This window comes from Sphaerodactylus townsendi, linkage group LG16, assembly GCF_021028975.2.
Source record: "Sphaerodactylus townsendi isolate TG3544 linkage group LG16, MPM_Stown_v2.3, whole genome shotgun sequence".
In the NCBI taxonomy this organism is placed as follows: domain Eukaryota; kingdom Metazoa; phylum Chordata; class Lepidosauria; order Squamata; family Sphaerodactylidae; genus Sphaerodactylus; species Sphaerodactylus townsendi.
In genome coordinates, this window is record NC_059440.1 from 33022459 (window position 1) to 33084782 (window position 62324).

Genomic DNA, 62324 nt, shown 5'->3' on the forward strand with positions numbered 1-62324 from the left:
GTTCCTGATGTTTTACCTGCATCTGTGGCCGGCATCTTCAGAGGTATCACAGAGAAAAGTCTGTTTCACACTGTGCCTAGTGAGAAGACCATCCTTAGACTTCGTTGGGAACTACCCAGATCCATTAAGGAGATTCCCAAGAATTCAGGCCCGTCTTCACTACAGGGAGGGCGCCAAATTTCACAGGATTGCTGATTCAATGCAAGGGTCCCCATTTTAATTTTGCTTTCCTTTGTATGGGATGAAGCTTGGACCAATTTCTGTCCGGTCAGACAGAAAATTTCCTGTAAAAATCTGATCTTTCTACATTATTTGCACATCCCCTTTGTGTTCAGTGGCACAGAAAATTTAATTTTTTTTGAGGACTGCATTGAATGAAAGCAGTCCTAAGTTGCAATTTTAATTGATTTTGGGGTTTTTTTTAATGATTTCATGCATTTCATTAATGTTGTAAACCACCTTAAACTCTTTCGGAAGATACAGATTTACTTACAGTGTTGCCCGGTAAGTTGTAAAGTAAATACAATTAGGCGTGAGTGGTTAAGAGCAGGTGCACTCTAATCTGGAGAGACTGGATTTGATTCCTTCTCCTGAGCTGTAGGGAGCTTATCTGGGAATTCAGATTAGCCTGTGCACTCCCACACATGCCAGCTGGGTGACCTTGGGCTAGTCACAGCTTTTTTGAGCTCTCTCAGCCCACCCACCTCACAGGGTGTTTGTTGTGAGAGGGGAAGGGCAAGGAGATTGTAAGCCCTTTTGAGTCTCCTGCAGGAGAGAAAGGGGGGATATAAATCCAAACTCCTCCTCCTGCTGCTGCTCCTCCTCTTCTTCTTCTCCTCCTCATCCTCGTCCTCCTCCTCCTCCTCCTCCTCCTCCTCCTCCTTCTTAATATATAAATTCCCAAAGACTTAGCAGTGACAGCCACAGTAACAGGACAGGCCGAACCTGACCGCAGTAATAGCATATGGAATCAAAAGAAAATATGAATGGAGGTGCTGATTCATCCTTGCTTGACTCTGGGTTCTGTGTGGAGTTTGGCCAAGGCAAAAAGCCTGTGCTGCCTTGCTTCCTGGCTAATGATCCTGGCGAATGATCCTGATCTAGTGATAAGACCCGCTCTCTCAAGGGTCATGTCCTTGCCAGGAAAATAATAAGAGAAAATTTGTACCCACCAGGCTGAAGACTAAAAAATCACAAGGTCTTTTATAACATCATAGCAATGTTTAAGAATCATTTCAAAACAATTTTTGTACAATACAGGCACATAGGAACACAGTAACTTTTTTTTCTTTTTTAACACAATGACAGCAACAGCTAGCCAGAATCTAGATAATTACTGGCCTCGTGAAAACTTCAAGGCTGTTCTGTAAAACAAAATGAAAAACATGTTAGAGCTGTGGTGGCAAACCTTTGGCACTCCAGATGTTATGGACTACAATTCCCAACAGCCCCTGCCAGCATGGTCAATTGGCCATGCTGGCAGGGCTGATGGGAATTGTAGTCCATAACATCTGGAGTGCCAAAGGTTCGCCACCACTGTGTTAGACAAAACATCACCATAAACAGGGAACACCAATTCCAAAACATGAAAATACTTACAAGCAAAAAACAGGGATTTTTTTCTCCAATGCTGCTGGAGCTTAGGGTTGCCAGCCTCAGAGTGAGGCTTGGAGATGTCCTGGAATTACAACTGATCTACAGAGGTTTCGCTAGGAAAAATATGGCTGCTTTGGAGGGCTGCTTTAGCCTCTCTCACTCTCCAAGCCACATCCTCTCTATGTTCTGCCTCCCAGACCTCCAGAAATTTCCCAACTCAGTGCTGAAAAGCTTCCTAGAGCAGACCTGCCTCCCCCTAGCAGCCTCCAAAGTCACCATCACCAATATCTGTCACCTGGAGATGCCAGAAGACCTGCCAAGAGGTCACAAAGGGCAATAGGAGTGTAGGATGCCATGGGCCTTTTAAGATACTGCCCTCAACCTAGGTGGGCAGGGCCTGGCCAGGTCATTCCAAGCTGGTCCAGGGTTTAAGACCTCAGTCAGATCTTAATATCTGTCACAACAAGCCTGGGAACTCTTTGAGGGCCTGCAGGGCTGCTTATAGATATGTCTGGCTGTTTGCTCGCTAGACATTGAGAACCACAGTGTTTGTGGAGACTCAGCTCCATGGCACCTGCTTCTGCACCAACAAAGGTTTGCCATACAGACACCTAGACGAGGTGGGACAGTGTTGGAGAGATTCCTCAGTTGGATTCTCTCACCCAGCTCTGCTCTCCATGGGTTGCTCTTGGCCTTCCCTCCCACCCAAGACAGCTCAAAGCCATCTTTCAGCTATAACCTTGTACTGGTTTTCTACCTGGTTAACTGTCATGGCGCCTTCCAACAGAATAGGGGGGATTGTAGTTCAAGATTTCAGAGAACTCTGTATCAGAGACATTAGCAGCATCACCCAGAACTACATTTCCCAGAGTTCTCTTGGTACAGGGAATATCTACTAAATGTATATAAGTATACTGTATAGCAGGGGTAGGGAACCTGCGGCTCTCCAGATGTTCAGGAACTACAATTCCCATCAGCCCCTGTCAGCATGGCCAATTGGCCAATGCAGGAAGCTGATGTCTGCCTAATGTGTCAGAAACTTTCGAGGAATCACAGGGGTGCTGTCTGGTTTCGGGCTGTATGGCGATGTTCTAGCAGCATTCTCTCCCTGGCGTTTTATGCATCTGTGGCTGGCATCTTCAGAGGATCTTCAGAGAAAGATGCCAGCCACAGATGACCCAACGTCAGTACCGTAACCGCCATGAAATCAAACAACACCCTACTCTCAATCAATTGGCCGAACCTGTGGCACTCCAGATGTTATGGACTACAATTCCCATCAGCCCCTGCCAGCATAGCCAATTGGCCATGCTGGCAGGGGCTGATGGGAATTGTAGTCCATAACATCTGGAGTGCCACAGGTTCGCCACCACAGCCCTCTACTGTATAGATTTGCCCAAAAAGGTGCTGGAATCAGTAGTCTTTTTTTCCCAAAAAAGAAGATTTGTTGTGCTGTGTCTGTTGTTCTTCCCCTTATTCCCAGGACTCTCGCATCCATTAATTGGCAAGAGAGGAAGTGTGATGGGGGCCAGATCGTCTCCCCTTGGCCGGCATTGCATATGCCGTTTCTGTGAGTGTTTCTCTGGCAGTGTCTTAGCTGGTTGTTGTGCCGAGCGATCGAGGAAGCAATCAGCAAGAATACTGCCCCAGAAGTGCTGCACGTTATCGGGCCCATTGGGATTCTCATCTCTGGATCAGGCACAAAAGAGAACCGGCGATTTCTGGACTTGGCTCAGTTCATCCTACACCAAAACCGTCAAGGAATTGGAAGGACTGGAGCACCAGGCTACAGAAAAAGACCCAAGTCTGAAGTGAGTAAGGGTGTGCCGAGGCTGGATGTTTTTGTCACCATATTCTGTACTGGGGAAAACTGCTGTCACTAAGTTCTGGCCTCTTGGGAAGCTGTCCAAAGTAGGAATGGAAAGGATTTTGGGGAATGGCCAACTTTGGCCATTCCGAGGCAAGCCCAGCTCCTCTGCCTGATTTTGCCTTGGCTCAGAAAAAGCACACACAAGACACCTTTCTCAGCTGCTTTCGTTTCCCTTTCCATATTTACACATTGCAAAGGGGCTAAGCAGGGAAAAAAGGCAATCAGCCAGATGTCTGGGTAAAGCCAAGAACTCTTCCTGAATGTCTCTACTCTCTGCAGTGAAGATGTCTGGGCATATTCAGAGCCAGCATCTGCTGCATGAACTCTGAGAAGAGATCCCCCCCCCTTCCCCTTTAATTCCTACTGACTTTATGACCACAGTTCCCAGCATTAGCTTTGTAGGGACTATACCTCCAATAAGGTTCACTACTTGGGTTCTAGAGTATTCCTGAGCATGTGCACAGCATTTTGTCCACAAATAAACATTAGAAGCAAAAGAATGTAAAGCTATCTGGACTTCTGTTAGAGAAATTTACACTTGAGCCTTCCTAGAGAGGGCCACATTGGACTCATAAACTTACACTCACACCCCTATGTACCTCGGGCTGTACATGTAAAATGGCTTTAACAACTATCAATAGTTGCCCTGCAACGTTTAGTGGAAAGACTCACTTATCTTCCTTAAATATGTTCAAGATATTGCTTCTATTGACATACTGCGACTATGCCTTTTAATTAGTTTAGTAATTAAGTCGGGTAAGTAGCTTAATAGGCTGCAAACCCTTTACCTAGTTAATACTAGGGAGCAGCAGTGGCGTAGTGGCTAAGAGCAGGTGCACTCTGATCTGGAGGAACTGGGTTTGATTCCCAGCTCTGCCGCTTGAGTTGTGGAGGCTTATCTGGGGAATTCAGATTAGCCTGTACACTCCCACACACACCAGCTGGGTGACCTTGGGCTAGTCACAGCTTTTCGGAGCTTTCTCAGCCCCACCCAACTCACAGGGTGTTTGTTGTGAGGGAGGAAGGGCAAGGAGATTGTAAGCCCCTTTGAGTCTCCTACAGGAGAGAAAGGAAGGATATAAATCCAAATTCTTCTTCTTCTTCTGTTAGAGAAATTTACACTTGAGCCTTCCTAGAGAGGGCCACATTGGACTCATAAACTTACACTCACACCCCTATGTAACTCGGGCTGTGCATGTAAAATGGCTTTAACAACTATCAGTAGTTGCCCTGCAGCGTTTCGTGGAGAGACTCGCTTATCTTCATTAAATATGTTCAAGATATTGCTTCTATTGACATACCTGCGACTATGCCTTTTAATTAGTTCAGTAATTAAGTCGGGTGAATAGCTTAATAGGCTGCAGACCTTTTACCTAGTTAACTCCCCAATTATTAAATACAACATGCACCTCTTAAAACTACAATGGCATTAATCTGTCCCCAAATGGTGTATGTAAAGATGGGATTGTAATGTGGCAGTTCTTGCTAACACCTGCTTTGCTCTGTATGTCGGTGCTATCTTTTGCTTGGCTTTATTCCCAGACTGCGTTGGCCTTGCTTGTAACTGATTTCTGGCCTGAGAAAGTTTCAAAGGAGGCTGGATCAGAAGTTTCCTGATTTCTGTCTGTAATTTTGATACTCAGTTCTCTCAAGGAACCTAACAAGTTAAGCCATATTAATAAAGGTATTTCATCTTTCATGAAGAAACTATTGTATGGACTCAGTTTGTTACAGTGTACATGCGTCATATGTATGACTGGAGACGGCACACAAATTAGGTAGATGTTTGAGGGCAAGGGGAGAGGAGGTCCAGAATTCTACCACCTAAAATACTACATGCAGGGCTGGGTTACCCACTCTTTTTTCCCTGACTGAACACATATGCTTTTCACAGATACCAGAGGAGCAGACATCTTAGCAAGTGGTGCATGTAATTAACCCGAGCGTTCTACTTAGGGCTAGAGTGTCAAACTAGGAGACCATGGTTCAGATACCATCTCAGCCACTAAAATTGCCAACTGATGAGTCAGTTGTGGCGTAGGAGTGGCGTAGGAGGTTAAGAGCTCGTGTATCTAATCTGGAGGAACCAGGTTTGATTCCCAGCTCTGCCGCCTGAGCTGTGGGGGCTTCTCTGGGGAATTCGGATTAGCCTGTGCACTCCCACACACGCCAGCTGGGTGACCTTGGGCTAGTCACAGCTTCTCGGAGCTCTCTCAGCCCCACCTACCTCATAGGGTGTTTGTTGTGAGGGGGGAAGGGCAAGGAGATTGTCAGCCCCTTTGAGTCTCCTGCAGGAGAGAAAGGGGGGATATAAATCCAAACTCTTCTTCTTCTCCCTCAGCCTAGGCAACCCTACAAGATCGTTGTACGGATAAGACGATTATGAGCCCTGCGGAAAGCTGTGGCTTAGTGGTAGAAGGTTCCAGATTCAATCCCCGGCATCTCCAATTAAAAGACCTGGCAGTTGGTGATGAAAAGCCCATCTGAGTAGACAGTACTGATTTTGATGGACCAAAGGTCCGATTTACTATAAGGCAGGTCAATGTGTTCCAGGAAAGATAGGTTAAAAAACAAGTAATGAAAAAATTAAAATGACAAGTGTCAGCAGGAGTGTGTGCAGTAGTAAAGTCAGGTTTTGCACTCCTGATGTGTTGACACTCGTAATGAAGCAAGCAAATCCAGCCCCGCACTCCCGGAGCAGCCTATAGAGCAGGGCTAGGGGAATGGCACAATCTTCAGCGTGCTTTCATGCCAGACTTGGGAAAAAATGGCCCAATAGGGGATTGTTGGGGCTGCTGGTAGCCTTACAGCAGTTCTGGACCCCCCCAAGCCAATCCAGACCAAACTGTAGCCAGGAAGCATATCTAGTTCTTCTGTCACTGGGCCTTTCCCCACTTTTCCCTCGGCCGCCGTCGCTGTGCGCAATTCCCAGCGCGCGGCATCCCTTGTGCGCGCCTGGGCGTCCCCACGACCCCGCGCTCTGCGCAGGGTCATCAAAAGGCGCCCTTTGCAAGAGCGCCAGGGATGCCTCGCGCTGAGGGGGCGCGGCAGCGTCGGGGCGGCTGCGCTGTCGCCGCCCGTCATGGGGAGTGCCAGGGGACCCCGCGCTACTCTCCTCAAGTAGCGCGGGGCTTAAGGTAAGTGGGGAAAGGCCCACTATCTAGTTGCAGAGAAAAGTGAATTCTACTCAGCATTGTTTTGTATGCTTAAGGCTCTGCATACTGTGTACTAATTAGAATTGTACCCCAACACAAGCTGGATTCTGTAGCCTACACACGTTATTCAAATTAAGCCTGTTTGCATTGTTTGTACTATTTTGCATTTATTTTGAAGCAACAGAACTTCATGGGAAGTTGGCACCTTACTCAACATGTTGAAATTTCTCTTCCCCTCCTTCCCCAGCCACTCTTGATAATTTGTAAGGCAGTGCCCACACATAGAAATTGGATTTTGTTTTTGTTCAATGAAAGTTCACCCTCTCAGCAATGCTGGGTTCTGATGTTCCAGCAGAATTGTGTTTTGCATGCTGACATGTTTATCCGTAGAACTCAACAAGCCAATACCAGGAAAGGGTGCTGAAATCTGAGAGTCTTGATTGAAGCTGTTTGTAGTCTTGTGAACTTCAAAACTACGCCTCAGCAGCCTTAAAGCTGAAGGAGCTTCAGTTAAAAGTAGGCGTGACTTGCTAAATTAAATTAGAATCAAGCCCCATCTTCCTTCTCTGTGATCATTCATTAATCTGAAATGGTGTGTGTATGGGTTGTTTTGAGTAGACCTGCCCCCTCTTGCTATTATTCGTATTTAAAATTTGAAACCGCCGTCTGCATTTTGAAGGTAAGGAGTTAGAAAACCAGCATAAACAGTGAATTTGGAGCACTGCATTTTAACTGATATTAATTTTTAGTATTTTAGTTTGTTTATCCACTTGTTTGTATTTATGTTGTAAACCGCCCTGAGCCCTTCGGGGGAGGGCGGTATAAAAGTGGAACTAATAAATAAATAAATAAATAAATAAATAAAGGAAATATATCTGTCATTACTGAACAATGATGCTGTTGGTATTTGGAGGTTATTTTTTCTATCCCTGCACCTGTCTGCAATGAGGCTCCAGCAAAACCCTTGGTTTGCAACACTTAATGACATCCAGAGGCGTAGCTAGGGGAAATGGAGCCCTGGACAACATCTGAGTTTTGCACCCCCCCCCCCCAATATGGGCACATGTTCTCCAGCCTCCCCACTGTGCCCCCGACACGTGGTTACAGGGCAGGGAAAAGGTGGACCACCCCCATTCCAGGGGGTGCAGGAAGGGCCTGCCTTGGGCTGAGCCTCCCCACCCCTGCTGGAGGAGGGGGGTTGTTTTGGCTATGGCCTCTGCTGAAGCGGGGGCAGGGGGGGTCCCTGCCACTGCTGCACTGCCATTCCCCAGCCGGGGCAGAGGGACAGGAGTGGCCAGCTGAGCTGCCAGACAGCTCCTGTGGGGGTGTGCTGCCATGGCACAGAGGTTCCCAGCGTGGCACCTGGTGACATCTCTCCTGGCCCCACCAAGATGCCCCCATGACATGAGGACCTTCTCTGTGTGGCTGTAAGCAAGCTGTTGCAGCCATTTTGTGGCTCCCCGCCACCCTGTGTCAGAATTCCAGTGGTGCCCACACGCTCAAAAAGCTGGGCTACTCTCACACACGGCTCCAAAGCAGGTCTCTTTGAGCCGGTGAGCGGCCCAAGCGGTCACAGTAGGTCCAGATTCATTTACACTCATTGACCAATAAAATCCCAGATTTAAAACTGCACAGACACAGAAAGAATATACAACAAATTCAGTATAAATAATACCAAGTGAGCGAAACAATGCCCACCTAAAAGTAATAAAAAGGACCAAGCTAGGTTGGGTTTTTTTTTAAAATCCTCGCATACGCCCGGAGTCAGATGCATGTAGCCCCTGTTTGTCTGCTCTAGCACATGCATTTGGTAAAGCTTGTGCTGGTTAAAAATACTGCAAAAAGGACCAAGCTGTTATGGGGGTCAATGGCTGGGGTTTTGGAGGAGGTGTTTTGGGACCGGTCCTCAGGCTTGCCCTTGCCCATCCCCATGGGGTTCGGGGCAGATCACTGTGCCCCGTGGGGGTCGCCTATGCCAGCGTGACCTGCAGCACAGGGTGTGGAGGGCTCAAGGACCAAGCCTTGCCCTGCACATGTGCCCTCTGGCCTGGGTGTCCTCGGCCTTGGGATCATGCTCTGCCATGACGTGACCCCTGCTTGTTTCGGTGCCCGGGTTTGGTGTTTTGACACGAAAGCAGAACATTATATTGAAAGCATCCTCCCCGCCCGCATGGGAACTGTCTGAAAAGAGAGCTATAACAATGGAATAGTTCTCATGAGATAAAGCCTTCTCTAGTACATCAACAAATGCAGTTCTCACAGATTACAGGATGACAACACATTTACGAAGGTCTTCACCTTCAGTGGCAAACTGGCACCACCGAGAGACATTTCAAGAAGACAGACTTGAAATCCGCGTAGGAAAGCTGCCTGAAGAGAGGAAGACAGCTAAAGTTAAGACAACCAAACCAGGTTTTTTCTCTTAAGCAACTCTTGGGTGGGGGGTGGGGCAGGGAAGGGCTTTAACGCCACAACGGGCTCTTGGGTTGCATGTAAACTGTGATGTTTTGAATAGTGTGCTGTTGTTGTACAGAATTTTCAGTATTTCAATTCACTTGTCTGGAATTCCTTGCTGGAATGGAACCTGCGCATTTCCAGCTAGGAGAAGCTAAGCCAAGAGTGGTGATTGAAGCACAAACACACAATTTGCAATGTCCTTCAGAGGGTGGGTGATTCTGTCTACATTTCTGCCAGGGGAAGGATCTGATTGTATCTGATGCAGAAATCCAGCAGAATTACTTTCTTCCAATGGAGCTTGAATCCAAGGAGGCCACTAGGCTAAAAGACAGGCTGTCTGTCAGGATTAGCAGTATCTGGGAGGCTTGAAACGCAGTCCAGATCTGAAGTACTGTTGGCCAATCAGGAAGTGTCAACTGGTTGTGGTGGGTTTTCTGGGCTGTGTGGCCGTGGTCTGATGGATCTTGTTCCTAACGTTTTGCCTGCATCTGTGGCTGGCATCTTCAGAGGTGTATCACAGAGGGAAGTCTGTTACACACTGTGTCTGTTTCACTAAGGTGGCTGCAGAGAATGTGCTGACTAGCCACTTCCCAAACATGGGTCAGGATTTAGGGTCCATATAAAAAGAGGCAAAAACTTTGAATGAAATATTTTCTTAAGGTTTACTGAATGCAGCATTTACTCAATTAAACCAAATAACAGCAAAAAATACAGCTGAAGGTTAAAATGACAGCATAAAACATTGGTTGCATAGCTTTTTAAAGCGAAAGCAACGAAAAGTATTGCTTATTGGAACTGGCTGGCAGAGTGTAGAGAGAGTGAGTGTTGAAGGGCAATCGTATGAAATTACTGGTCAGGTGGCATAAACAGGCCAATCATACTCTCACGCTAATCAGCAAAGTCAGTTTGGTGTACAGTCATGGTTGCTCCCAGGTGCAAATGCTTCAAAGGAATTGTTGAAGTCGTAATTACAAAGGAAATAACCTACAGCTGGGGGGTGCCCTTTAGCTCAAGCAGCTACTAACAAGTTGGGAGTATGTTAAATGTTACAATTTCTGCAGTGGCCATTGGCTGTCCCTCTTCCTAGCTTGGCTATGATTGGCTATGAGTTTCTTAAAAGAGCTGAGAGCCTTAAGAGAGACCATTCCTCAAACATTTCTTTGCAGGTTCTTTCCCCGCTCCCGTGTCTCTACCATGGCCGACCAGTGTCAGAGGATGGAGTGGCTGCTGGAATTGTGGAAGAAGAAGGAGGAAGACAAGAAGAAGGTTCTGGAGGAGCTAGTGGCTCAATTCAATAAGTACCAGAAGAAATTGGCTGACGTAAAAAAGCGGTTTGAGAAGTCAGGTGAGTCATTCCCTCAGGACTTGTTGGCAACCCTCTGTCTTGCTGGGTTCTGCTCCTTGCTATTGTTACCGCGCTGCCTGGGTAACTTTTACTCTCCTAGACCAACCAGCTCTCGGCAGCGCAGAGGAACAGAAGCAGGACCCAACACAGCGAGTATAGTAAAATAGAAAAGAGTTTATTGAGATGCTGACCTACGTGTCAGCACCTCCGTACCACAGCAACTGCAGCTGCCTAGCAGCTTTACAACAACTTAAATACACTTTCTCCCGCCCGGGAATGCGGGAGGATACGGAACAACCCACAACCATTTATACACAGATACATAGGAACCAATTAGAGTCCAGAGGGCAGTCCTTTCTTGAATTTCGCGGCAGAAGCAGGGCGAGGCAATGACGTAGGCACAGGCGGGGAAAACACAAAAGAGTCCTTTGGGTGCTTGAGGCCAGGAAACGAAACCTAACAATGATGGCACCCTTATCTGCCTGCTGGTGGGATTAAGGCAGATAGATGTGCTTCTTCTGGGGTTCCCTTTGTCAAACGTCCATTCTTAGTTTTTGCAAGTGAAAGGGACATGCCCAGGTGGAGCAGGGGTGGATTCCTGCCTTGAGCAAAGGAGGTTCCATGCAGATACAAATACAATTCCTACTTTCTTCCTAATTCAACTTTTTCCTATTTAACTTATAAAGAAATAAAAACATAATTTCACCTTTATTAAAAGGCAACATCAGAAATGGAATAAATCATTTCTGACTCCATTTCTGACTAGCCCCATGTCTCCTTAACCTAGGCTGCTTCCGCACTTGCAGAATAATACACCTTCAATCCACTTTCACAATTGTTTGAAAGGGGATTTTGCTGTTCCGCACAGCTGCAAAGTGGATTGAAAGTGCGTTATTCTGCCTGTGTAGAAGGGGCCCTACTCTCAAGCCCTCTCAAGTGTGCACACACAAGTGTGCACCTGTGTGGAGTGGGGAAGAGATTTAGCACTTTAAAACTGCATTATGTAAACAGCACACAAGCAGCAATTTATAAAGCTTAGAGATTAAGAATCTGAAGTTTACAAATTAATCTCATAGATGCTAGAATGCATTCAGCCATGAACAATTGAACGTTTTAATTAGTAGTTTTTTATATTATTCTATTAAATGGAGTTGCATAACTCATTTAGTTAAAACAATTGTGCAGGTCCAAGATTTTACAATATTGTGTCTCTTAAAGTAAGTTCATGGGTAACTAAGGAGTACAAGTCATATATTGTTTTAACCTCCTGGAATTGCAACTGATTTCCAAGCACAGAGATCAGTTCACCAGAAGAAAATGGCAACTTTATATGGTAGATTCTGCATGGTATAGGTGTGGGGAAAGGTAGTACGGATCCCTCAAGAGAAAGTGACAATTAGTCTATTTTCAGGTAATTTACAAAATATTTCAGCTGATCTGGTGCAAAAAAATAGCTGGGGGTGATTTGTGAGAGATTTACATGTTTAATACACACTTGGAGCTGTTCATCAGGCTAACAACCTACCTCATAGGATTGGTGTGATGACAAAATTAGGAGAGAGAGTTGGTGGGGAGAAGCCGTTGCAGTGGAAATTATCTATTAAAGTGGAAATTAACTTGTATTGTCAAAGGCTTTCACGGCCAGATTCAACTGGTTGTGGTGGGTTTTCCAGGCTGTGTGGCCGTGGTCTGGTGGATCTTGTTCCTAACATTTTGCCTGCATCTGTGGCTGACATCTTCAGAGGTGTATCACAGAGGGAAATCTGTTACACACTGTGTCCAGTGAGAAGGGAATGTTTTATTTAAAAAAAATTATACCCCACTAAAACATTCCCTTCTCACTGGACACAGTGTGTAACAGACTTCCTTCTGTGATACACCTCTGAAGATGCCAGCCACAGATGCAGATGAAACATTAGGAACAAGATCCACCAGACCACGGCCACACAGCCCGGAAAACTCACCACAACCAGTGGAAATTAACTGTTTTGCCAGGCTAATAGTTCAGGCAGCAATGGAGTTCATCCAGCAGACTCCTCTCCTCTTCTCACTTCTCCTATTGTTTCCTTCCCTTCCTCTGTGATGAATGATCTGAGGAGTTTATGTGGCATAACTTCAATATCATTTGTCCATCAAAATCAACAGTGCCATGTTTCAAGCAGAATGTTTATGGTTTTTGGATTTATTCTCGGAAGCTGCCCTCAGCCCATAAGGGGAAAGGCAGCCTATAAATTGAATGGATGAATGTAATCTATGGTTGAACTGCTAGTGTGTCCTGTTTGCACTTATGCAGTAGTTACCATAAGAAGAAATGCAAAGACATCTAAGAATGAAGTCATGTATCTGCAGTGTGGTCTGCCACCAGTTACCCAGGGAATACTGGTTTGCTTATGGCAGACGGCATCTGTTAGTCCTGTCCTCTTGGTTGCCATAAAGTTGGCTGTGTCTTGATGAAGAGAGCCAGCATGGTGTAGAGGTTAAGACCACTTCAGCAGAACCAGTTGTTAAAATGGTGCTTGTAAACAACCAGTTGTTAAATTCTTTGAATCCCACCACTGTACCTACCTCTATTTCTGACCCTCCCTCGCTCTATCCCTTCCCCCCCTTCATTTCCATGGCCCTTCTGGCCTTGTTAGATATCTCCCACACACACACACACACACACACACACATACTCTTGTTTATGTCTGATTCCATGGCAAAAAGGCTGCTGGGTTTCCCACAAGTCAGAGTGTGAAACAGGAAGTTCATTCATTGAAAATGCTGGGGGGAAGAATTAGGACTAATAAAAGAAAACATTTTTTCACGCAACATGTGATTGGTGTTTGGAATATGCTGCCACAGGAGGTGGTGATGGCCGCTAACCTGGATAGCTTTAAAAAGGGGCTTGCACAGGTTTATGGAGGAGAAGTCGCTCTATGGCTACCAATCTTGATCCTCCTTGATCTGAGATTGCAAATGCCTTAGCAGACCAGGTGCTCAGGAGCAGCAGCCGCAGAAGGCCATTGCTTTCACATCCTGCATGTGAGCTCCCAAAGGCACCTGGTGGGCCACTGTGAGGAGCAGAATGCTGGACTAGATGGACTCTGGTCTGATCCAGCAGGCTTGTTCTTATGTTCATTCCTTGGTACCTTGGTGGCTCTGTGTGTGTGTGCGTGCTGATGGTGGAGCCATGAGTTAAATGGCACTTCTTTGGCTGCTAACTGCTACTCTTTGTATCTATCCTGTTCCAGAAGAAAAGATGACAGCGTTGCGCCAGCAAATAGAGTATCTCACTGAAGTCATAACAGCTGAGCCGATGGACATCGTGAAAGAAAGAGAAGAGCAAACGGTATGGTATTTCCTGCTGTGACACGCGCGCACTCCCACCCTGTCCATTTGTTTTCATAGAATCGTAAAGCTGGAAGAGACCCCAAGGGCCATTAAGTCCAACCCCCTGCTATGCAGGAACATGCAATCAAAGCACTCCTGTCAGATGGCCATCCAGCCTCTCTTAAAAAACCTTCCAAAGAAGGAGACTCCACCACGCTCCGAGGCAGTGCATTCCACTATCAAGCAGCCCTTCCTGGCAGGAAGTTCTTCCTGATGTTCAGGTGGAATCTCTTTTCCTTCACCTTGAACCCATGACTCCCGGCCCTAGTATTTGGAGCAGCAGAAAACAAGCTAGCTCCCTCCCCAACATGACATCCCTTCACATTTCTAAACAGGGCTATCATATCACCTCTTAACTTTCCCTTCACCAAACTAAGCATCCCCAGCTCCCTAAGTTTCTCCTTGTGGGGCCTGGATTCTCCTTCATTTCTACCCCACCTTTTCCCCCAACAGAGACCCAAAATGGCTTACACCATTTCCTTCTTTTCCATTTAATCCTCACAACAACCCTGCGAGGTAAGCCTGGCTGAGAGGGAGAGTGACTGGCCCAAGTTTACCCAGCAGGCTTTCATTGCAGAGTGGGGATTCGAACTTGGGTCTTCCAGATACTAGTCCAACCCTAAGAACATAAGAACAAGCCAGCTGGATCAGACCAGAATCCATCTAGTCCAGCTCTCTGCTACTCGCAGTGGCCCACCAGGTGCCTTTGGGAGCTCACATGCAGGATGTGAAAGCAACGGCCTTCTGCGGCTGTTGCTCCCGAGCACCTGGACTGTTAAGGCATTTGTAATCTCAGATCAAAGAGGATCAAGATTGGTAGCCATAAATCGACTTCTCCTCCATAAATCTGTCCAAGCCCCTTTTAAAGCTATCCAGGTGAGTGGCCATCACCACCTCCTGTGGCAGCATCTTCCAAACACCAATCACACGTTGCATGAAGAAGTGTTTCCTTTTATTAGTCCTAATTCTTCCCCCCAGCATTTTCAACGTATGCCCCCTGGTTCTAGTATTGTGAGAAAGAGAGAAAAATTTCTCTCTGTCAACATTTCTCTCTGTCAACCCTCTTAACCACTACACGACGCTGTGTCCACAGAGATCTCTGGCTACCCCAGAACAAAAGGGGGGGGGGGCATTTTGTGACTGTCTCGTAGGTCACACTTTCAGCAGCCCATTTGCCTGCCTGTTGTTCGGTATGATACAAATGCCATCATCTTCTGCCATCTGGCTGGCGTCTTCAGAGGATTCTCTGAAGATGCCAGCCACAGATGCAGGCAAAACATCAGGAGAAAATGCGACTGGAACATGGCCATACAACCCGGAAAAACCCACAACACCTTGGAATTAAACTTAATCTGTAGGAGAGAGCCTGTGAGGTGTGGTGGTTAAGAGCAGTGGACTCTAGTCTGGAGCACCGAATTCTGTTCCCCATTCCTCCACATGAGCAGGGGACTGTTGTCTGGCGAGCTAGGTTTGTTTTCCCACTCCTGGGCATGAAGCCTGCTGGGTGACCTTGGTCCAGTCACAGTCCTTTCAGAACTCTCTCAGTCCACACAGAGGCAGCCCAGGGTAAACCACCTCTGAATGTCTCTTGCCTTGAAAATCATGGGGTTGCCACAAGATGGCTGTATTATGTTACATTATGTTAATTATTGTAAGTTCATTGGGTCACCACAGGTCAGAGGTAACTTGACATTTGCATGGGTTGTCAATGGACGTAACTTGTACATAGTGAAGGAATGGTCTCTCTAGCTGCTTCTCCATTGGGTTTGATTCCGTGCTCTGCTGCCTGAGCTGTGGGGGCTTACCTGGGGAATTCAGATTAGCCTGTGCATTCCCACGCACGCCAGCTGGGTGACCTTGGGCTAGTCACAGTTCTTCTGAGCTCTCTCAGCCCCACCTACCTCACAGGGTGTTTGTTGCGAGAGGGGAAGGGAAAGGAGTTTGTAAGCCCCTTTGAGTCTCCTACAGGAGAGAAAGGGGGATATAAATCCAACTCTTCTTCTTCTATTATGGAGAGGCTTGATTGCTGCAGCAGAGATCCTGCAAGGAGTTCCTCTGATGCAGGCTCTGCTATTGTGCCATACCTGGCAACACTCTTCCTTTGACTCTGTAGCTGCTGCTGCTGTCTCCGCCTCCTTTCCCCAGCTGGCTCCTCACAGGGCTTGATGGAGGACTGTGCGAGTTCCCTCAGTTGTGTGGTATCTGATGAGGAAGGGCTGGTAGCTGACGCTGCTGCCTGAACTTCCTCACAAGCAGCCTGCTCTGACTGAACAGTGTGGTCAATTTCTGCTTCCTCGTGAGGAGCCACTTCTGAGTGCCCTGCGTTGGCAGGTCCTGCATCTGAGTCCTGGTAGCTGCCCACAGGTTGGCCCGTGACAGTGGCCCTCAAACGCATTAGTCTTTGAGATGCTCTGAGAATCTGCCTTTGTCCTCTGACTTAACATCCCAGAATGGCTCCCTCCCTCTCCTGGGCTTGCTTCTGTTGAGAGCTGTGCTTTTCTTTCTCCCTCAATGTCCTGAGGTATCTGCTGGAAACCTTGGAGCAACTTGAAGAGCTGACCATTGAAATAAAACAGCTACGTGAAAGGTTGAATTGGAACATGAAGGAACATAAAAATGTCTGTGCCAAGGTAGCAGGCAGCTCCAGCGCTGCAGCCTCTGAATTTGGGGTCCAGGGTGACTGTAATGGGTTGGGGTGGCAGGGCTTGTAAGTCCCTTTGAGTCCCCTTGCGGGAGAGAAAGGGGGGATCTAAATCCAAAGTCATCTTCTTCTTCTTCCTTGTAGTTTTAGGGCAATTCTGTTGGGTGGCAGTGTTGGGGTTAGAGGTTTAGAAACAGAGATGCAGTATATTGTCGAAGGCTTTCATGGCTGGATTCAACTGGTTCTGGTAGGTTTTCCGGGCTCTGTGGCCGTGGTCTGGTGGATCTTGTTCCTAACGTTTCGCCTGAAAATTAGCAAAGCGTGGCTCCCAGTACTTAAAAAATGGACTGATAACCCTACCCGCAATACAATGCACTCAACCTTTGCATAGCAAGTTCCACCCAAACACTTAATGATTGGTTCCCCACCCTGGGACAAGGTCAATATGTCACACTAAACTTTCCCTTCTCACTTAGACACAGTACTCTAGTAGGTGTTGAGAATAGAGTAGGCCCTAAAAGCTTAGAAGGTTGCAATTCTCAAAGAGTTCTCATCACCTGGCAGGCTGAGGGAGCTCCCTGGATGAGCACATGGTCCAAAAATGGCTGCTCCCTCCACAGCCCTGGCAAGAGTTCTGCTGCCTTCGCCCCTCGCTTCCCAGAGTTTTATGTTCCCAGACCCCACCCTCATTTGACCTGGTCAGGCTGGGTCAAGATATCTTTTCCCCCTAGGTCAGGTAGCATTTCCTGATGTCCCTCTGGAATTTCTAAGTCCTCCAAATCCATGATACCTGATTGGAGGAGGAGAGGAGAAAAAGAGGGGGGAGGAGCCATTTCTCCACAGGACTTGATAGCCATTTGGGGTCTCTCCCAACTCTATTTATTTAGAAGAAGAAGAAGAAGAGTTTGGATTTATATCCCCCCTTTCTCTCCTGCAGGAGACTCAAAGGGGCTTACAATCTCCTTGCCCTTCCCCCCTCACAACAAACACCCTGTGAGGTGGGTGGGGCTGAGAGAGCTCCGAGAAGCTGTGACTAGCCCAAGGTCACCCAGCTGGCATGTGTGGGAGTGTACAGGCTAATCTGAATTCCCCAGATAAGCCTCCACAGCTCAGGCGGCAGAGCTGGGAATCAAACCCGGTTCCTCCAGATTAGATACATGAGCTCTTAACCTCCTACGCCACTGCTGCTCCATGAGTGCTAAAATCTTAACTATGAGAAGGACTTGCAGAGAAATGTTTTCAGGATTGCAGACTTAGTTTTGTTTTTTTTCAAACACACATATAGGTAACATAAAACATCTTGACCATGAGATTTGGAGAGTCACGCTTGCACCAAAGACATTGTTTTTAATTCTGTAAGGTCAAGTTTTCTTCCCCTTCCAAGACTTTGTGTAGTGCACTGTTTGGCCTGTAGACGAAGGCAGTGGCTTCCCCTCCCAGTTTTCCGAGCTGCTCCAGTGAAGAAATGCAGGGATTGTGATCTTTCAACATATCTGGTAACTTGTACACCTTCTCGTGTAGGCGCCGAGAACGTCTCACTGGGGTTAGAACCTTCAGATCTTTAACAGCAGTCTTGCTATTTTCACTCCGCAGTTTTTCTGTCACACTGTTCAAGGAGGGAGTAGTTGATACATTATATTTGATTGAGTATGATCCCTCGTCATTTTCTGGGGTTTTGAATATGATGTTTTTCGGTGTTTCACTGACATTCTGTTCTTTTTTATACTCTTTAGGCATCTGGCTTGACTTTATAATTTTGGGCTCCTCATCACCCAGAAAACTCTCTTCTTTGGGCTTCAGACATGCTTCCGCTTTCGGAGAAGTTTCTTCGTTGTTAGGTTTCACCTCACTATTTTGCTGGACTTCCACTTTCTCATCCAAATTTGCTTCTTCGGTGCAAATGTCTTCCTTGCAGAATTCCCCACTGGATCTGGAGAGACTTTTTATATCCTTGATGACATCTGTTAACGCATTACGTAGCTCAGGCTGTGCTCCTGCCAGAATTGCTTCTTCATATACAGTCATGACTTTTCCAAGGGTGCCCAACTGAGAACAACCAGAGAACAACCCACTTGGTTCCGTGCAGAACCATGAAATTTATTTATTTATTACTAGTTTTATATACCGCCCTCCCCCTGAGGGCTCAGGGCGGTTCACAACAGGTTAAAACATACATTAAAACATAATTTAAATACCAAATAAAAACAGAACCCATTAAAAATGCCATTAATTTGAGTTGGTTTCCTTTCACTTTAATGCCTTTAATTCTTTGGTCTTCTATTATATTTTTTAGTAATATTTCAATTACCAGGATGAAGAGGAGAGGTGATAAAGGGCATCCTTGCCTGGTTCCTTTAGCTATTGTAAATTGTTCAGAATATTCATTATTTATTTTAATTTTTGCGTTTTGTTCCATATAGGTTTTTTTAATTGCGTTATAAAAATTTCCGTTTATATCCATTCTTTGCATTATTGCTAACATGAACTCCCAGTTCACCCTATCAAACGCTTTATCTGCGTCTAGAAAGATTGCTGCCATTGGCAAATCAGGCTTATACGTTAATGTATTAACGTAATGTCCAGAATGCAGCGGCCCGGCTTTTGACAGGTGGTTCTTTTAGAGATCATATTACCCCTGTGCTGTACTGTCTGCACTGGCTCCCAGTGGAATTCCGGATCGTCTTCAAGGTGTTGGTGTTAACCTTTAAGGCCCTCAGCAGCTTGGGGCCTTCATACCTGCGAGACCGTCTGACCCCATATGTCCCAAATAGGCCTCTGCGTTCTGCAGAGGCCAATTTGCTGGTAGTCCCCTGCCCCTCATCGATACGGCTGGCCTCTACCCGGGCCAGGGCCTTTACAGCCCTGGCCCCGTCCTGGTGGAATGCTTTACCATCTGCTGTCCGGGCCCTGCGGGATCTTGGTGAGTTCCGCAGGGCCTGTAAGACCGAGTTATTCCACCGGGCCTTTGGGGGTGCCAGCCGCAGACTGCCTGCCCCCCCTGGAGCCCCCACGACAGTTTTACCATCTTCAACATTGCCTGATCACTGATACCATCCATTTTTGGGCAATGCTGGCCCTCCTGGCCTTCGGGTTGGGCGCCATCTGTGCATGCCTCTGGGCATGTATTTTTATTTGTAATTTTTGGAATTGCTGCTATAATGTATTTTAATGAATTTTAATGTTTTATTGTTGTATTGTAATTATGAGACCTTATATTGTATTTGTTTTATGTCTCATTGTACACCGCCCAGAGCCCTTCGGGGGTTGGGTGGTTTATTAAGACTAATAAAATAATAATAAATAATAATAATAATAATCAATTATGTTTGTGACAATTCTAATATTACGTTTTAATTGCCTTCCTGGCAGGAAGCCAGATTGTTCTTCTTGAATATATCTGATTAAAAAATTTTTAAGCCTTTGTGCTAATATTGTAGTAAAAATTTTATAATCTACATTAAGTAGAGATATAGGCCGGAATTCATTTACTTCTGGTGTTTCTGTTTTGGTCTTAGGTATTAACGAAATCGTAGCCTGTTTCCAGGATTCTGGTAAGTTTCCATCTGTGAATACTTTATTTATTAATGATACTAGTTGTTTAATTACCTCTTCCTTGAAGGTCTTATAATATGCTGCTGGTATATTATCCGCACCTGGCGTTTTGTTTTTTAATCCCCTAATCACTCTATCAACTTCTTCTATATCTACAGGTTTATTCAATTCCTCTCTTTCTTTCTCGTTTATTTTTAATATTTTCTGATTATTCAAGTAACATTGTATATTTTCTGTCTTTACTGAGTCTTTCTTATATAAATGACTATAGAATTCCTGGAAGGCTTTTTTAATTTGATTTTTATCAGTTATTATTTTTGGTCCCACCTTAATTTTATTAATTTTATTTAGATTTTGTTGTTTTCTTAATTTATTCGCCAACCACTTTCCCGTTTTGTTATCTAAAGTATAATATTTTTGCTTCATATATAGCATGTTTCTAGCTCTCATCTGTTTGTAGTGCTCTAATCTGTTCCTTTAATATCTTAATTTGTTTATTTATCTTTTTACTATTATGCTTATCTTGTAATTTCTTTTCCAAATTTTTTATTTGTATCTCTAACTCTCTGAATTTTTCTTTTTTGTCTTTTTTCAGGTTTATTTCTGCCATCTTCAGTTGCCCGCGTATTACAGCTTTATGGGCATCCCATAATGTTGCCTCTTCCTTCACCGATCCTGTATTTAGTTTCCAGTATTCTAATAAACTTTTCTTAATATTCTCTTTGACTTTTTTATTATTTAAGATCCAATCTTTTATTTTCCAATTAGGTTGTTTTGGTGTTGTTATTAGTTCCATATATATTGGGTTATGATCTGAGAGAATTCTCGGTTTTGTTTCTATTTTTTAAATTTCTGCACAGAGACATTCCGAAGCCCACACCATATCAATTCTTGATAGGGTGTTGTGCCTATGTGAATAATATGTAAAACTTTTCTCTTTACCTTTTTTCAATCGCCAAACATCCTGTATACATAATTCTGTTGTGAGCTCAAAAAATACCTTAGGCAGTTTGTTGTCTTTTCTCAACCTATTTTTTGCCCTTTCTTGTAGATCTAATTTGTCTTGAGTTGGTTCTATGACCCCGTTAAAGTCTCCCATTATAATCCATTTCTCATTTGAGTACTCAGTTAATTTCTCCCTCAGCTGGCTATAGAAGTCTGTTTTTTTCTCATTTGGGCCATAGATCCCTATTATCAGGACTTTAGAATTATTTACAGTTACTTCCACGCCCAAAAATCTTCCTTCTTTATCTACTAATATCTCCTTGGGTTGCAATTTTTCTTTAATATATAATGCAACCACCCTTTTTTTCTTTTTGCACCCTGCATGGAAAAAAACCCCCAATCTGGGGTAGTTAATGTACTTTTCATCTCCTTTTTTTATATGCGTCTCTTGCAGACAGGTTACTGAAAGGTTCTCTTTGATAAGTTGAGAAAAGACATGCCTCCTTTTTCTAGGGTTATTTAAACCATTTATATTACAAGTTACAAATTTGTGTTTATCCATCTCCCTCCCCTCCCAAGGTCCCTTTGCCCTTTGTCCTTACTTTCCTTTTTCTTGGATGGTCTTTCTCAGCTTTTGGGAGATCTCCTGAGCTTTCTGTACCGACACTATGTTCAGTCTCTTTCTGTTCCAGACGAAGGAAACCCCTTCCGGGATAATCCAGCGATATATAATGTTATTTTTTCTAAGCGTATCCGTCAGACATTTATAATCCTTTCTTCTTCTCTGGATCGATTGTGGGATCTCTTTCAGTATAATTAGTGTTTTCCCGTCTATTTTGAGGGGTTGTCTCGAATGATGCCTTAGAATTTCGTCTTTCAAGCTTTTCCTTACGCAATGCATGATTATATCTCTTGGAAGTTTCCTATCGTAGGCAGCTCTTGAGTTCACCCTATACAGTTGATCAGTTTCTCTTATAGCATCCTCTTCTTCGAGGTCCCAGACTTCTTGTAACATTGGCATGAGTCGCTTAGATAGAATTTCGCCTTCAGTCTCTGATAATCCTCTTATTCTCAGTGTATTTTCTTTTTGGGCGTACTCCAATAGTGCCACCGCATCTTCTTGCCTTAAGTAATTATCTTTCAAATTTTCCATAGAGTCCTCAATATCTGTAATTCGGCTTTCATGGTCTTTTAGTCCATCTTTAATTATATTCAAAGTTTCATCAATTTTTTTGAAATGCCCCATCTCTTTTTTAATGTTGAGTAACTCCAGCTCAAGTCTGGCCATTCTCTCTTTAGATTCCTGCTGGAACACTGCAGTATCTTTTAAAGAGTTTGTTGTGATTTCAATTAAGTGTTCCAGTCTTGCCCCGTATTCCGGGATTCTCTCAGGTGTGGCCAGGTCTTGATTGGGGCCTTTTAGTGCTCTCTCATTCGTATATGGGCCTCTCCTAGTTGCCATCTTAGGCTTTGTGCTGGTAGCTCTTGTTTAAGATTATGCGTTATTACCTCCTTGAGCACCGTCCGTCTGTGCCTGCCTGCCGTCCGTACGTTCCTCGGTTTCAGGCGCGTTCCTTCACTTTACCAAGCTATCAAGCCCCCGTTTCTTTTCATCTCTCCAACTTTCTCTTCCTGTTATCGTTGCGTCAATAGGCTTCCGGTTTGTGTGGATTATGGGTCGTTTTACGTCACCTTGCTCTTTTTACTCGGAAGCCTTTCTTTCTTTGTTTACCGCAACATTATTTCCTGTTCCGTTTTCTAGCAGCCTATTCTTAAAGCGATCGTCAATCTGGCGTGCTGCCAGATGACCGTCTATTCAAAGGAGGAATTTCGAAGGGGATTTTTTCGCACTTACTTTCGTGCAAGCCTGTGGATACCTCGGTGTCGGATCTCTGCGTTGCTCTCCAGAGCGCGGAGCCGTTCGGGGCGATCAAGCACCTCCTTTCGTCCTTCCCCGCCAGTCTCTCCGCTCTCTCTTCCCTTCGTCTCTCCAGTTATTGTAAGTTTGTTTGTTATTTCAACGAGTCGTTACTTTACCGTTCTCATTCACAACTGAGGTCGGTATTAAGTCTCTTATTTTTCCTCGTATTTTTACAGCTGTTAGGGGTGGCCGTCCCTTCCTGGGTTCTTCGTTTACCCTCTGCGCCTTGCTCGTTGTTGAGCTCGAACTGTCTCCGTGCTGCTCAATGCACTTTCGCAGCCACGTTAGACCTGTCCGTGCTTTTTCTCCAGGCTCCCCTCTTTCCGACAAGAGTGGGATACCCCCGTATATCTCGGGGATTAAGAGGATTTCTAGCAGATGTCTCTCCCCGCAAGGTTAGAGACGTTCGGAACGGCCATTTCCCTAACCGGAAGTCTGTGTGGCTGTTTTCAACTGCTTTTCTTTTGCATTTTTCTTCAGTATGAATGTGTGGCTGAACGACATGCGCAGGTTCTTCATTTCAGCAGGCTCATCTTTGGAAATGGTAGTAGTTGTAATAGCCTCCAGGCCACAGTTTACACCCCTAGAAGTTTCCTTCAGGATAGCAGATGAATTCATGGATGATGGAGACATTGAACTTTTTTCCAGAGAACAACCCACTTGGTTCCGTGCAGAACCATGAAATTTATTTATTTATTACTAGTTTTATATACCGCCCTCCCCCTGAGGGCTCAGGGCGGTTCACAACAGGTTAAAACATACATTAAAACATAATTTAAATACCAAATAAAAACAGAACCCATTAAAAAATGCTGATGGCGTCTGGCTACCCCCCTCCCCCCCCCTTGTGCCCACAGGAGGCCAGATGTCACAGTAGATGTATTTTTAACCAGGCTGGCCAAACGCCTGGTGGAACAGGTCTGTCTTGCAGGCCCTGCGGAAACTCTGTAAGTCCCGCAGGGTCCTGGTCTCCCTAGGGAGCTTGTTCCACCAGGTAGGGGCCAGGGCTGAAAAGGCTAGAAAAGAGAGGCTGCAGCTGAGCTAGCTTGTGGCAGCAACATTGCGGTTTAGTTTGCAGGTTACTGTTTCCGCTTCTAGCCTTGCCTTGGTTCCATGCTCCGTATATCCATTAAATGGCTGAACCCGCTAAGACCTGTGCCCAGACTTGTCAGTTGGTTCCTGAGGGCCTGTCTGCGACAGGAGCTGGCAACCCTTGTTACAGTAATTTAAATATACCTCATCTCAGAAAGACACAATGTCATCAGTCTAAATATAGAATATATTCATTCATATATATAGGAGAGAATGCTGCTAGAACACGGCCATACAGCCCGGAAACCACACAGCACCCCAATGTGCTTCTAACATAACATCATTGGCTGTTTTGTGTCCTTTTCAGGTGGAGACAATCTTTTGACTGATATAGTGTTTCTTAATTCTCAACACGTGTTCAAGGGAAAGTCGTCACTTGTCTGAGGTGGCTGCTAAAATCAAGTTTGGTTGGTTTTTGTTTTGGAGTCTTTGGGATCTTGGCCTGGCTTGATTTACCCAGATGTATCTGGGGGGTTGTTTTCTGCTTTTTTTTTTCCAGCAGGAGATCTTACTGCTTGGAAAGAGTCTGTATTTTTTTCTGTTTAGCTTTTGGAGGTCTCAGTTCTGGCATCAAATGTTTTTTTTTGATGTTTCTGTTCCAGAACCTCCCCTTGATCACCACACAAAATTTTTTTAGACAATGGGAGGTAGACATCAGAAAATTTATATGGAACGGGAAAAAACCTAGATTGAAATACAGAACATTAATAGCTGCCAAAGAGAGAGGGGGATACACACTACCAGATCTGCATGTGTATCACGATGCTGCAGCTTTGGCATGGTTAAGAACCTGGATCAATCTAAATGACCAAAACATGCTTAATATTGAAAGTCTAAACATGCAAAAAGGTTGGCATAATTACCTCTGGCCCATGCACCAAAATAAAAGAATTGGAGACAAACTATTTAATCAACATCTTATCAGGAAAGCTTTATTGAATATATGGAATAAATATAGAAGCATATTTTACAATAAAATTCCACCATGGCTCTCGAGGATGGAAAGTCTTCAAATTCTAGATAAAAACAATAAAACAAATTGGCTTACTTACAAAGACACTATTGAATTAAACAACAATAAGGTGGAACTAAAAACAAGAGATCAGGTCCTAATAGGCAACGCACCATGCCATTGGTACACTTACACACAATTAAATAGTTGCTGGAAATATGATAAAGAAAACTGGGGCATTAATGGAGATCTGACAACCCTAGATAAAATACTCATGGGAAGAGACCAGAAAATAATAAGTAATATATATAGATTACTTCTGGAACAGAAAACCGAGACCGAAATTGTCAAACCCTGTATGGTCAAATGGGCTCAAAATCACGGCAAAGTAATAATGTTCAATGATTGGGAGAGACTATGGAAAAGTATATATCAATACTCATTGAATGCAGATATTAGAGAACACCAACTAAGAATGTTCCATAGAAACTATTTAACTCCATTAACGCTTTCCAAAATAAGCAATAAATATCCACCCAAGTGCTGGAAATGCCTTAAAGAGCCCGGCACATTTATCCATCAATGGTGGACATGTAGCAAAATAAAACAGTACTGGGCCATGATTCACCAACAAATTGAAAAAATTATAGGGAGAAAATTTAAGAAAGAGCTGCTGACTTACCTCCTGGGTCCGGCATTATCAAATGAACCTGTTGTGAAAAAACATGTATATCTAATGACGCATTTACTTATAGCAGCGAGAGTGGTCCTAGCAAAGATCTGGAAGACGGACAGTATACCAACTCTTGAAGATTGGAAGATGAAAGTTCAATACTTTTATATAATGGACAAGAACTTATACCAAATACGGACAATCCCGGCTGAAACCTATGTTGCCAATTGGCAACTCTGGACAAACTTTATAACTAAAGAACTAAAGGTCAATATCTACCCAGTTGACTATTATTAAAAGCTTAACTATGATGTAGTGTTAGAGGAATTAAGATAACCATGTTTAATTAGAAATTGATCATAGTTGGCAAGCAAAGTGAATATGAAGAGATTGTAATTTTTGTAGTTGGTACCTTTCTTCTGTAATCTGTTTAAAGTGATGGATTATGTTAGCTGCACCATAAAAGGGCAGCTTTAGCTCTTGAAAGAAGTCTTTCTTTTTTCTTCTTTCTTCTTATTATCCAGTTATAAGAGAAAAAATATGAAGGATGTTCATAAAGAGCATCATTAAATGTTGTTCCCTATATGTTTTCCCCCTCAACCCCACTACCCCTTTCCCTTTTCTTTCCCCTTTCTATCCCATCCTCCTTGTTAAACTTACCTTTTTGAGGAGGCTTTCTTCCTCTTTTACCCTGGAAATTGATTTGAGACGATGAAGTATTGGATTTAAAAGAAGAAATGTAAAATGAAATGTTACGACGACACTTAATTACTACGTTTGGTATTTGTAAACCTTTTAAACCTTTTGTAAAAATTTGTAACTTCCATATATATAATTAATAAAATCATTTTAAAAAAATGTTTTTTTGCTCTGAATATGAAATTTCCAAGTTTACCCCCCTCCCCCAGTCAGTAGTTTTATCAGTCTGATTAATAAAGTCTCTGTCTGTTTCCTAATATGCTACGTGTTTTTGGCTATGAATATGAAATTTCCAAGTTTACCCCCCCAGTCAGTAGTTTTATCAGTGATTAATAAAGTTTCTGTCTGTTTCCTAATATGCTACGTGTTAAAATGTCTGTTGCCTATCTATTCATCTTCAGTCACCTCATCCCACAATTTTAATACAGTTTATTATTGGAAATAATGATGCAGGCACGGCTGCTTTATCTAATGTTTGTCTCTTCTGTGTCTGTGAATGACCCTATTTTGTACACAGATTCATGAACCCTACATACATTTATCTTCATATGTTCCCAGATATGTCTACATAAAGACAATGCTCACCAAACTTCTGGGGTATGGACTGAAATTCATAGAATGGTATGGGAGTCTGTGATAGTTAAATACTCTTTCTGGGGTTTTCCTGGTGGAGTGAAATAGGATATAGTACCTTTCTCAGGAATCCATTCTAGACGTTGAAGGGAGAGGATGGTATTGCAATTGTCAGGAGGGAGCAGGTGCAGTCATTACTTATCATCATAGGGCCTCCTGACACTACATAAGAATCGGGCCATCTCCGCCGCTAAAGTAAGTACCTCAAGCATTATACGCTTCTTCCGTGGAAAAGGCCGAGGATACATCCCTGCGGCGTTGAGAGCATTTAATGCCAAAGTGAGTCAACAAATCCTTTATGGGATCCCCATCTGGATAGAGGCATGGAGCAGAGAGGTTGAAAGGGTCCAGTCGCACTTTCTGTATAAAATCCTCAGCTTGCCCCATTCTATCCCCTATGCCACCCTGTGTTTAGAAACAGGCCAGCATCGGCTGGAAACTCTGGCCTGGTGCCGTACATTCAAGTTTTGGGCCAGGATTTGTTTCAATCGGGATGAACTGGACTATACATCCCAGGGACGCACCATCCTCCATACAACCCAGTGGTGGGTTAAAATCGAAGCCAAACTTAATGAGTTGGGCATTTCCTTAGAGGACCTGCTAATGTTAACAGAGCAGGAGGTCTATGGGGCTATCAAGAAGAGACTTTTTGATAGAGAGTTTCAACAGATGCTAGAGGAGACTAATAAAACCTGTTCCCCGATCTCTCTGTGATAATATCTTGTGATAATATCTTGCAACCTGTGGCTCTAATATCTTAGATTGCAAGATAATATCTTGCAATCTTGTGATATTAATGTTGAACTATTTATATGCCATTAAAGGTATTCGAAATAGGAAAAAAATTGTCAGGAGGTAAGGAACCATAATCTATTTTCCCTTATGCTTTATGAATGCAAAGTGGAAAATTACGTATCTGATCAATCCTAATGGTAGTGGAATAGATCTGGCGGCCAGGGGAACCCAACTTCTGAATTGTATCCAAGTTCCATGTTAGGGGAACTGTAATCCATTCTAACTGCTTGGGTACTACCAGTGGCCACTTATAAACATAAAATTGACCATTTAGACAGCTAGTAAAGTCAAACCACCAGGCTAGGGTTTTAGCTATGTGGGTGTAATGTGTCCAAGTCCCTGTATTTATTACCTGTGTTTTATAACACATCCAACAATCCGATAGGTTCCCTAAGGTAGCCAAATACTGAAGAGGAGGTCTCAGAGGGTGTTCCAGAGGCCACATAGGATGGAATGGAAAGGCTATACAGAAATAATATTATTGGACACAGTATGACCCTCATCTTGGTTTTTGGCTGCAATAGCAGGGACTCTGTGGCTGTCGTATTAACCAAAATAACTGGGGAGTTGTAATTGGGAAGCAAGCAAAAAAGTGGGTGCTAAAGCAGGAGTAAGCTAGGCACCCTCTCACGAAATGCCAGCCCGGGTAGGGGTGAACAAAATTGAAAAAGTTCAATACTCTTACTATTGGAAACCCAGTCCCTTCAACGTCTATCTCGTCCAGTTGCTGCTCCAGCCTCGCAAGGCAGATCCCGATGTTGCTTGAAGGCTTCGACTGGAAAGAAGGGAAAGGCAAGCCCTCTATATTATTATTTTTTAAAATGTATTATTAGTTTTATATACCGCCCTCCCCCTGAGGGCTTAGGGCGGTTCACAACAGGTTAAAACAAACATTAAAACATAATTTAAATATCAATTATATAAAAACAGAACCCATTTTAAAATGTGGATGGCGTCTGACTACTCCCCTCCCCCCCCTTGTGCCCACGGGAGGCCAGATGACATGGTAGATGTATATTTTTTTTTAACCAGGCTGGCCAAACGGGTCTGTCTTGCAGGCCCTGCGGAAACTCTGTAAGTCCCGCAGGGCCCTGATCTCCCTAGGGAGCCCGTTCCACCAGGTAGGGGCCAGGGCTGAAAAGGCCCTGCCCCCGTCGAGGCCAGCCTGATCATTTTTGGGCCAGGGATCACGAGTAGGTCCTCCTCTGAGGAGTGGAGGGGCCTACCGGGGCAATATGGGGAGAGGCGGTCCCTCAGGTATGCAGGTCGGAGACCGCGAACGGCTTTGACGGTCAAAACCAACACTTTAAACATAATCCGGAACTCAATCGGCAGCCGTGTCTGTTTTAGGTGTTGTCTAAGCGTCCTGGAAAGACATGGTTTTGAAAGTGGAAGATAAATTCATTTTCTTCTTGTAAGATATACTTATTAAAATCTATGGACTGGATCTTCGTGATACTTTTTAAATACAAGTGTAAAGTGACTTTCCACTGCAACCTAGCAGTGGTAACCTTTGTCCCGTGAGATTTAATGTATCTGGGACAAACTGAAGCCAACAAACACTTTTGAAATGTTTTGCTCCCTTTCCTCATAAAGTTCACCTCAGGTCAGGAGATTTATGGGACCTGGTTTTCAAAACACCTACCCTCAAAAGGGTAGGTTTCTCCTTTCAGCTCATGGTCCCTTGCTTTCAGGAACTGGAGTTTGGATTTATATCCCCCCTTTCTCTCCTGTAGGAGGCTCAAAGGGGCTTACAATCTCCTTGCCCTTCCCCCCTCACAACAAACACCCTGTGAGGTAGGTGGGGCTGAGAGAGCTCCGAGAAGCTGTGACTAGCCCAAGGTCACCCAGCCGGCATGTGTGGGAGTGTACAGGCTAATCTGAATTCCCCAGATAAGCCTCCACAGCTCAGGCGGCAGAGCGGAGAATCAAACCCGGTTGCTCCAGATTAGATACACAAGCTCTTAACCTCCTACGCCATTGCTGCTCCTAGTAAATGTGCTATTTTTGGATTTTAAGAGGGTGCCGGTTCGTCACCAAAAAATAAACTTTCTTCCCTAAGCCCACCCACCCTATTGCAAAAACACCCAAATAAAAATCCTAGCTTATAGCTATTCTTATCTCAAACCTCCAAACTCTTATCTGAGGAGATAACGGTTTTCCCCGCTCTTTTTTTAAACTGCGGTTTGCTCACCTCCACTCCCATCCAGTGGCATTCCGTGGGCTCTGATTGGCTGACAATCACTTTGGTTTGCTTTAGGCCAGGGGTGTCCACCTCTGGCCCTCCTGATGTTCGTGAACTACGATTCCCATCAGCCCTTGCCAGCATGGCCAATTGGGGGAAAGAGGATCTCACTTCAGGCCTGCAAGGGCTGTGACCCAAGAACTGGGTGTGTGTAACATGACTCTGCGCAGCAACCTGGGAATGAGACATAAAAGATCTGATCAGGGTGTGTGGGGACTACGCCCCACCTGTGAGGGAAAGGCCAGGAAAGTCACACCCGCTGTGATTGTATCTTGTGCGGCTGGATCCAAGGAGTGCTGAGTGCAACACGCCTCTCATAACACACTGAGCTTTGACACAAAGGCAGCAGCAGTCATATCTTGGGAAAAGGCCCTCAGGGTCACCCCAGAAAAGATATCTTCTATCATTCCTGTGGACTTTCTCCTCCCTCCCATTGTCTTTGCTGATTGTCTTCCTGCTGTTCTCAAGCTGCAGCTGATTTATGGCCAATGAAAGCCTGCAAAACCATACACATGCTTCTTTGAGAGGAAATTCAGCTATTTTGTTGTTCACTGCCCAGAGTCCTCAGGGGATGGAGCGGTATATAAATATGATAATTAATAAATTAATAAATAAAATAAACTCTGACAATTTATTGTCAAAGACTTTCATGGCCAGATTCAACTGGTGGTGAGTTTTCCAGGCTGTGGGCCATGGTCTGGTACAGGGGTAGGGAACCTGCGGCTCTCCAGATGTTCAGGAACTACAATTCCCATCAGCCCCTGTCAGCATGGCCAATTGGCCATGCTGGCAGGGGCTGATGGGAATTGTAGTTCCTGAACATCTGGAGAGCCGCAGGTTCCCTACCCCTGGACTCTGGTAGATCTTATTAGGAACAAGATCTACCTACCAGACCATGGCCACACAGCCCAGAAAACCCACAACAATTGGTGGCAATTGCTAACATGCCTAGATTCAGTTTGCTGTTCTGTTCACAGTCGATGCACCCAGAAGTACCCTATGGCGTCATTCAGTTTGAATGAGATCTGGCAATTCTGTACACACTTCCAAAGGTACTTGGCAGGATTTCATTCTATTTAGGATTCGCATGTTCAGGTGCGATCTGGAAAACTAGGCAGGGTCCATACTTGGAAAAGAGACCTCTATTTATTTATTTAATCATATTTTTATCCCGCCCTATCCCAGAGGGCTCAGGGCAGGTTACAACAGTTAAAAACACAATAAAACACTTGAATACAACATTAAACATTAAAACTATAAAAACACCTTCAACCGTCTAAAACAGTAGATTAATAAAAAGCTTATAAAAAGAATAGATGGGGACTTTAAGAGAATCCAGCCGGCAAAGGAAGACCATAGCAAACCATCTCTCTCACTTGCCTTGGGAGCTTCTTGTTGGGGTCACCATGAATTGGTTGTGACTCGAAAACTCTGCACACACAAGCCCAGGAAGATCCTGTTTAGATGTGAATCAGTTCAAAGCCAGCAGGGTGTAGTAAGAGTGGCAGACTCTAATCTAGAGTACTTCTCCATGTGACACCTGTGACCTTGGGCCAGTCACAGTTCTCTCGGAACTCTCTCAGCCCCACCTGCCTCACAAAGTGTCTGTTGTGGGGGGGAGGGGTTTATAAGTCTCCTTAAAGGAGAGAAGGGCCAGGTGTAAATCCAAACTTCCTCCTCTTCTTCAAAGGGGGAGGGAAGGCAGGACTGTTGTGCAGCATCGTGGAAGAAAACGTATCTTATTTTTATGTCTTTTCCTTAATTTATGACCCTGCCTTCCACCCCAGTGAGGACTTAAAGCCGTTGCCATCGCTCTGAGAGCAGCAGTGGCGTAGGAGGTTAAGAGCTCTTGTATCTAATCTGGAGGAACCGGGTGTGATTCCCAGCTCTGCCGCCTGAGCTGTGGAGCCTTATCTGGGGAATTCAGATTAGCCTGTGCACTCCCACACATGCCAGCTGGGTGAACTTGGGCTAGTCACAGCTTCTCGGAGCTCTCTCAGCCCCACCTACCTCACAGGGTGTTTGTTGTGAGGGGGGAAGGGCAAGGAGATTGTCAGCCCCTTTGAGTCTCCTGCAGGAGAGAAAGGGGGGATATAAATCCAAACTCTTCTTCTCTTCTTCTCCTCCGCTCCATTTCCCCTCAAAACAGCCCTGTGAGGTAGGTTGGGCTGAGATTTTGCCACCCACCCAGCGAGCTTCCATGGCAGATAAAGGTCCTGAACCCGGGGGGGGGGGGCGCTCAGATGGAAGCCCACCCCTCTGCGCGCCCTAAACGCCCAGACGCCCATTTCACGGTGGCACAACAAGAATCACAGCAACGGCCCAGGAGCTGAGCTGGGCATCAGCGATGATGGGGACGCACTCTGCGCATGGTCAGAAGCTAAGCCGGTGCCCCCCCCCCAATTGGCCTTTCATCTTGGCCATTATCAAATGTGACTCATCACCCTCCTCCCCCTTTTTTGGGGAGAATTTTAAAAATGGGGTTAGTCGGACGCCTCTATTATTACTTTTACTGCTATTGTTATCGCTGTTTTAAAGATTTTATAATTTGTCTATTTATATTTTTTGTTGTACACCGCCCAGAGCCCTCCGGGGATGGGGCGGTATAGAAGCTGTAACAATAAATAAATAAATAAATAAATAAACCAGCAGCGACTTGTGGCGGTGTGTCCTGCTGCGCTGATTGGCGGGACGCGCCCAGAAGCGGAGGCGCGGGTGGGCGCGTGCAGCAGGGGCGCCTTCTGTGCATGGTCAGAGTGCTCGGACCAGAGGTGGGATCCAGCAGGTTCTCACCAGTTCCCGAGAGTGGGTTACTAATTATTTGAGTGTGCCGAGAGGGGGTTACTAATTGGGTCCGCTTTTCCATCTCCACGCCCTCGCCTCCCCGAGAGGCATCCTGCCTTTGAACGTGAAGGTTCCATATAGCAATTGCGACTAATAATGTAACTCCCTGAACTGGGTTAATCCCTTTCAGGTGCTGCAATTCATTGATTCTCAGCCTTTCGTACCTTTTATCTCACCAGTCTCTATCAAAGAACCTGTGTGTTTCACCATTGCTGTGTTCAGATTTGTGAGTTGGGGCATTTTCTATAATGTGAGGATGATTTAGAAATGCCCTGGTGCAAAAAAAATTTTTGGGGTCGTGGTGGGGTGGCTGCCCATGGGGGGCATCCAACTCAGGTTTTGCCCAGGGCTCAGGTTTGCCTAGGTACGCCTCTGCCCCCTTTGCTGAGGGGGGGCTGGCGAGGGAACCTGTTACTAAAATTTTTGGATCCCACCACTGGCTTGGACCCGGGTGAGCCAAAGCGACCCGCGGGAGAGAAGCCCATGGCGGCGCCCGGGGAAGGAAGGGAGGAGCCGGGGAGGCGGAGGCGGGCAGGAGGCGGTCCTTGGCGACCCAGCCGGGGCTGCGGTGGGCGGCCACTCGCCCGGGGAGCGCCAGCCGGGCTGGCAGGCAGGCAGGCACCGACTCCCTCGCGCCCGTGTCCGGGGCGCTGCTGCCGCCGCCGCCGCCGCTGGTGCCGGGCGATGCCTCCTCCCGGGGGGCGGCTGCCGCTGCTGGCCACGCCGGTGTCCCCGTGGGAGCGGGCGGCGGTGCTGGGCTCGTGCGCGCTCTCGGCGGCGGGCTCGGGGCTGCTGGTGGCGACGCACGCCCGGTGGCCGGAGCTGCGGACCCGCCCGCGGCAGCTGCTGCTGTGGCTCTCGCTGGCCGACCTGCTCTCGGCCGCCGCCTACTTCTACGGGGCGCTGCGGGCCTTCCGCGGGCCCTCGTGGGACTGCGTGGCGCAGGGCGCGCTCTCCTCCTTCGCCAACACCAGCGCCTTCTTCTGGACCGTGGCCGTCGCCCTCGAGCTCTACCTGGCCATCGTGCGCGGCGCCCCCGCCCGCCCCGCCCTCCTCGCGCTCTTCCACGCCCTCAGGTGGGTGGCTGGGGGGCTGGGGGGGCCCCTCGGAGCTGGGGTGCGAGGGTGGGGGGGTTGCCCCAAATCCAGTAGGCACCCATGGAAGGGCGCCTGCCTTTCCTTTTGCTCAGGGGGACCATGCGGAGCCCCTCTGGAGGAGGAGGAGGAGAAGAAGAAGAAGAAGAGGAGGAGGAGTTTGGATTTATATCCCCCCTTTCTCTCCTGCAGGAGACTCAAAGGGGCTGACAATCTCCTTGCCCTTCCCCCCTTCACAACAAACACCCTGTGAGGTGGGTGGGGCTGAGAGAGCTCCGAGAAGCTGTGACTAGCCCAAGGTCACCCAGCTGGCGTGTGTGGGAGTGTACAGGCTAGGCTGAATTCCCCAGATAAGCCTCCACAGCTCAGGTGGCAGAGCTGGGAATCAAACCCGGTTCCTCCAGATTAGATACACGAGCTCTTGACCTCCTACGCCACTGCTGCTCCTCTGGTCAGCGAGGGTCGCTCCTGGTTAGCACCTGGATGGGAGCCCCCCATTAACCCAAGTTAATGAGCCCTCTTCGTTCATCTGCCCTCACCTAGAGGGCCCAGGCTGCTTCTGATACTAGAAGCCCAGCAGACTGGCTCCTGTTACTACTTGGATGGGAGACCACTGAGGCAGGCTGGGATTGTGGCCCTTGTGGACTTTCCAGCGCTGTGCTACTTTTTGGTTGGCATCAGTGGCGGGCATCTTTGGAGGCATGTCACAGTGAGATGTGTTTCTCTGCACGGCACGCTGAAATGCATCTTGCAGAGAAATACATCTTTTGCTGTGATCAGCCTCTGAAGGTGCTGGTCGTAGATGCGCAGGGTGACAGAAATTAGGAGAAAAAAAGTTGCAGACCGCAGCCACTCAGAAAACGCACAACAGCCAGCTGATTTCAAGGATGACAATACATCGAGGTCTAGGACTTGCTGCACAGGGGCAGGCAGTACCAAACTTCTCTTGCCTCTTATCTTCACAATCCACTGGGGTTGCCCCAAGTAAGCTGCTAGTGCACAGGACTTTCCACTACCAGACCCCTAAATAGACCCTCTTGGCTTTCCACCATATCCGGCACAGCCATTGCCTGCTTGCTGGTCAGGCTCTCCAAGGCTAAGAGAGCATCTTCTTGGTGCTCCGTTTCTGCGTTTGGTTTCCTGCTTAAAACCAGCTTCTTCAACAAACCTGAAGACCCCGCTGGCAAACAAAACAAAGCATCGGTGCTAAGAGTTTTGCAGTGCGTGCAATCAGTTGGATTTACTAGTCCTAAAGTTTGTTGATAGATCCCGAAAGTGCTGGGAATTGGGCAGTGGTTTGTTGTTGTTTTTTTAAGGAAATTAACTCTTTAACAAATGCAATTACTTTCAAGAGCTGCAAGTGTTATTTCAGAAGAAGCGTTTGATCTTCTTTTGCGCTTAAGGAACACTGCTTATGAAGCCATCTCTCCATGGTAGTGTGCCTGCAGCATGGGAAAGTCAAGAGAAGTTGTGTCTCGTTCTGCCCTTCAGGAATCCTGTACCCCGTTTATTAATATTGTATTGACGAAACTTGTACTGTGGATAGACTGACGGCTTATTTCAATCAACAGCACAAATTGCATTTGTGCTCCTATCTCCACCTTTCATCTTTCTCCTCCTCTTGTTGACTCTTTAGCTGTCTGAGATTAGATTGGAAGCTCCTTGGGGCAGGGCGCGGTGGCAGAATGATTCAGCACCCAATGGACAAGATTTGGGAGGCCATCAGTCAAAGTACAGCTAGATTGCTGGTGGATTTTTTTTTGGCGAGGGAGCCGACGTTATAGCTGAGGGGAAAGAAAAGCGTCTATTATGTCTGGTGAGATGGCACCATCACATGCCGGCCTCTTTACAGAGGGGCGTTTTGGGCTGCCAGGCATGGAGAACAAATTAGACTAGAAAAACAACCCAGCTAAGCCAAACCATGGAAGAGATTTTCACAACACAGTTTCTCACTTGCTCCGTCTCTCTCATATGAAGTTATTTTTGCTGGTGTTTGTGGGAACAACTTCTCGTTTCGCAGTTGGGAAACTAAGAGACGGCCACCGGGTTTGTTTGCAATCTGGAAGACAAGAGCCCAGATTTGCATTGTCAGAACAGAGTACAGAATAGTAGCAAAAAACTGTTTTCTTAGTTGCCTGTGGTTTGCAGGTATTCAGTCATGTGGCACCCCGAGGGCTAAGAAACTTTAGAGAAGTTAATTCTTGTAGTATATGGACCCATAATTTAGTGACTGCTGTATGTAGGCAGGCAGGTTCGTTAAAAGGGGGGAGGGTGCAAGCGGCTGTGCTAATCATTTTATTTGCAAAGCTGCAGTGGTTTAGTAATTAATGTGTGGATTTCATTAGCACAGCATGAGGGTAATGACTAGTAGGTTAAGAAGATTTTGAAAAGAGGATTAGTGAAATTCACAGAGGCTTCTGTAGGAAGGAGAAAAATGGATTATTCTCTTTCCACCAAGGGCCACACCGTATGTCTGTCAGTGGAGGGTCGCTGCAGTGGATCAAATAGAACCACAGGCATCATAGCTTTGATAGCTGGGTGGTGCCAACATGTCAAGGGAACAGTGTGGTGTAGTGGTTAAAGTGTCAGACTAGGCTGGGTTTGGAAGATTTAGGTTTGAATCTCCAGTCATGCAGTAGAAACTTACTGGGTAACCTCGGCCCAGTTACACACTCTCGATCAAGGGATGTAATACTACCTCTCTATTCTGCATTGCTCACCTGGAATCCTGTGTCCAGTTCTGGATGCCACAGTTCAAAAAGGATATTGACAAGCTGGAACGGGTCCAGTGGAGGGAGACCAAAGTGGTAAAAGGGCTAGAATCCATGCCCTACGAGGAGAGGCTTAGGGAACTGGGTATGTGTAGCCTGGAGAAGAGAAAGTTTTGGGGTGACACGATAGCCAAGTTTAAATGTTTGAAGAAATGTCATGTTGAAGAGGGAGCAAGTTTGTTTTCTTCTGCTCCAGAGACTAGGACCAGGAGTAATGGATTCAAGGTACAGGATTCAAGGGCAAGGATTCAAGAGATTCTACCTAAAAATTAGGAAGAACTTCTTGACGGTAAGAGCTGACAGTGGAATACGTTGCCTCAGAGTGTGGTGGAACCTCCTTCTTTGGAGACGTTTAAACAGAGGCTGGATGGCCATCTGTCTGGAGTGCTTTGCTTGTGTGTTCCTGCATGGCAGGGGGTTGGACTGGATGGCCCTTGGGCTCTCTTCCAACTCTATAATTCTAGAGGGACAAACAGTTGCTACAGAAACCAAGCAGGAGTCATGTGGCACCCCGAGGGCTAATTGTGGCAGAACTTTTTTATGAACTAGAGCCTGTTTCTTCATTTGCACAATGTTATGATCTCATTGGCAGATATATTTACACCAAGTTAGGGAAGGTAAACAGCAGAGTTGCTAGGTCATTAAACTTGTGAAGTACGGAGTGCAACACTGCAATGCATTCCCATTTATTTAAAGTAAACACTAGGAAGACTTTCACTCAGGTCTAACTAGCAATAATGAGGCCTTTCCAGCTCATGAGAAATGCCTGGTCACTGTTCAGGCATCGGGAAATGCCGTCCGATTTCTCAGTGAGTGCAGCAGGTTTCCACTAGAGCAGGGTGTCCAAACGTCCTAGCATTTCCTCTTGGGGGGGGGGAGGTTTCTGATAATTGCCCCCACACATTCCATGTCTGTAGTTTTGAAACCTAGAGACTTAATTTACAAAAAACAAAATGAAAGTGTAAAAAATAGTTTGCATGCAGTAATGACTGTTATTTGTATGGTGCAGTCCAGAGCCATAGCGAGGGGGAACTGCTCCCGGGGCACGTGTGTGTCCTGCACCCCAGAATGCCCCCCCCGCACCGGCACGTGCCCAGGACAAGACGCTCCCCTGTCCCCTGTACGCTACGCCACTGCAGTCACAGAATATATAGAAGAAAAAGAGGAATCTGGATTTGTATCGCCACTTTCTCTCCTGTAAGGAGACTCAAAGGGTCTTTCAGTCTCCTTTCCCTCCCTCCCCCCCACAACTGAGAGAGCTCCGAAGAACTGTAGCCAGCCCAAGGACACCCAGCTGGCATGTGGTGGAATGCACAAGCTAATCTGGTCCACCAGAGAAGCCTCCACAGCTCAAGGGGCAGAGCAGGGAATCAAATCCGGTTCTCCAGATTAGAGTGCACCTGCTCTTAACCACTACACCATGCTGATTCACCGTCAGTTGTTGGAGGAAGATGTCTAGCTCGAGAACAGACCACAGTCTGCTTCAGCTGCTTTCTCCAGCTTAAGCGGCTGGGTTTCTTCTGTCCACTTCAGTTGCTGCTGCAGGTCCAGACAGTATTTGAGTGCCTAAAGGAGAGAGCTGTCATTGTCTGGGGCTGCCTGCTGGAACAGAGGTGTGGTCGTGAAGCTCTTGAGTTTGGCAGACAGTCGAGAGTGAAAGATGATACAACCGGTCACCTGCAATGTCAGCCTCCTTTTCTTCTGACTAGGTTCTATTCATAGCACCGTGGGGAAGTTAACTAGCTGAATTTCAGGAGCTTTAACCATTCCAAGTGAGAGGTTACCTGGAAGACAGTGTGATCAGGGGGGCATTCACCTGTAGGGAGTGTTTGTCTGGAAACTGGTTGGCTCACCTTTGGGATAATTTGTCTACCTTAGAGTCTTAAACCGTTTCTCTGCTTTTAGGTTGTTGTGATTTCAACTGGGGAACTCTTCTTGGGTTTGGGAAGTGACTGCTAACAGAATTGTTCTTTGCTGTCTAGGCACCATTATAGTTCTCAAAGATTTCAATGATCTTTTGACAGAAGCTTAGAGACAGTTCAAACCAGCATGAAATTTAAACCAATGTGACAGTTCAAACCAGCGTCTCAGCCTGTACTGTTAGACTGTGTCGACTGATATCTTAATCAAGCCGGTTTTTTAGGTGTTGGGGCCAAATGACTCTACCTTAGACTTGGAAACCTCCGGCCAGCTGAATGACAAGAAGCTGATAGCGGTGTTTGTGTCTCACTGTGATTGTCGTGTTGCCCTTCGGCAACTGTCTGTTCAGGGCTGTCCTCTGATAACCTCTCATCTAACTCTGAAAATACTCAGGGCAATAGGGGAGAGGTGGGAAGTTTTGAGTGCTTTCCCAAGTCCTTTATAGGGTGACTTTGGGATCTGCAGAAGCTACCAATTTAGGATCAAGGTGTCTGCCTCCACTCAGGGTGACTCTTTTGTTTCCTCATATCTTCCACATGGAGTCTGTGATTGGGGGCGATAGTTGGTGATCCCTTCTTCTTTACCAACCATTTCTCATCCATTTCTCTGTCCTCAGCTGGGGAGTTCCTCTTGTTATCACGGCGGTGGCGGTGGCCCTGAAGAAGATTGGGTACGATGCTTCCGACGTCTCTGTCGGCTGGTGCTGGATTGATATCGAGGCGAAGGATCGGGTCCTTTGGATGCTACTAGCAGGGAAGCTGTGGGAAATCCTGGCTTACTTTACCTTGCCCGTCTTCTACATCCTTATCAGGAAGCACATCAACCGAGCGGTTTGTATTTTGCGCATCTTCCTTTTGCCAGGTAGCGATGGGATTCTCGGTGGCCTCGTGGCGAATCTGCACTTTCCATTTTCAAGGGTGGAAGACTATGGAGACTGCAGCTGCTTCTTTAACAACAGCCCTTTGAGGAAGGCCACTTCCATTCTCTCTTTCCTGACAGTCCGCTTCAGTCAGAAAAGCTTGATTTTGCAATGGTCCCACCACTGTTACAGTCTCCATTGGTCCCCCCAGTAGATGAATCTCTTGGAGCAGCAGTGGCATAGTGGCTAAGAGCAGGTGCACTCTTATCTGGAGGAACCGGGTTTGATTCCCAGCTCTGCCGCCTGAGCTGTGGAGGCTTATCTGGGGAATTCAGATTAGCCTGTGCGCACCCACACACGCCAGCTGGGTGACCTTGGGCTAGTCACAGCTTCTCAGAGCTCTCTCAGCCCCACCTACCTCACAGGGTGTTTGTTGTGAGGGGGGAAGGGCAAGGAGATTGTAAGCCCCTTTGAGTCTCCTGCAGGAGAGAAAGGGGGGATATAAATCCAAACTCTTCTTCTTCTTCCATTTTCACAGTCAGAATAAACTGAAATGTGCATTTTTGGTCACTTTATGGCGTGTGTGTGTTCATTTCTGTCTTGATTTTCGGCTTTCTCTGCATGCAAACTATATTCTGAAATTAGCAGCAGATTCTGGATTCTTCTCCACCTCACCCCTGGGATCTGTCAGCTGCTGTGTTGCTGGTCTATAAATGAGGCAGGATTTCTGTGTATGAGCAGCAGTTGGTATGGCCAGGAACCTGATCTCTTCTCCCCCTCCCCCTTACATTCCATGCCAGACATTCTGCTCCTTCTTGATTTTTGGAGTTGGTTTAAAGACGTGTCCACTGCAGATGTCTATGAGCCAGTTTTGAAACTCTGGTCAAGATTAGTTCCTGCACTTGGATTCTGAAAGCTGAAGTGAAAATGTAGACAGGCCAATCTTGGTTCTCAGTGTATTCAGATTTTCACTTTAACCACAGGTAAACAAAGATGTATGTGAGCCTACTTTGTGTTGGGTTTGCAAGGGTATTTGGCTTCTGTTTCGCTTCCCTTTTACACACAGCATAATGAAGGAATGGTGATTTAAGGCTAATTCTACCCACTTGTGATATCTAAATGCTGATATTTGGCTTAACTGGAGGGAGTTTTTCTTCTACTACCTAAGATCCTAAGCCAGGGGTAGGGAACCTGCGGCTCTCCAGGTGTTCAGGAACTAAAATTCCCATCAGCCCCTACCAGCATGGCCAATTGGCCATGCTGACAGAGGCTGATGGGAATTGTAGTTCCTGAACATCTGGAGAGCCGCAGGTTCCCTACCCCTGTCCTAAGCCAAACTGGATAAGAATCCTGGCTTGTTGGGTGAAAATAGTCTGTGCTAATCCACAAGCCTGCATTCATGGTGCTGCAAGGGTGAGCAGAGTTAGCGTTATTTATCATATTTCATAATTATTTTGTTTACTTTATTTACATTCCAAATCAGACCCAAAACTGCTTAAAGCTGTTTACATGGTCCTCTGTTTTATTCTCAGTAACCCTGTGCGGTAAGTTAGGCGGAGAGTGTGTCACTGGCCACAGTCATCCAGCATGCTTCTGTGGCCGAGTGGGGTTTTGAACCTGTGCCCAGCCCAGATCCTGGTCCACTAACCACTACACCATGTGGACTGTCTGGCCTTAAAGCTCCATTCCTTCGCCCTGCTCCATCTGAGGAGGGAGTGGGGAGTCAGGTGCAAGGTTGAGCTCTGTATAAATCAGTTTTACGTATTCTATAATTTAAGTGCAGTTAAATTGGACAGCTGGACGCAGCCTCTTTTGTATATATCTTTTGTGCCAAGGCTCAGTTCTTATCTCTGCCACAAACTCATCAGGTGCCTTTAGCCAAGTTGCTGTCTTTTCTTGGCTGCTGTCTTTTCTTGGCAGTACTGACCTGCCTTATAGACACTGGCGGCCATCTTTGGTGACAACTTGCCCTGTTGCTTGAGAAGCTAGCCCTTAATCCGTGCAGGGAATTGGTCAGTCCCAAAACCCCTACGATGGACACAAACCATCAATTGACTGACATCTTTAGGCATATCTCAGAATCCTTCGCATCACCCAAGACGGTGAGATTTAAGCATAAATCTAAACTGGAACAGATCTAGATGCTGCCTTGTGGCTTCATTTTGCAGGTGTAGATGTGTGGTGAGGTAGCTTAGACCTCTTCCAGGGGAGGGTGCCCCCACCCCAGGGAGCTTTCCAAGATGGCCACCATTCCCTATTTCTGAGACTGCTGCTCTGAAAGCACAATATAAGTGTTAAGTGTTGTTCATGTTAACGTCCTCCTCCCCTTTTCCCTAATGGCATTTCTTTCCCCGTTCCAAAGCACGCAGCCCTCTCCGAATATCGACCCATTTTGTCAAGAACCACGGCTTTCCAGCCACGAACCTCGGTAGCAGACAAGAAATTAATCCTGATCCCGTTGATTTTCATCCTCCTCCGCATCTGGAGCACCGTTCGATTTGTGCTGACGCTCTGCGATTCCCCTGCGGTTCAAAATCCAGTTCTAGTGGTCCTTCATGTGAGTCCTGGTTATAAAACTAGACTAATTTGGGGTGGGCATACATACTTTTAAAAATGTATATAGACAGTGGTGGGATCCAAAAATTTTAGTAACAGGTTCCCATGGTGGTGGGATTCAAACTGTGGCGTAGCGCCAGTGGGGCGGGGCGGGGCAAGACGGGGCGTGGCTGTGCATTCCAGGGGCGGGGCATTGCTAGGCGGGGCTGTGGCAAGGACGCAGCCGCTGCACCGGTCCTTGGGCGGGAAACGAATGCACGCAGGCGCAGGCTGCCACTCACGCCGGTGCACCTCCTGCTAGACTGCTTCAAGTTCTGTGCGCTACTGCTGAGAGGAGGGGTGTAACTAAGGCAAAAATCATGTGGCAAAATCACCAATTAGTAACCCCCTCTCGGCACACACAAATAATTAGTAACCTACTCTCGGGTACCTGTGAGAACCTGCTGGATCCCACCTCTGTATATAGATAATAAATAGGAATTTTGACACAGCACGGTGGGCACAGACACAAAATGGCTGCCGCAGAATGGCTGCTGCAGCTTACTTTCAATAACACAGTAAAGATTCCTGTGCCGTGGTGGCAGCTGCTGCCAAAGCAGCATTTTTTAAAAGTCTGCACAGCCGATCAGAAGCCTTGCTGGGCAGAAGTCCAATCTGTCCCCATCTACTTTTTAAAGATACTTGGCAGATGTGGGTAATGCAGTGGGTGCCATGGGGACTATGATGGGGACTCCTGCTCTGGATAATCAGTGCGCAAAAATGTATTTCCTGGTGACAATCTTAGCTGGCATCGTTTCTGCTCCTTCAGCTTGTGATTCTGAGGGCAGAGTCAAGCTTTCCAAGAACTGTCTGCCTCTCTTTCAGGGCATTGGGAACACATTCCAAGGAGGCGCCAACTGTATTATGTTTGTATTTTGCACCCGAGTGGTCCGGAACAAGCTCTTTTCTTGCCTCTGCTGCCAACGATACGACAGCCAGGATCCTTCTCTTCCTAGCCCGGAGAACGGCCATCAGAATCACGTGACGTTCCCCAAGGACTGGGAATCACAAGACAGCAAATGGGACACAGCAGAATTTTCAAGTACCTGAGCTTCAGAATTATGCTCCTCTTAAAGAAGAACGTGGCCTTACCCAGTAGGGAATTCAACTGTGAGTGCTTCAGCCTGCCTGTTTGTAAAAAAAAGGGAATGTCAGACAAAAGCTTGGTTCATTTGTAATCAGCGGGTGAACTAAGCTAGGGTTGTACAAATAGGTCTTTCCACCATTTTAGGCTTCCTGCCAGGGCGTGGTAACTCTTCCTACCAATTTTCGTTTGGTTTCTGTTGTGCCATTTTCATACAATACACCATTTTATGCAGGCATCAGTTTTAATGGCAATATACTGTCAAATTTTATTGATTGGAGAGGGCCGCTGGGTTTGATACGTTGCAGAGGTAATGACAGAACTCAAACTAGGCAGCATTGTAATTGTTCCCAACACCAGCGATTCATTTTAACTTCTCCCTTTCAGGGAAAGTGTAGGGGCATTACAGAAGAAAAACAGAAGTGAAATGAAAATTCAGTCCATTGTCGCTTTCCCAGAAGAGCAGAAATAACTTCATGTTTCTTACAATACTTTTTTTCTCTCTTTTGTACATAAAGTTCTGTTTGCTTTCAGTTCCTTTTTCCTTTGAAGTTGAGTGGTATACTACAGTTTGTGAACGTATCTTGATAAACTGCATGCACCATGATGGTAGCCCCTGGTGCCTGTCATTAAGGTCATGTCTTTTGACTACTTGGTGATTCCATCAAATTGGAGTGGAATCTTCTTCTTGATTTGTCTCTCCAAATTTATCCCCAAATTGACTGCTTTGCATTCCTTCTTCTGTACCATGTGAAGGGAAATGCAGAACCAGTTGCAATCTGTTTATATTTTTGATTTGTGTGATTTTTTTTCATTGGATTTAAAAAAAAACTTATTTAGGTTGGGTTTGAGTGCACGTGCATTTAATTTGGTGTTTCTGAAAAATCATGTAGCTTTTGCAACCCCGTTAACTAACTCCATTTGCAATCCCGTTAACCAACCTGCACTGATTAGCAAATAAATGCTAGTATAGATAAGTTCCTTCCTGGCATGTGTTTTCCCTGGTCCTCCCGACCAGGTTGGCCAGGGATCCTTGAATATTTTTTTTGTTCTTCTGGACATGGAGCACTGGGAAAGCGTAGCAGTTAATTTCCTACATTGTGCAGGGGGTTGGACTAGATGGCCCTTTGGGTCCCACCCGGCCAGGTCTCTGTTTCTATGTTCATGTTCCTGGCTGCCAGTACAAATTCCTCCAGTCTGACGCTGTGCTGGAACTATGGAACACCACAGTCTGTTCAGCTGCATTGGAGAGCTTTCAAGTTTCAAATATCACACTTAGGTCCCTTCCGCACATGCAAAATAATGCATTTTCAAACCACTTTCACAACTGTTTGCAAGTGGATTTTGCTCTTCCGCACAGCTTCAAAGAGCACTGAAAGCAGTTTGAAAGTGCATTATTCTGCATGTGCGGAATGAGCCTTAGATGTACCAATCATCAAGGTTCCCCTACACCCTTGCGTTTGATCCGGCGACTAAAACTGGTTCACCATGCAGCAGCACGTCTGCTTACGGGCAGCACTTTTCGGGAACACATCCAGCCTGTGCTGCGGCAGCTGCATTGGCTTCCAGTAGAGTTCCGGATCATCTTCAAGGTGTTGGTGTTGACCTTCAAGGCCATTCACGGCCTGGGACCATCGTATCTCCGAGACCGCATCACCCCATACGTCCCTTGGCGGCCTCTTCGATCTGCGGAGGCCAATCTACTGGTCTGGCCTCCACGGGCCAGGACTTTTACTGCCCTGGCCCCGGCCTGGTGGAACGCTCTTCCTCCAGCTGTCCGGGCCCTGCGGGACCTTAGGGAGTTCCGCGGGGCCTGTAAGACGGAGCTGTTCCGCCGGGCCTTCGGAGGATCCAGCCGCCAATAGTGCCCCACTTTGGCCCTTAATATCTGGGCCATAACTACATCATTGAGACTCGCCATGCCCCCCTCCATCTTGGGGAGGGAGGGTTTTTTACATTACTGGAACTCTGGACGCCATTTTATACCTTTATACTTTTTATCTTGAATTTAACCTAAATTTAATCTTGGGCTTAATCTGTGAATGTATTGGGAGTTTTATCGCTGCTTTTAAATGTTATTTATTTACACTGTTTTAAATGTTGTACACCGCCCAGAGCCCCCCGGGGATGGGGCAGTATAAAAATCGAATAAAATAAAAATAAAATAAAATAAAAATGTGCAAATTTCCTAAGAGCTTTGAGATGCAGCATACTGTAGAAGCGGTAGTTTTGCTCAGAATATCTTTCCCTGAAGACAAGTTCTATGTACATCAAGATCTTGAATTGCTAACATTTTGAGCATGAAAAGCATCCTTCTCACTGACACAGTGTTTATCTTTTGTTTTAGGTGGGTACTAGAAATGCTGCCGCATGCCCACACTGGGAGCTAACTGCCTCCAAAAATGCAGCAGGCATTTTTCAGATCCTTCATGGACAGTAATCACAATACTGTGATGAAAACCTTCCTCTGAGAAATCCAGTTGGTCAGCGTGCTTTATCTCACAGGCATCTTGGAAGAGGATTATCGTGCAGGTTCCAGCTTCCGATTTTAATTTGAAAGGTTTGGGTTGTTGCTTTGGGTTTTGGTTTGTTTTGTTTTTTAAAAAAAAACATGGGATGCAGGAGTTATATTTTTAAGAAGGGCATTTTAGGATCAGATGGGAAGGCAAGTGTGCATTTAAAAATATCTAATAAGGGATTAAGCAGCTCTGAAATGGCATTGAGGGTTTTTTTAAACATTTAGTAACTTTTCTATCTAGTATCACTGGTTTATTCAGAAGATTCTCTAATGAAACTGTCTTGAAAAAGAGCAAATGATGTAGCGACAAGCCTGAATACAATATAAATCAATGAACTGGTGTAACCCTCATATTGGGGGCCTGTACCACCTCAGGTATTCACATAGGAGAAGTGATATATTGGAAAGGTGACCTGGGATTCCATTCTGGGGTTTACCGTCGTATCGTGTGCAAGACATAAGTCCTGTGTTGTGCCTTTTTACATTAATGAGGAAGGAATACTGTAAAAATGAAAACTCTCCAAACTATTTGTGTGCAGATGGTTTTTTAAAATCAGAATCAAGCTAGCGAGGCTCATTTTGACTTACCCTTGACAGGTTTTGTATTGTTGCCTTTTCTCGAGTTCGTTTTGTGTGTTTTTTAGCGAAATAATAAAACTTATCAGTTTGATGATGAGATGCGTGACTGTGTTTCTTTGCATTCCTTGAAAACAAGAGTTTTGAAAGAATGGTAAAGGCATTGGGACCACAAAATCCAAGGAGTATGCACCAAGCACGTGGCTGGTCAGAGGCTATTCCATAGTCTGGGTGCCACCACTGAAGAAGTCCTGTCCTTCGTAACTAACCACTTGACCGCTGAAGTTAGGGGTATTCAGACCTTGGATTATGTCTTTGGTCAGCAGTTTTATACAGAAGAAGGTATCCCTTTCCAGGAGGCCATAGAGATACAAACACTACTGGAAAATGTTCAAGGTTGCGAACTATTCTCGTGTGTTCATCCATCCATTGATCTTGTTTTTGAAAATGTCTCATGCTTAGTATTGGGTGTTTTAATACATTCATTGAGCCAAGTAAGGAGGATGTTTAAAATATGAACCACTGACCCTGTACCATGTTCTAGTAAGCTCCTCCCCTTGATTGACCAAAACCAGGTAATTTTCAGGTAACAGCAGGGATGAGAAATTCATAGTAATCCATAATTACTGTGACGATTTGTTTTGATGGCGGCTTGGATCCCAACTGTTAACAGCTTCCACGGAATCTTCTGACCTCCCTCCATCTGATTGGCTGACAGAATGCCGAGAATCTTCCAAGGGATGTTCTTCAAAGGGAAAAAGAACCTGGTTTGGATTGTCTATTCATCAGTACAGTTCGGGTGCATTTCACCTGTTTGTCTCAGAAGTTGTCTTCTAAAAAGAAGCAGGGTAGGTACCTACAGAGAGACTCCCTGAGCCTGTTTCTCTGTTCTGTTGTAGAAGAGGAGGAGTTTGGATTTATACTCTGCCTTTCTATCCTATAAGGAGACTCAAAGGGGCTTACGAACTCCTTTCCCTTCCTCTCTCCACAACAGCCACCTCGTGAGGTAGGTGGGGCTGAGACAGTTCTGAGAAAACTGTGACTGGCCCAAGGTCACCCAGCAGGCTTCATGTGTAGGAGTGGGGAATCAGACCCAGTTCTCCAGATTAGAGTCCACCATTCTGAGCCAGACCCAATATTTCTCCAGCCTTTTTTTTAAGTTCAAAAGGGAAAATTGGAAATTTAAAGTGGTTCCCTCTTTACCTACAGCTATCCTAGAATTACTTTTTAGAAGGAATCAGACAATACATGGAGCCAATCTGTCACTGAGGGCCATTAACCATGTTAGCTAAATGGAACTTCCATGTTCAAAGGCAGTACGCCTCCAAATACCAGATGCTTGGGGCAGGTTATCACCTTCATGTTCTGCTTGTGAATGTTTTCAGGGGCATCTAGTTGACAGCGTCTGGAATAAATGGGCCTTATTCTGATCCGGTGGCCTAATTCTTCTATTCTTAAGAAAGCAGAGTCAACTACCTTTCGGCATGATCCCTCTCTTGCTGTGCCATGGTTTAGCCTGATTTCTGGCTGCTGAGACGCCCCCGGAAACAGGTCCATGGCAGAAGGCATCCCCAAGGAGCCGGTGAGTTTGGAAGGCTTGGCCATTCCTCCATGTTTCTGAATGGTTGACAGCCTTAAGTTGAGATGCACACAAGAAGCTGTCTTGTTTTGAATTGGAACCTTGGTCCATTAAAGTCGGTCTTGCCTGCTCAAACTGGCAATGGCTCTCCAGGGGTCAGGCAGAGGTTTTTGACATCCCCTGCGGTCAGATCTTTTCAACTGGAGAGGCCAGGAATTGAACCTGGGGCCTTCTGCATGCCAAGCGGAGGCTCTACCTCTGAGCCATGGCCCCTCCCCAGTGGACGAGGCTGATGGAAATAAAGGCTTGTGGGCTCCCTTCCAATAGTGGGAGTATCAGGGGCAGATAAAACACAGGAAGCCCTGCCGTCTTTCACCCAACAGGAAATGGGAGTATTGCTGTTTTTGCAGAGCAGAGATGTCTACGGAAGGAGGGGAGCCACGAAAGGTGGGGAGAAGAAGGCTAAGACTGTGTCGGTGTCTCAATTAGAGCATTCAGCAAAGTTTACCACAATAATCTTTGAAAAAGCCCTGTAGGGTGGTGGTAAGAACTACGGTCAAGTTGCAGCTGACTTACAGTGACCCAGTAGGATTTTCAAGGCAACGGGTGAACAGAAGTGGTTTACCATTGCCTGCCTTTAACCAGGGTTGACCCTGCTAAGCGCCTGAAATCTGGCAAAATCAGACTATCCTGGAAAGATAGGTCAGGCTTATGTAAACAAAAGCCGGGGATGGCCTTTCTCTGGCCACCATCTGGCAGAGGTTAGATTTGACCCGCTGGCCTCCCAGATAGCAGCTTGTTCTCTCAGCCAGTATGATACACCTAAAGAACAGCACAAATTTAGGGAAGAAGGTATGTGTAGGGTGTTGTGTGGTTTCCTGGCCGTATATATGGCTTGGACCATGCCTGTGTCTTGAAAATATTTGTGAAGGCCTCGCCCCAGACACTCAAGCTTCTGCCTGCTGCTTCTGCTGCTTCCCATAGGAGCTGACAAAGGTGCTCGCCCAGGTCACGGTGATCTCTGCCTTTGGATCTACTTTTCAATATGGCTACAACCTCGTAGTGATGAACTACCCAGCCCAGGTGAGCTGGTCCTGAGGATCAGGAGGGATAGCTGACCTGTGCGCACTGGGTTTGACCCTGAGGTTTGCTACCTCAGGTGTGTGGGAAGGCCCCGATATTCCAAAGTGATGTTCTTCTCTCCTAGTGGATGCAAGATTTTTACAACCAGACCTATCACAAGAGGAACAATATCAACATAGACCGAGGCCTGCTCATGTTCTTGTGGGGGCTCACGGTTACGTTCTTCCCAATCGGAGGCCTGATTGGGACCCTTTTGGCTCGGCCCTTGGCGGATCATTGCGGCAGGTACTGAGATAAACCTCGTGATGACGGGTGCTGCATCCAACCCCAAAGAGCCACATTGGATGCTATTGGGAGAGAGCGTGACTTTGGCTAACTCTTGTCTCTATGGTTTCATCTAGCAAACAAACAGTAAGATCATCCTGTTGAGTGATGTTCAATGATTTGGGGCAGGTTTGTGGAAATGGTGAGCACCATGTGATGATGTCTAATGCCCTGCGACTGAAGTATTAGGATTCTTAATTTGTAAGATTGGTTCTATCCAAGACCAGTGGGTCATTTGAAAAGAAAAAGAAGAAGAGTTTGGATTTATACCCTACTTTTCTCAACCGTAAACAGTCTCCAAGCAGCTTACAAACTCCTTTTCCCTTTTTCTCCCCACAACAGGCACCCTGTGAAGCAGGTGGGGCTGAGAGAGTTCTGAGCGAACTGTGACTAGACCAAGGTCAACCAGCAGGCTTCATGGGGAAGAGCGGGTTGCCAAAACTTATTGGTTGCCAAAACTTACGGGGAGGAGCGAGTTGCCAAAACTTACCAAAAACTGATTGGTACAAGCTTTCTTGGGCATGCACACAAAAGCTTTTACCAAGAATAAGAGCTTGTTGGTCTTAAAGATGCCCCTGGACTCAAACATTTGCAGCTTCAGACCAACACGGCAACCAACTAGAATTTTTGTCCTAGACAGGCACTAATTATCTTACTCTGCAAATGTAACCTCTATCTGTGGGTTCTGTGGGGCAGAACTTGGAATGAGTTTGCAACAACAAATTTTAAAAACAAAATGGTTTACTTTCTTAACATATAACATCAACATTTAACATCACACTTCAAGGTCCTGTTCAGGTTGCATTTTCAAGTCCTTATATTTACAGTCTACTGATACTGCCAAGTCCAATTCTTCTTTGCAAGTGGGTTGGCTCCTGAAGACTCCAAGGGCTTGGTGAACAGGATTCAACATGATGAAGGTTTCCAGGAGAACTCTCATCCATTACAAACATTAAAAACCCTGAAACAATACACTCCAACATTTACAACATAGCAAAAATAAACAGCTACCTTCCCACTAGTTCCCAACAACATTGCAGCTACCTTAACAAGGTGTTAAGGGCTTATACAAACCAAGGTCTGAGTCTGGTAGCCTTGTCTCCTCCAAACTGCATGAGCTCTGCAGCCTTCTGCTGCTTTGATTCTCCACCCCTTTCTGGGTCAACCCATTCTGAGCATGGGGGTTACACAAACATCTTCCCAAAGGACCATTTATCAGCGGCCGTAAGTTGCAAACCAGGACTGTCGGATGTCTCTCCGCCCCCCCCCCCTTTTTGTCCAAAGGACAGCTTGAAAGAGAGGGCTTTGTGACATGTAGTTGGACCAAATAATCAGTGGGATCAGGTTGACCTCCCTGGAGGGGAACTGGTAGGATCTCCCAATGGCCCTTGGCTGGCGGGAGAGAACAGAGCCCTTCCCTGCACTTCTCCGTTGCTTTTCCTGCCATGCTGTCGGGCACCTGCTCTTTTTGTGCTGCCCATCCATCCCTACTGCTTTTTTGCTGTTGTTTCAGGAAACACATCTTGCTGGTAAATAACGCCTTTTCCATAGTCGCTGCTGTCCTCAGCTGTTGCTCCAAAGCAGTGCATTCCTATGAACTGGTCATCTTTGCACGCCTGCTCATTGGGATATGTGCAGGTGAGTTGGGGCCCGGATAGCCTGGTCTCATAATCAAAGGCAGTGGACATCGGAGAGGTCTACGCGTACTCAGGTGCACTCATTTTTTCTTGCTCGCGTGCATTCTCAGCCCGGAGTGTCATGCGCACCTGGAACAGAGATGGGAGGGTTAGAATAGGCCTCTACCGAAGCCTCACAAGGCATTTCTTGGGGCTGATCTTGTTTGTTGACCAGATCACTTGTACTCCGTCTTTCCCCATGAAAAGGTCTTCGAGAGGCCTTGCTAAGATGGTGAACTACAAGTCTTCATCATGCTGTGGCCCTTCTCTGAAGATGCTCTGAGATATTTCTGAGCTACCGTAGGCTGTGTGTATATTGTGAATTATCCTTTGATTGTCAAGGCATAGCCTGCAACGTTGTCCCCATGTACCTTGGAGAGATGTCCCCTCACAACCTGCGAGGAGCTGTCATCGTGGTGGCTCATTTCTTCATCACCTTCGGCATCTTGGTGGGCCAGGCCCTCAGTCTCCACAATGTCCTTGGAACCAGGAAAGGTATGCCAGATTCCAGAGGTGTGTTTTGCCCATTATGGGTCATGGGTATTCCTGCCATTCATTACCTAGCTGCTTCTTCCACAGGCTGGCCGATGCTGTTATTCTTCACTGGCATTCCAGCATTATTTCAATTATCTCTGCTGCCTCAGTTCCCTGAGAGTCCCAGATATCTACTGATACAGAAGGGAGATGAAGAGGAAGCAAGGAAAGGTACAAATGGATCAGCACAGAGGCCTTTGGGTGTGGGAACTCCAAGGAGCAGCAATGGCGTAGGAGGTTAAGAGCTCGTGTATCTAATCTGGAGGAACCGGGTTTGATTCCCAGCTCTGCCGCCTGAGCTGTGGAGGCTTATCTGGGGAATTCAGATTAGCCTGTGCACTCCCACACACGCCAGCTGGGTGACCTCGGGCTAGTCACAGCTTAAGAACATAAGAACATAAGAACAAGCCAGCTGGATCAGACCAGAGTCCATCTAGTCCAGCTCTCTGCTACTCGCAGTGGCCCACCAGGTGCCTTTGGGAGCTCACATGCAGGATGTGAAAGCAATGGCCTTCTGCGGCTGCTGCTCCTGAGCACCTGGTCTGTTAAGGCATTTGCAATCTCAGATCAAAGAGGATCAAGATTGGTAGCCATAAATCGACTTCTCCTCCATAAATCTGTCCAAGCCCCTTTTAAAGCTATCCAGGTTAGTGGCCATCACCACCTCCTGTGGCAGCATATTCCAAACACCAATCACACGTTGCATGAAGAAGTGTTTCCTTTTATTAGTCCTAATTCGGAGCTCTCTCAGCCCCACCTACCTCACAGGGTGTTTGTTGTGAGGGGGGAAGGGCAAGGAGATTGTAAGCCCCTTTGAGTCTCCTACAGGAGAGAAAGGAGGGATATAAATCCAAACTCTTCTTCTAGTCATACAAGCCATGCTGAAGAAAGCTGCAGCAGATAATGCCAATATCATATGATCGCATTGTTCAGTCTTGATAAGAAGGTGGTCTTTGTTGTGGTTTTATATAGTTCTGTGGAACGCACATGGCGCTTTAGAGGTGCATAAGTGGGCTTGGCATCAGGTGTTGGCATAATGGGGGGACAGCTGGGGCCCCATGTTATCCTCCCAGCCAACCCTGTGAGGTAGGATAGGTTGAAGTGACATGACCAGCTGAGGGAGATTCATGGTAGAGTAGAAATCTGAAGCTTGGCCTTCCAGATCCCAGTCTGGTACTAACCACTACAACATATTTACTTGGTCAAAGGATCGTAGAAACATAGAGTTGGATGGGACTTCCAGGGTCAATAGTCCAACCCCCTACCCAATAAAGGAAATTCCTCCCCACCCCCACCCCACACCCCCAGTGTTTCGACACAGAACAAGCGAACACTGAAGTCTGCAGAGTTCAAACAGTACTATAAAAGAACCCCGGCTCCCTCCCCAATATTGATAAGGAAAACAAAGTAAAATCACACAGCAAGAATCTCCAGCAGATGCATGCATACCTGTGCCTGACTCAAACTTCCAGGCAACGCGCCAAGGATGGTTTTCGGCGTGCATTCACAAGGGAGCCAATAGCTAAAGAAACACACAGCTCTTGACATCTGCTCTGTGCCCAGAAGAAGACAAAAAACAAAACTTCAGGCTCCCTGGCCAAAGTGACCTGGAGGAAAATTGCTTCCTCACTTCAAAGTGGTGGCTTGCGTTATCCTGGGCCTCTGATTATCACTGTATACCAGGGGTCCCCAAACTACGGCCTGGGGGCCAAATGTGGCCTCCTGAAGGCATTTATCCGGCCCGCCAGGCATGGCGGCGATGGCTCCATTCATGTGCAGTGGGGGCTCAAGGGAGAGGAGGAACCGGCCCCAACCGCTGTTGATTGCAATTACATGATGGCACCCCCAAATCTCCATGAATTTTCTGACCCAGAGTTGGAAACCTTACACGTGGCAACTCCTGCTCCGCCCTTCCCTCTCAGCTACCCCATATGTTGCTCTCAGGCTTTCTGTTCCGCCTCACTCCCATTGGCATCAGCCAGGCTGGTGAATCGCTCGCTGGCTGCTAGGGAGGAAGAACCCAGGAAGATACCTAATCCTGGGTTAGATGGAATGCTTCATTGGGAAAGTTCTGCTTTTTTTTTTTTTTACAGGGGAAGGTATTCCACAGCCTCCCCAACAATATTTGGAGCCCACCCTGTACTTGACATACTTTGGTCACTGTTCTAAAAATAGACCATGACAGAAAGGCTGAAAGGTGAAATCAAACATTTTACAATCATTTGTGCATAGGAATTTGTTCATAGTTTTTTTTAGTCCGGCCCTCCAACAGTCTGAGGGACAGTGAACTGGCCCCCTGTTTAAAAAGTCTGGGGACCCCTGCTCTATACCTTTCCAAAGTTCAAACCTACTCTTTCCACATACACCTGCCCACCTCTTAGTTACAAGATTCCACCTTGTCCAAGTTCTCATCCAAGAGCTATGTTCCTGGGAGAAAACAACCAGTATGGTGCAGTGGTTTGAGCATCAGACTCTGGGAAACTGGATTCAAAAACTCACTCTGCAGTGGAACCTTGCTAAGAGACTTTGTGCCGGTCACTTCTTTCTTTAGCCAACTCTGTCTCACATGGTGGTTGAGAGGAGAACAGTGCAAATTGCTTTTGGTTCTCATTGGCAAGAAAAGCAGAGTATAAATAAAATTAAAATTAATACAAAACATAAAATGAAGCAAATACACACATTAATTCCACTTTGGACTGTTTTTCTGGCTCACTTTTTAAATACACTGTGGCCCAATCCAATCCAATCCAAAAACCTTTATTAGGCATAAACCAGAAGTACCATACATTCCAAGTACAAAAACAGGATCATTGTTATATATCATGTAGAACAGGGGTAGGGAACCTGCGGCTCTCCAGATGTTCAGGAACTACAATTCCCATCAGCCTCTTTCAGCATGGCCAATTGGCCATGCTGGTAGGGGCTGATGGGAATTGTAGTTCCTGAACATCTGGAGAGCCGCAGGTTCCCTACCCCTGATGTAGAACATGGATTAAAAATGTAGCAACTGCTTCAGAAATTTCTACATTAGGGCTGTTCAATAGCTTAGACATTTTTAGTTTGTCTGAGAGAAACATAAATTCTACAGGTAGTAAAGCTCCCAGATCGGTTCTAATATCATTATACCTCGAACAGTAAAGCAGGATATGAGGGATTGAGTCCATAGCGTTGGGACAGTACCGACAACAACGCTCACTTTGTGGGATGTTCAGGAAACGACCTTGAAGATAGACAGAGGGGAATGAGTTGCACCTTGCACACTGTGACCCACTTGAGAGTCTGTTTCAAGCAGAAAGCAGAATCACAATAATTTTAAACAAAATGAGGATTCTTTGTCCAGGGGGATGAAGCCCAAAGAGGTTTATGAGTCTGGGTGTCCTGAAAACCATGGAGCTGATAGCGTTCCACCTTCAAGTTTGTGTGTAGTATCCTAACATTTCCTCCCTTACCCCAATCCCTCCCGCTCCCTTTCAAATCCTTTTATTCTCTCCTCCTACACAGCTTTGCGGGAGGTGAGACAGCGCGAGGATGTGGAGGACGAGATCGAAGAGCTGAAAATGGAGGATGATTTTGAAAAGCCGGAAAAACAGATGTCCATGTGTAAGCTTGTGCTTTGCTTAAATCAACACCCGCAACTCCTTTCCATCGTCGTCATGACACTCAGCCAGCATCTCTCTGGTCTCAACACAGTAAGTAAAGTGATGTCCCAAGAGGTTGGTCAGTTGAGTCCCAAAAAGTCAACATTTTTGCTGCCTCTCCCCAGCAGCCCTTGAGTCTAAGAACGTCCCTTCAGAATTTCTTTTCCCATGGTCTGATTTCAGATACATTATTATGCAGAGAAAATCTACCTCTCTACGGGGGTACAAGAGGACTACGTAAGGTACATCTCTATGATGATAAGCGGAGCGGTCATCTTCATCACCATAATAACGGTACACCTCTCCCATCTCTCTTTTCTTTCCTGTTTTAAATCTCTCTCAACCTTCCCTCCAAGTATCCTAGGAATTAAAATTTGGTGCTGGGAATACTTTGGTAGAGACTTCCCAACCCATTTGTCTCCCCTCTGGCAGAACCAAAATCCCCAGAGTTCCCTGGGGAAAAAGGGAATGTCTAGTAGTTTGTCTATGGCAGTGTTTCCCAACCTTTTCGAGGTCAGGGTACCCTTGACCTCACTCTTCATATCTCACGGTACCCCTGCCGCCACCCTCCACCTTCCCCTCCCATTGCCCCTGCTTGCCACACCCCCCAGCTTCCCCTCCCAGGGTGAAGGGTAGCACTGGGGGTTGTAGTGGCTGCTGATCTTGTGGTAGGCCCTGCCCCATGGGCCAGCTCCATGTCCTTGCTGGCACCGGTGGGAGACACCACAAAAATGAGGGGGTGGTGGTGGTAGTGTTGCCGCGGAACCCCTGGGACATGCTCATGGCACCCCAGGGTACCAGGGAACCCTGGTTGAGAATGGCTGGTCTATGGTATAAATATGCCCAAGATGCTAGCCTGGCCCTTGCAAAGTTAGAGCTTTCAAAGTGCAAAAGCCTTGAAAACACAAAGTGCAAAAGCCTTGAAAACACATTCATGACAAAGTCATTTCTGGCAAATACCTGGAAATTGTATCAGCCACCCCTAGCACTCTAGGAATTCCCTGGAACTTTATTATAAAGGCCAGAGAGGATTTGTGAATCCATAGAGGATCTCAGGGTGGCTATAATATTACTTCTGAGTTTTTACTGGACATGATGTCATGATTTCTACAACACTGCATATCTTCCCACTGCCTGGAGTAAAACCTTTGGAGGTCTGTACCACACAGCAGAAGAATTCCCACCACTATCTGGAAGTTGGTACTCTTAATATGTCCTTAGTCTCTGCTTCAGGCTTCGAGTGCATAGTTCTTTGTTTAAGGGCTTTGACCTCTTGACATCAGTACAGTCAGAGGTGGGATCCAGCAGGTTCTCACAGGTTCCCAAGAGTAGGTTACTAATTATTTATGTGTGCCGAGAGGGGGTTGCTAATTGGTGATTTTGCCACATGATTTTTGCCCCTCCTCTCAGCAGTAGCGCGCAGAACTTGAAGCAGTCTAGCAGGAGGTGCATTGGCGTGCGTGGCAGCCTGCACCTGCGTGCATTTGTTTCCCGCCCAAGGACCGGCGCAGCGGCTGCGTCCTTGCCACAGCCCCGCCCATGAATGCCCCGCCCCTGGAATGTCTGGCCACGCCCCCACGCTCCCACTGGCACTACGCCACAGTTTGAATCCCACCACCATGGGAACCTGTTACTAAAATTTTTGGATCCCACCACTGAGTACAGGTCATACAAATGCAGCTTGTATTGTTTATGCTGTAAGCAGAATTTAAAGACTCCGTATTAATGTACATACATCTACTCCTAAAATAATTGTTCATATGGCATGAGAACCAAGCAATCAGCCTTTATACTGCTCTGCCTCCAAGGAGCTATGGTACATTTACCCTCCCACACAACCTTTTATTCAGGCAAGAATCCCATGCAGGTAGATTAGGATGAGAGAAGGTCATTGGTCCAAAGCTTGCCAATCAGCTTCCTGGAGAAGTAGGGATTTGAATTCCAGACTCCCCAGTCTAAACACTGCAGTTTGGTGTCTCATGATGGCCTCTTTCCAGCACCTCCTTGCCTTTGTATCTTCCAGATTTTTGTTGTCGATTCTTCGGGGCGAAGGGTGCTACTTCTCACCGGATTTGGAATATGCAGCGTCAGCTGCATTCTGCTAGCCATGGCCCTAGAACTTCAGGTCTGTAGTTCAAAATGTCAGGCTTTGTCCTAATCTATGGGGCAAGGGGTAATGATTAAGAGTGGTGGATTCTAATCTGGGGAACCAGGTTCGATTCTCCACTTTTCCACATGAAGCCTGCTGGGTGACCTTGGGCCAGTCACAGTTCTCTCAAAACTCTTTCAGTCCCACCTACCTCACAAGGTGTCTGTTGTGGTGAAGGGGAAGAGAAGGTGTTTGTGAGCCACTTTGAGAGTCCTTACGGTTGAGAAAAGAGGGGTATGAAGCCAAACTCCTCTCTTCCTCTTCTTCATGTGGTTTTGGCTTCCTGATGTTTTGTGGCATCTCGTGGGCCAGGGACAGCAGGGAACGTGGACATGCCAATAGCAAAGGAGGAATGTAGGGATAGATCCCACATGCCAAGTGAAACCACTGGTCCCACTAGCCCAGTACTAACTACTCTGACAAGAAGCAGGTCTCCAGGCAGAGAAAAGTCTATCCCAAAGATACCTGCTATCTTTGAAACCTTTGTAATGGAAGATAGAACCTGGGACCTTCTGTATGCAAAACCATGTGCTCTAATCTGGAGAACCAGGTTTGAATCCCTTCTCTGCCACTTGAGCTGTGGAGGCTTCTCTTGTTATCTAGATTAGCTTGTGCACTCCAGCACATGCCAGCTGAGTGACCTTGGGCTAGCCACAGTTCTTCTGAGCTCTCTCAGCCCCACCTACCTCACAGGGTGTTTGTTGTGAGGGGGGAAGTGAAAGGAGAGTGTCAGCCCCTTTGAGTCTCCTTACCGGAGAGAAAGGGGGGATATAAATCCAACTCTTCTTCTTCTCCTTCTCCTTCTCCTTCTCCTTCTCCTTCTCCTTCTCCTTCTCCTTCTCCTTCTCCTTCTCCTTCTCCTTCTCCTTCTCCTTCTCCTTCTCCTTCTCCTTCTCCTTCTCCTTCTCCTTCTCCTTCTCCTTCTCCTTCTCCTTCTCCTTCTCCTTCTCCTTCTCCTTCTCCTTCTCCTTCTCCTTCTCCTTCTCCTTCTTCTTCTCCTTTGCTCCAGTACAGGGGTCTCCAGATATTCATGGACTACAGTTCATGGACTACAATTGGCCATGGTGGCAGGGGCTGATGGGAATTGTAGTCCATGAACATCTGGAGTGCTGCAGGTTGCAGACCCCTGCTCCAGTGCCTCGACTACAATATTTTAAAAAAAGATTTGCCAGGTGGCCCGGCTCACCCTTCACGGAATCATGACCCTCTTTCTCCCAACAGAGCAATCTTGCTTGGATGTCCTACTTCAGCACCGCTTTCATCATTGTCTATGTGATCGGCCACTCCATCGGGCCCAGTAAGTCATCCTTGGTGCTTTGAGGAGCGCAGGGCAGCTGTGGGGAATGCTGAGCAAACCCCTGAATCCGTGGTCTTCACCCAGGTCCCATTCCCCGAGTGATGATTGCAGATATGTTCCTTCAGTCGTCGCGAGCCTCTGCTTTCATGGTTGGGGAAACTGTGCATTGGGTCATCCACTTCCTTTTGGACATGCTGTTTCTTCACATTAAGGTTGGTGGCTTCTTGCAAGCTGTTTTGGGTGGGCCCCCAATAGCTTCTTTCAGCTCAGGGGCAAACTGTGGCTTGCAGCACCGGGGCTGGCAGCTGGCCAGCAGTGCGAAGCCTCTGGATCGGCCAGGCCTGGTATAAATCATTGCAGCTTGTTTTGCTTCTGATGGGTCAACACAGCAGGACTTGCTGCCTGTCTTTGACTCCCACAATGGACTATGGAGAACCTGGGCCAGAGAACCCCTGTTCCGTTCATGGTTTCATGCACCACCTTCCCCAGACAGGCCCAGCCTCCTAGTGTCTGGTCCAGAAATGCAGATATTTGAGGCCCTGTGTCCACTAACCTGGATAGCTTTAAAAAGGGCCTGGACAGATTTATGGAGGAGAAGTCGATTTATGGCTGCCAATCTTGATCCTCCTTGATCTGAGATTGCAAATGCCTTAGCAGACCAGGTGCTCGGGAGCAGCAGCCGCAGAAGGCCCTTGCTTTCACATCCTGCATGTGAGCTCCCAAAGGCACCTGGTGGGCCACTGCGAGTAGCAGAGAGCTGGACTAGATGGACTCTGATCCAGCTGGCTTGTTCTCATGTTCTTATGTTCTTATCACAGTTGCTTTCTGACCCACCCCAGTCATGGCTGATTTCCTTCCCTCGCTCTCCTTCTTAATTGTGGCCACCTCCACTTGTGGCTACCCTGGAGGGAGCAGAGTGTGCCTTTTTGCCTTTTGGAATGCTGGCAAGTTGGAAAGAAACGGTAGGGATGGCAGTAATGCAGAAGGCCCCTGGGACCATTGAGAGGGGTATGCTGCATGGATTCTCTTGCCCCCTGCTTCCAGACGCTTCTCTCACTGGGTAACCAGAATCAACTCAGTATTTTCCACTTCAGGAGCAGCAGTGGCGTAGGAGGTTAAGAGCTCATGTATCTAATCTGGAGGAACCGGGTTTGATTCCCAGCTCTGCCACCTGAGTTGTGGAGGCTTATCTGGGGAATTCAGATTAGCCTGTGCACTCCCAACACATGCCAGCTGGGTGACCTTGGGCTAGTCACAGCTTTTCGGAGTTCTCTCAGCCCCACCCACCTCACAGGGTGTTTGTTGTGAGAGGGGAAGGGCAAGGATATTGTAAGCCCCTTTGAGTCTCCTGCAGGAGAGAAAGGGGGGATATAAATCCAAACTCTTCTTCTTCTTCTTTGCCAGCTGAAGCCCTTGGCAATTGCCCAACCAAGCCTGACCTTGATATGGGTCCTGCCCAAGGTGTTGGTGAGGAGCCAACCCTGTCAGTAGTGCACTCCTCGGAGAACACCTTGGATAATAAAACGTGATCCGTGAATGACCTGAGCGTCCTCTCGTGCCTTTTATCTTTCCCTTTCACATGTGTAGGTTGGTATCGAGCCGTACAGCTTTATCGTCCTCTTCCTCATCTGCATGTTCACCTATACTTACATCTTCAAAATGGTCCCAGAAACCAAGAAAAAGAGCTTTGTGGAGATCAGGAAGGTTATGAACCATCACGTGGGTCAGAGCAGCCCGATGAAGATGTGAGCAGGGAAATAGCAACTTGGGGGATTCTCAGCCTGCTTCAGAGAAGGGAACGGGTGAAAGAAAATGGCAAGAGAAACTAAAATGGGATCCTCCAACTGTTTTGACATGCATCGGTGATAGCAGTTGCTCTTCTTCACCTGGCTGTCTTTTTGTATGCAGGTGTTTGCACTCACCTGTTGCGAAAGGGGGGCTGTCAAGAAATCCAAAGATTTCCACTCCTTCCACTCCTGGGAGTGCACTGTGTGAATATTGGCGATCACTGTTTTGCTTGTATAAAGGTTCTTGACCATCTCAAGCTACCTTAGATGGATACATTTGCCTGATTATGTCTTCTTTCACTACGGCTGCTTCGTGGGGAACGGCTACCCTTTGCATTTAAAGAGTCCTGGTGTAATGGTGGCAGCCTGCTGTATTCCAGTGTTTCTCTGCATCCTCTACCTCTCTCTTTTTCCCACCCAGATCTGATTTGTGGTGGCTTTTTAAAACATCAAACGTAATTGCGGAACCAATGTGTTCCCAGGTGTGTTCATGGTTAAAGTGCCATTAAGGTTTATCTTTTACATTTTCCTTTTTTTTGTCTCTCCTTTCGCCTTCCACCTTAATTAATTACTAGTACTCTTCTACTGGCCTGAATAAACAGTTAATTATCAGTTCTTGAGAATGGGGGTGGGGGGGAGGTGTTAGAGAAGGGGTTCTGTATTGCTTTTCACTTTGCAGCTAAACCTACTTGCCTTCTTTTATCTTTTCAGTTTTATTTTTGATAATCGAGATGTTGCAAACTTGCAATGCAAAAAAAAAGAGGAATAGCATGCAATCAAATTAACTGTAAAGTGAAAAGCATAACTTGACCCTTACCAATCCCCCCCCAGGCATAAAAATGGGTGAATACAATTTGATGCAGGAATTCCACATCCACAGGTAATAGTTATTTAGGCTGTAAACAAAGGAGGTGGGGGGGAAATTGCAATGCAAAAAAAAAGAGGAATAGCAAGCAATCAAATTGACTGTAAAGTGAAAAGCATAATTCGACCTTTACCAATTCCTCCCAAGGCATAAAAATGGGTAAACACCATTTGATGCAGGAATTCCACAGCCACAGGTAATAGTTATTTAGGTTGTAAACAAAGGAGGTGGGGGGGAAATTGCAATGCAAAAAAAAAATAGGAATAGCAAGCAATCAAATTGACTGTAAAGTGAAAAGCATAATTCGACCTTTACCAACGTGTCCCCAGGCATAAAAATGGGTGAACACCATTTGATGCAGGAATTCCACAGCCACAGGTAATAGTTATTTAGGTTGTAAACAAAGGAGGTGGGGAAAATCTGCAATTCTTACAAAAATGGGTAAACACCATTTGATGCAGGAATTCCACAGCCACAGGTAATAGTTATTTAGGTTGTAAACAAAGGAGGTGGGGGGAAAATTGCAATGCAAAAAAAAAATAGGAATAGCAAGCAATCAAATTGACTGTAAAGTGAAAAGCATAACTCGACCTTTACCAACGCGTCCCCAGGCATAAAAATGGGTGAACACCATTTGATGCAGGAATTCCACAGCCACAGGTAATAGTTATTTAGGCTGTAAACAAAAGAAGTAGGGGTAAAGTACACAGAACAACAAATGTGTTGCGGGCCACTTCGTTGTGAGAATGAAGTTCCTTGTTAGGGACAAGATAAATTATAGAAGGCTGATCAGTAGGATCTGGGAAGGACATTGGGAAAATGGATCAGTTAGTTCACCCCTGTGAGGATTTAAATGGAAATAGCTGTACCTGCAGTTTTTCACATGCAAAACAGGCTCTCAGTGAGGATTTCTCGTTCTTGACCTCTTTGTGGGTTCACAGTTAACCACAAGACCTGTTTATTATTACCTGGATCATCATGGTCTCTTGGCAGTGTTATCTTCATATTTCAGGTTAAAATGTTACTTATTCCTATCACTGCAAGAGAAGACCCCAGACCTGGATTTAGATGCAGCAACCCATAACCCACCCCCCAAATCAGCTCAGCGTGGAAAGATTTGAAGAAGCGGGTCAGACTGCAGATATCAGGGGATTTGGATCTGATTCAGGAATAGTGTTGCTATATCCT

At 46.3% G+C, this 62324-nt stretch overlaps 2 protein-coding genes, 1 long non-coding RNA gene and 1 other non-coding gene across 4 annotated transcripts in view; 3 read left to right on the plus strand and 1 right to left on the minus strand.

Annotated features, from left to right (window-relative positions):
• The window catches only part of LOC125446044, a 13600-nt gene extending 9245 nt beyond the window's left edge, over positions 1-4355 (plus strand). Inside the window, exon 5 of the long non-coding RNA XR_007246358.1 lies at positions 3080-4355. This is a non-coding gene — a long non-coding RNA (uncharacterized LOC125446044). The remainder of the gene's footprint in view (positions 1-3079) is intronic.
• A 28991-nt stretch (positions 4356-33346) lies between these two features.
• Positions 33347-46304, plus strand: GPR157 (G protein-coupled receptor 157). Its single transcript, XM_048519559.1, has 5 exons — positions 33347-33863; positions 39189-39402; positions 41794-41988; positions 42852-43136; positions 45458-46304. Exons 1-4 carry the CDS (start codon positions 33472-33474, stop codon positions 43074-43076), a joined length of 1026 nt encoding a protein of 341 aa, XP_048375516.1. The 5' UTR covers positions 33347-33471; the 3' UTR covers positions 43077-43136; positions 45458-46304.
• Positions 46305-47984: 1680 nt separating this feature from the next.
• On the minus strand, positions 47985-48059 carry TRNAA-GGC. The gene has a single exon. It is a non-coding gene; the product is annotated as a tRNA-Ala (tRNA).
• A 774-nt stretch (positions 48060-48833) lies between these two features.
• On the plus strand, positions 48834-60543 carry LOC125445840 (solute carrier family 2, facilitated glucose transporter member 5-like). The gene is made up of 11 exons (XM_048519239.1): positions 48834-48866; positions 48991-49151; positions 50704-50828; positions 51209-51361; positions 51446-51571; positions 54902-55089; positions 55222-55332; positions 57062-57163; positions 58409-58484; positions 58569-58696; positions 60072-60543. The coding sequence occupies exons 1-11, from the start codon at positions 48849-48851 to the stop codon at positions 60231-60233; spliced, it is 1350 nt and encodes a 449-aa protein (XP_048375196.1). The 5' UTR covers positions 48834-48848; the 3' UTR covers positions 60234-60543.
• Positions 60544-62324: the final 1781 nt, after the last annotated feature.

Coding starts and splice junctions, on each gene's coding strand:
- GPR157 (XM_048519559.1), top strand. CDS start 33,472: ATGCCTCCTCCCGGGGGGCGGCTGCCGCTGCTGGCCACGCCGGTGTCC. Junction 39,403..41,793: donor GGAAGCACATCAACCGAGCG/GTTTGTATTTTG, acceptor CCCGTTCCAAAG/CACGCAGCCCTCTCCGAATA. Junction 41,989..42,851: donor CAGTTCTAGTGGTCCTTCAT/GTGAGTCCTGGT, acceptor CCTCTCTTTCAG/GGCATTGGGAACACATTCCA.
- LOC125445840 (XM_048519239.1), top strand. Junction 51,362..51,445: donor TGTCCTTGGAACCAGGAAAG/GTATGCCAGATT, acceptor CTTCTTCCACAG/GCTGGCCGATGCTGTTATTC. Junction 58,485..58,568: donor CGGCCACTCCATCGGGCCCA/GTAAGTCATCCT, acceptor GTCTTCACCCAG/GTCCCATTCCCCGAGTGATG.